This window comes from Lycium ferocissimum, chromosome 6, assembly GCF_029784015.1.
Source record: "Lycium ferocissimum isolate CSIRO_LF1 chromosome 6, AGI_CSIRO_Lferr_CH_V1, whole genome shotgun sequence".
Classification (NCBI taxonomy): domain Eukaryota; kingdom Viridiplantae; phylum Streptophyta; class Magnoliopsida; order Solanales; family Solanaceae; genus Lycium; species Lycium ferocissimum.
Window position 1 is genome coordinate 55,723,331 of NC_081347.1, and position 72,089 is coordinate 55,795,419.

General features: G+C 34.7%; 2 protein-coding genes and 1 long non-coding RNA gene across 5 annotated transcripts; 2 read left to right on the forward strand and 1 right to left on the reverse strand.

Moving 5' to 3' along the window:
- Window positions 1-3,610: 3,610 nt before the first annotated feature.
- LOC132060823 (uncharacterized) lies at window positions 3,611-4,031 on the reverse strand. The gene is made up of 2 exons (XR_009416036.1): window positions 3,967-4,031; window positions 3,611-3,787 (listed from the first exon to the last, which is right to left on the reverse strand). It is a non-coding gene; the product is annotated as an uncharacterized LOC132060823 (long non-coding RNA).
- An 18,931-nt stretch (window positions 4,032-22,962) lies between these two features.
- Window positions 22,963-26,807, forward strand: LOC132059843 (uncharacterized). Of its 3 annotated transcripts, none has more exons than XM_059452647.1 (4): window positions 22,963-23,953; window positions 25,229-25,771; window positions 26,302-26,627; window positions 26,782-26,807. In XM_059452647.1, the coding sequence occupies exons 1-2, from the start codon at window positions 23,103-23,105 to the stop codon at window positions 25,617-25,619; spliced, it is 1,242 nt and encodes a 413-aa protein (XP_059308630.1). In that variant the 5' UTR covers window positions 22,963-23,102; the 3' UTR covers window positions 25,620-25,771; window positions 26,302-26,627; window positions 26,782-26,807. The 3 variants fall into 3 exon arrangements, with proteins under 3 accessions (XP_059308630.1, XP_059308631.1, XP_059308629.1); XM_059452648.1 differs by having other exon boundaries at window positions 25,229-25,390; window positions 25,430-25,771; window positions 26,302-26,807; XM_059452646.1 differs by having other exon boundaries at window positions 26,302-26,807.
- Window positions 26,808-33,760: 6,953 nt separating this feature from the next.
- On the forward strand, window positions 33,761-37,038 carry LOC132061405 (LRR receptor-like serine/threonine-protein kinase RPK2). Its single transcript, XM_059454234.1, has one exon. The coding sequence runs from the start codon at window positions 33,761-33,763 to the stop codon at window positions 37,019-37,021; it is 3,261 nt and encodes a 1,086-aa protein (XP_059310217.1). The 3' UTR covers window positions 37,022-37,038.
- The last annotated feature ends 35,051 nt before the right edge of the window (window positions 37,039-72,089 follow it).

The window sequence follows — 72,089 nt, forward strand, 5'->3', positions numbered from 1 at the left end:
GACTTGTATTACTGGAAAGATCTTTTCAATAGCTTTCTAACGATATATTATTTGTAAAATTTCGATATCGGATGAAGGAGATATGAGCATTAAAATTTGACTGCTCTGAATATAAAGAAATCTGAAAATTTCTGCACATGCTCCTGAAGTATTGACGAACTTTTCTCCAACCATTGGCTATATTATAAAGCAAGCCATACATCATTGGAAAGATATTTTCAAGATCTTTCCAATGACATATCAAACGTAAAATTTTTATATAACATGAGGGAGAAATTAACGTCTAAAGATGGCTACTCAAAAAGGGTACAAAATTTATTAATTTTCAACGCAAGTAAGAAAAATTTACATATCTGAATTATAATTATTTTTGAAAAAAAAAGAATTATGATAATTTTTTGGGAAAATACATAAAAAACCTCCCAACGTATACTCGGATTAATCATGACGCACCCAACCTTTGCGGGTGACCTATTACCCCCCCCCCCACCCCCGGCCTTATTTTTTCTGTATTTTTGTACCATTTTTGGCTGACGTGGCAAAAAAAAATTAATAGCGAGTGAAAACAGTAAAAATAGTTTTTATATTTTAATAAAAATTAATTTTTTTAAAAAAAAACCATTTTTTTCTCTTTCTTCTTCTTTCTCCTTTTTCTCTTTCTTCTTCTTTCTCCTCAACCACCGCCACGCCGCCGCCGCTACCTCTACCACACCACCGCCACCGACGGCGCCATGATTGAACACAGCCCAGTTTGTGAAATCATGGGCAGTTCGTGCAATTTCTACATTGTAGTGTTTCATTAGGTTGTGTTTCATATTGTCCTCTTGCTAACAAGACGAGCATGTCCCAAATGTCCTGATATCATTGGCATTTCATTAGCTAATATTTCATGCTACCGCAGTAGAATACTAGCCCATTTAGTTTGACCGATCAATGCTATACAAAGTATAGACGCAAAAAAAAGCTTGTATTCTCTCGATTTTTTTCATAAAGTATCTTTGCAGAGAATAGCCGTATTCGAGATGGAATACGCCCATCTGGGTTGAAGAGCAACAAAAAAAGAATGCGAATTGCATGAGTATGTTGCCGTCTCCCGTAAGCGATATGGAGCATCGATTCTTCGGTAGAAAATGTATTAAGCCACTATTTCAATCTCTTCCGCATGAAAGCTGATGGCGCCAAGGCTGACGTTTTTTACTTAATGTCTGGGATGTGGAGAACTCCAGTCCATGATTGAACATAGCCCAGAAAGGAAGAAATTGCACAGTTTGTCCTTCAAATGGCAATTTCTTCAAATGGGTATCAATGGCAAATTATTCAAATGGGTGGGGCAAGAGGAGTAGGGTGGGGAAGGGGGGAGGGCAGCAGCCTCCTCGAGTTTTGGGGGGGGGGGGGAGGGCGGGGGCGCCCGAAATGAAGAAGAAGAAGAAGAAGAAGAAGAAGAAGAAGAAGAAGAAGAAGAAGAAGAAGAAGAAGAAGAAGAAGAAGAAGAAGAAGAAAAAGAAGAAGAAGAAGGGGGTTTATGATGAAATTGAATGTGTGTGTTAATAGAGGAAGATAATGGGTTGAATGTTTCTTGAAAATAAGCTCTTTATGATTGATAATTAAATTGAATATGTGTGTTAATGGAGGAAGAAAAGGGGTTGAATGTGTGTGTTAATGGAAGAAGAAAATAGGTTGAATGTGTGTTGTTAATGGAGGAAGAAAGTGGGTTGAATGTGTGTGTGTGTTAATGGAGGAAGAAAATGGGTTGATGGATTTCTTGAAATGAAGAAGAAGAAGAAGAAGAAGAAGAAGAAGAAGAAGAAGAAGAAGAAGAAGAAGAAGAAGAAGAAGGGTTTAGTGATGAAGAAGACAAAATTAATGGTTAATTAGAAGTTAATTAGTGTAAATATAATTAATAAAAGAAAAATCAAACGAAAAAAAGACAGGAAAAGTGGCAGTGACGTGGCAGCAGCGTGGCACCAATGTGGCAGAGAGTGTGCAACACTCTCCACTGTGCAACTGAGCTTCAATTTTTTTTGCCACGTCAGTCAAAAAATGGTACACAAATACAGAAAAATAAGCCCAGGGGGGTAATAGGTCGCCCGCAAAGGTTAGGCGCGTCATAATTAATCCGAGTATACGTTGGGAGGGTTTTTATGTATTTTCCCTAATTTTTTTATGTAACTGATTCATGAACAAGTTTCATTTTAAAATAACAAAGTGCAATGTTCATGTCACTTTTATGAAAAATAATGATATATTTTTTTTCCCGAGTGGGAGTTCTAAATTGGTAGATAACTTGCTCATTTAGAACTATTATAATTATTTGATTTGCGCATAGTTGATCTAGAAATATTGGGATGCTTAAGGTTACATGTGATGAAAGTAAGACAAATGTAGACTTTTGAACATGAGCCTATAATACACCAATATTAATTTAGATGCAATTATTGAAGTGTATATATATATTGTGTATGTGCTCACATGTGTTATGTCTTTTTATGTGCTTAGAAATTTTAGAATGGCTTCAAAGATTATGTTATTGTTGAATTAAATAAGGGTGAGAAACAGAATGGTGACAACTATGACATTTGACACCGTAAAATTCAATATGTCCTTGAGGAGCAAGATGTTTTGGAGACTCTCAACAGTGTGATGGTTGAGCCGTCTAGTGAAACACAAACCAACATAAGAAAGAAAAAGAGGCTTTTCAAGCCTGGAAGAAAAAGAATAGTATTGCTCGCATAACGTTGCTGAGCCGTATGGCTGAGGATCTGATGTGTGAATTTGGATCGTATCCAACGTCTCAAGCAATGTTGATAGCACTGAAAAGATAAGTTTGGTGGCACTTGTGCTACAAAACTTAGGAGGTTAACCATCAAGTTTGACACCTATAGATTGCGCTTTAATACATCGATAAGGCAGCATTTAAGAGATATATCAAACATGATAAGGGAGCTAAAATCAACTTGTCATAATCTTTCTGATGAAAAACACACTACTAAAAAAACAGGGAAAATCGACCAAAAATTTCGACCACACGCGGTCCAAAAAGGCCAAATTTCGACCAAAATATCGACCGCAAGGCACGGTCACTAACAGCTAGGGTGAAATTTTTTTCGACCTCACGTGGTCGAAATTTTTCGACCTTACGCGGTCGAAATAAATTTTCTACCTAAATTACGAAAATAAATTTTTCGACCACGTGAGGTCGAAAAAGTTATTTTTTTTAAAAAAATATTAATAAAACATTTCGACCGCACGCGGTCTAAAATATTATTTTTACAGAAATATTATTTAAAGTTTTCGACCTCTTTTGGTCGAAATACGATAGAAAATAGAAATAATAAAAAAATATTTCCCGAATTTCGACCGCGTGAGGTCGAAATTTAGCAATATTGTTGCCAGATTTCGACCTCATGAGGTCGAAATTCAAATTGGTGCCCAGATTTTCGACCTCGTGCGGTCGAAATTATAATTTCTGAGTGCAATTTCGACCTTATGAGGTCGAAAATTATGAATATCTAGGTAAATTTTCGACCTCATGAGGTCGAAAATCTAGAAAAAAATTTCCAGCATACAGCTGCTTTTACTGCAGCCCACCTACTAATCACACTCATCAACCAAATCAACAATGCAATTCATCAACACGTCCAATTCATCAAAGTACTTTTACAATCATAAACTTCACATTCTAAAATCAAATTCAACCTCAAGTTTCAATTTAAAGTACTTCTAAATATCCTTAAAACTACATTCAAATACTTAAACATCGTAAAGTTAAACAACCATAAACTACTTTCTACATTCAAACACTTAAACATCGTAAAGTTAAACATCCATAAACTACTTCCTACAATCAAATTCACCTTCAACAAGACATCTAATTCGAATTAAAACTATCATAAAAAAAAATATATACATATCCAAGAAAACATAGCAATATTACAATCCAAAAGTATACGAATTAAAAAAGTCAACGTTGGGTGTTAGAGACATGATCCGATTCCTCCCCACTATCCTCATCAACAAGAGCATGAACTACGTTGTCTTGTGACCTACGTCGTCTATTGGGCTGTGACCTACGAGCATCCCCGGGACACGGGGGAATATGAGAGGGCCCCGAGTTGAGTAAGCTGTCAATTTGGGCCTGCATATGCAACATCCTTGCCTCTGTTGAACTAAGTGTACTTGTTAGTTGACTAACTTTTAGCTTCATTTCTTGGTACTCCTTAGATCACCGCCCTTAGAAGTAGTACCTACGCCTTGAAGGAACGACAAAAATTGACGACATGCTCGATTAGGCATCCCATAGACTGTCCCATACCTTGTTGGGGGAGCTACCTTCTCCATCCACTGCTGAGCAATTATCTCGTTGGTCATCGATGTCCCTACTGGCCGTGGCGATCGGCACAATATTCCAACTTGTGTTGTGAAACTCGGTCTGAAATTGAAGGATGCAATGTTAGTAGGTAAATTTAGTTCAAACAAAAGTAGTTATTATTGTTAGTTAGTGACTTACATAGGTTTGTTAGTTAGTGACTTACATAGGTTTGCTGAGCCCTAGGCTCAATCCATTGTTCCGTACCATCGGCATTCTTCGCCTTCCTCGTGTGAGTAATCTTGAAGACTTCATCTTGAGGTACTTCCTCACCCCTCTCAAGTGTCTACAAATAAATCATGATTAGCAACTAATTTCATATCCAAACGAGCCACAAGGAAAGAACTGAGAATCTCTTTTTTAAATTGTAGGAATCAAGACCAGCAAAAAAGCTGGTCAACCAGCAGAAAAAACAGCACCAAACTATTTGTAAGCAAAAAAATAACAACACCAGCTGGTGAACTAGCAGAAAAAACGGCACCAAATCGTTTTTTTGGCTAGCAAGTTACTGAATCAAGTTACTGTGGAAATTCGACCAAAAAAAAGACCAATCTTTTTTAGTGAGACTAAAAAACGGGGGAAATTCGACCAAAATTTTCGACCACATGCGGTCGAAAAAGGCCAATTTTCGACCAAAATATCGACCGCAAGGCATGGTCAGTAACAGCTAGGGTGAATTTTTTTTCGACCTCACGCGGTCAAAAAAACAGCACCAACGAAAATTTTGGTCGAATTTCCCTGTAACCAGCTAGCCAATAAAAAAAAAATAACAACAAACCAGAGGAGAAAAACAACCAAAATAATTGGTAAACCAACAGGGAAAAAATACTAAACCAGCAGAAAAACAACACCAAACAAGCAGAAAACAGTACTGTAGCAGAAACAAACAGAAGAAAAACAGCAATATACTAAAATTCAAACAAACAAACACTACTCGCTTTTAAAAAATTTTAATAAAGAAAATGGAACTAAAAGAACCAAACCATGAGCTACTGTCTCCTTTATTCTATGTAATGTATCATCATGTTATTCAAGTGCCATTGATATCATTCCTCAACTTGAACTCGCCATACCTCGGTTAATAAGTACTAGACCCATAGATGGCCCAGGAAAGGAGACTACGCTATCGTTCTTGAGTTATATTTTACTCGCCTAAGGCTAATACTTGGGTTTATATGAAGTAGCGTATATTTGCTTGTTAAATCGATATATGCTTGTTAAATCTAAGTCATCATGCAAGATGACCATTGTTTGTACAAGATCTCTTCTTGAATAAGTACTTTTTCTCTAAAACATTTGATTCAAAGTCTGAAGAACATACTGTACTGAATGTATAACATAAAATAAAGAAGCTTCCAAATTGTATGATTGAAAAAGACAAAAAATTTCTCTATTAAAATAATGTTACTAATATTTTAGGATGAAATGTTTAACCACTAAAAGATCTGATCTATGCAATACAGTGGACAATAACCAGCCACGTTGTAGAATTATACTAAAATACCGTTAATCATGGTTTTCCTAACTTTGTGTCCACATTTTGGAATAACCAGATTGGGCAACTGCTGTTCCTCCAAAACAGAGAACACTTGAAGCAATGGAAGCTTACCGAAGAAGCAAGAAAGACATTCCACACGAGGCGTTTATGGGAGGTTTCATTTTAGAAAAGATAGCAATGCCTTTGTCAAGAAAGACACTCTGAATGTTCTTTTATTAACTTCAGTAGGTTTTGCTTGTTCTTCAGTCTACATTAATTATCAAGGGGTAGGTTTGATGAACTGAGGCGAAAATATACTGTGTTAGTCAAAATACCCTTTTACATTCAAAGAAGTAGCATTGTCCATAATTTTAGTTGTGTCTTTCGGTGGTATTGTTTCATTTAAAGTTAGTAATTTCTCTCTTTCAGTTGACTGGTAACACTTTAAATTTTGTACTTTGTTGCGATCTATGTTTTGGATAGCAGTTTCTATATATTACCTGATTTTTTCATGCTATTTGCACCATATTCAGCTATGATTCAAGTCCTCTTAGTTGCTTGTTCCCTAGTTTCTGCGTATTAACCAATTTTTACGTGTCCTGTAGGCTATTTTTAACATCTTCAGCAATGATTCAATTCCTCTAGGTTTCTTATTTAAGATTTAGCTTATTTCCCTTGATACTTATTTGCATGACTGGACTGGTTTTTAAGGGTGCAATGGAGTTTGAAACTGACCTGAAAAATGAAAATCTGGATGAGCTGAAGACAAAATTCAATTTGACTACATCGCCTCTTAGACGGATGCTCGAGGAGAAAGACACGCCACACTGTTTCGTTCTTTTTTTGAAGGTTTCAGCTTGCAAACCTTCTCTTTTTTTAATTCTTTTATTTGGTCTGCAGATGATGTATGAAATTTATGTTTCTTATCTGATGTCCCTGTCGTGTGTGTGATAGGTGAGAATGTCTAGACGTGCCATTGTGAAGTGCCGTTTCGTTTCATCTACTCTAAAATTAGCTTGCTTCATTTGTTACTTGGACGAAAGGGATTTGCTAGACTTATTTAATATTTAACTAACGTTAAGCATCTTACATGTGCTTCAAAAACTAGTAAGGTGATTCTAGATCCTTGATTCGATAAAGATCACAAAGTAAAGAGAGACTCCATTTTGGATATTCATTGGGTAATAGAAAGCGCTCCTTGTTTCTAACGTGTAACTAAAGTCTACTTGGTGTAGGAACAAGGAAGATGCTACGCCTTGCCCGTGAGCATGTACAGAAGATCCTGCTGGAGCAAAAATCGATGAGTCTAGAGTTGGAGAGCAAGAAGAAGAAGCTTGATTCTTGGAGTAGAGAACGGAGGGAAGTCTTAACTGAGCGAGAAAAGCAAAAGCTTGATGAGGAGAAGAAAAAGGTATCAAATTCAAGCATGAGTCAAGATTATATATAAATATTTCTTTTATCGTGATAGAGCAACAATGGTTTACATTGTTTTGGTGTTCATTTTGCTTGTGCCTATATTATATTATCTAAAATGAACATGAAACAACTCAAACAATAGCAATTAGGTTCATAAGGAAAATAGCAATGAGGGCTCAATTTTTTCAAACTCTGATGAAACTAGATAACTTAATTGCAGCAGCCAAGTAAAGCAGTATATAGCAGCAACAGCAGGTAATCTTACAGCAACTACACAACAACAACAACAACAAGGTATGCTTGCAAAGCCTCAAAGTAATTTACAAGTAGCAATACCATCTAGTAAAGGTCCTAGGATTGACATGCTGAGGAAAGAACTGAGAATCTCTTTTTTAAATTGTAGGATTGCTGGTTGACCTGAAGAAAAAGGCCGGTCAACCACAGAAAAAAAGACCAAACCGTTTTTAACCTTGACTAGCCAAAAAAAAAAAAAACAGTAAACCAGCAGAGAAAAATAGCCAAAAAAATTGATAAACCAATAGGGAAAAAATGGTCAACCAGTAGAAAAACAACACCAAACAAGCAGAAAACAGTACTGCAGCAGAAACAAACAGAAGAAAAACAGCAAAACATAAAAAAAACTGAAAAACAACAGCACTGAAAGAGCATTTGTTTTTCTTCTTTTTCCCACCTTGAGCATTTAAACACTTCAAATCAGTAACAAACCAGTAAAGCAACAGAACAACCAGCAAAAAAGCTGGTAAACCGACAGAAAAACAGCACTAAACTGTTTTTAACCAGCAACCCAAAAAAAAAAATATATATCAAAGCAGCAGAGAACTAACGTAACCAAAGCAATGGAAAGATAAAATTGAATAATAGACAACGAAAGCTAAATAGGCTTACATACCAGCTTCATCCTAACATCCTCATGGCTGGTGGCCCCACTAGTGTGTCGAAATCCACCCTTATCGGAGGCCCCGGCTCCTTCTTCCCATTTTCGCTTTGCTTTAAAAACGTCGATCGCCTGCGAGAAGTGCGCAAGATCTTCCAGTTATCATCACGGATCCACTTAGGCTGCAAGAATTTTTGACGGACTCTACGTAACGCATGCTTAAGTATATTCCCCGCCTTTTTCTCGAAATTTTGCGCTACTAGAGTCTCATGTTCCGGGTTCCAAAAACACTTTTTCTGCAAATCTAAATTAAAATGTTTTCAGTAATATATATGGAACATTCCATAAACAATCAACATATAGTTATATTATTTTACTATAAATAATAAATACCCTAAATTCTACAAACATCTGCTTCTTCAGACGCACATCCACCTTGCCCCAAGAAGGAATGGCGCCTCTATAGAGTGATTTGACTGACTGTGAAACCTTTTTTGTTGCTTTGCACGGATAGAAGCTGCATCAAAACCAAAGACTTTATTTAAATATTACCTTACACGTTTCAGAATAAAGTAAATAACTTAAGAAAATTCAATATACTTACCCGTATCCAACTGGCTTGATTATGAGACGACCATACCCATCAACTGTCTCAACATCTCCTGTCGGGAGGTTCTTCGTCAGAATCAGAGCTGCTTTCGTGAGGCTCCGACGTCACAACATTTGGGTTATATGAGGTCGATGGCTGTGACGTAGTCGGGCTGGGTGTAGCAGTCGGGGTACCGCTCATATTCGCGCGCTGTGATACATGATAATAATCTGGTAGGCCATGTGAGATAGTGCGAGGTGTGGCAGGGGACTGAGATCGACTCTGTGGTTCTGTTTGGCCCTGAGGCCAAAAAAATGGGCGTGCTGTCACATGACGGGTCGGCTGACTCCATGCCAACCCATTGAATTCCTCGTAATGTGGCAATGGAGGCCCACGTGGTGAGATGTACGGACGGAGATCGATCTCGCCAGAATCCTAAGGGTTCCGGCACTAGGCCCTCTCTGGTGGTATAAACGGAGGCTTCTTTTTTGACTTTTTTGGGGCTTTAGCAATAGCCTTGCCCCTATTATCACCCGCCATCTACAAAATAAAAAAAATTAGGTTAGAAAAAATGGTGAACTAGATAGACATACTAGTACAGAGAAGAGCAAAACAAAGGTAATTTGTATACCAAGCGTATCGCTATACAAATCAGTAGCAAGGGTATGAAAATATGGGCAGCAGGGGTATGAAAATATGGAAAACAACAGGAATTGAGTGATGCATCAGCTGCTACTGATCAACACAAGATGCAGCAGAGAAATAAGTGCAGAAAGCCAAGAGGTTTTCAGCTGTAGAGTGGCAACATCACAAGCTACATAAGCAGTTTTTTTCTATGCAGGAGGGACTAACAAGAATTCTATCAAATTTTGATAATGCTACTCTGTTGTAATTTGCAGGAACTATTTATATTGCAATATCTATCATCAAAATTGCAGTATAAAAGCTGCACTCAAGATAAAAAATAAAAAATAAAAAAATAAGTCAAAACTCATATTTCCATTCTTACTTGTGAATGTGCTGATTCCAGATAGTTGAAGTTGCTTTCAGTAAAGAGGTTGCTTTCAAGCTTGACTCATAATTGCATAAAATTATCAAACAGTACACAACACGCATAACCCGTAATTGCATAAAATTATCAAACAGTACACAACAAGCATAACTTGTAATACAAATGGAAGCTTAAGTATTCGAATACTAATAAGTCTTACATTAATCAAATTAAAACGACACATATTTAATAGTTCTAAAATGAAAAACATGCTAATTTTCATCACTTTCTTCGTCGTCTGACCATTCGCCCTCTTCGGTTGTTTCACTTTCACCAATTTCAGCATTTTCTTCTAAAACCTCATTAACTTCTTCTATATCGATTTCTTGTAACATATGTTCGTATGCTCCAAAGACATGCTTTCTAACTCGTGGTCGACTATTTGGTTAATGTGTGTTGTGTCATCATTCTGAAAGGCAGCAGGCAGGTCATTCTCAACTTCCACACGACCAACAGGCTTGGTTTTAATAACCACCCACCAATCTGACTTATCTGGTCGCAATAGATAAGGGACATAGTACACACCGTTTAACGGTGTGTGCAATGATGAAAGTATCATAAGCCGCATACCTCCGTGTGCTTTACTTCAATGATATTAGAATCTTGAAGTACCCTCGTACCTCTTTTTGGGGTTGGATCAAACCATTGCACCGAAACAAAACAATTTTTTTTCTTGGCCAAACGTAATACTCTAATTCTAAAATCTCTTCGATTATACCAAAAAAATCAACACCATCAGCACCTTTAACCCACACACCACCGTTATTAGTTTTCATATGGTTAGCACATTCTTGGGTATTAAATTTGAAACCATTAACCACATATTTGTCCATACAATCGGTACCAATGGGTCCCCAAGATAAGTCCTTCAAAAAATTGTTCATAAAAACCACAAGGTATGTGTGAACCTATCAACAGTTAAGAAATAGAAAGTTAGAAATAGTATATTTCAAAACTTTAAATTCTGTAATTATGATAGCTTTGTGTTAGAAAATTATAAGACTTACGTAATTGTTAAACCACGTTGCAAATTGGTCGTACACTTTTTCCTGGCCATGTATCTCCACAAAGAGACTGCGCAACAAAGTGGTATTTAGGTTAGTCGCTTTTACATTTTAAATGAATAGTTTTCGCAATTTCTTTTCAACTTACTCATAATAAGGTTGAACTTCTGGGCAATTTAACAAGATATGTGTGGATGCCGATTTATCCTCCATTTGATTCAATGGTCTCACACGCCGTTTTGACCCATCACCCGGTCGATTAAAGATCGATATCGGCTCCGGCAAAGAATTATTCACACCCCCGTCATAGTGTCGATTAGGCCTGTTTCTCAAACAAGCCACATCGTTCCCAAAGTAGTAAGAACAGAAATGAGATGTTTCCTTCGCAAGGTAAACTTCGCACATTGAGCCTTCCACTTTCGATTTCTGTTTGATAGCCCTTTTTAACTTACCAATACACCTGCATTTCTATTGTGTTATGTATGAATTTAAAAAAAAATTGAATAGATAGGAATAAAAAGTTAGTCAATACCTCTCGAAAGGATACATCCACCTATATTGTACCGGGCCTCCGAGTGGGCCGTATACAAGGTGAACGACAACATGTTCCATCACATCAAAGAACCCCGTGAGGAAGAATCTTCTCCAACTTGTTTGTGATAACAACAATATTATAATCCATCCGAGAAAGGTTATCTTCCCTCAACGTACTGGAACACAAGTCTTTGAAGAACAAACTAATTTCTGTCATAGGTTTCCAGATTCGTTCAGGCAAGCCACTAAATGCAATCTGGGAGTAAGGTTTCCATGAAAACATGACAACCATGACTTTTCATCCCCCGTATCCTCCCTTGGTCTAGATCAACACGTGTTCTAAAATTTGATGCATGCCCATCCGGCATCTTCAAGTCCCGACCCACTCACAAATCTTATGCTTCTCGGTTGTGAAAGAATAGCTAGCCTTAGGCTTGAAGAACCGTTTTGTTTCTGGCCGCAACTCTAACTCTTTTCGTCGACAATACTCGTGCAAGTCCATTCTAGCCTTAACATTATCTTTGGTCTTATCCTTCACATCCATCACTGTGTTAAACAAATTATCAAAGTAATTTTTTTCAATGTGCATGACATCAAGATTATGTCGAAGAAGATTATCCTTCCAATATGGCAACTCCCAAAATATGCTCTGTTTTGTCCAGTTATGGTAAACCCCATACCCTTCAAACCTGTAAGGTTCTTCTTCAGTAACCTTTGGGAGGTTCTGAACTCTCTCCCAGATATCCTCACCAGACAGTATTGGAGGTGGCAAGTCTTGTTCAATTGTATTCTTCTTGAATGCATTTTTCATTCTCCTAAAGGGATGATCCATCGGCAAGAACCGACGGTGACAATCAAACCATGAATTTTTTTTTTTGCCGTATTTTAAAGTGAAGGACTTATATTTTCCATGCGGTGAGGACATGCTAACTTTCCATTGTCATCCACCGGACAACATCCCGTATGCGGGAAAATCATTAATAGTCCACATTAAAGCGCCCTCAAATTAAAATTCGCTTGCGCGAAATGTCATATGTCTCAACCCCTACGACCACAATCGTTTCGATTACCATCAACCCGGTGGTTGTAAGTACACATCAATCAAAACTTTTGGATTACGAGGGCCGGAATAATGCGGTTAAGGAATATATATGGACTAGTCATACACATCTCGTGGGGAAGATTATACGGGGTTATGAATACAGGCCAGCAAGAATACGGAGCAGCAGAAATAGAATGCGGAGTGAATCCGTCCGAACATAAACCCAACCTGACGTTACGTGGTTCAACTGCAAAGTCTGGAAAGGTTCTATCAAAATGTTGCCAAGCCTCACCATCAGATGGATGACACATAACACCCGTGGCCTTCTATTTTCACTGTGCCATCTCATATGAGGGGCGAAACTATTAGATGCATACAACCTCTTTAACCTTGGTATAAGTGGTAAATAATGCATCGCCTTAACAACAACTCTCTTCCCACTGCGAGTCTGCTTAAACCGATTACTACCACAAAACTTACAAGATTCTAGACCGACGTCGTCCTTATAGTATAACATGCAACCATTTTCACAACAATCAATTCTGACCGACGAGAGACCCAACTTGGACACCAATGTCTTTGCCTTATAGTAATTATCGGGTATCTCTATAGTGGGGTCAACAAATTCATGCATGAGGTCAATAAAAGAATCCATTGCCCCTTCGGAAACATTGTTATCTGCTTTGATACTCAACAATCTAACGGCGACAGATAATTGAGAGTGCGGACTCCCATCATTTAAGGGTCGGCTAGCTTGATTTAACTTTGCATAAAAACGTTTGGCCTCTTCATTGGGAGGTTCTTCAAATTGGCCACCAGAATCAAAATCCGAATGCATGCCATATGCATCCTGAACTATGTCGTGCATTCTAGAAGTTTGGACATTACGTTCTACCCCCCTACTACTTTCACCGACTTCAAAGTTCCGAGATCTACCAAAATTGTTGTGTGTTTCCCCATGACTAGTCCACACTGTATAATTACTTTTAAAGCCTTTTTCGTACAGATGAAGCGTAACAATCTCTCGGGGTCTCGTAATTCATACATTCACATTTAGCACAAGGACACCTAACCACACCATGAACTCGTAAAAATCCTCAAGTGACTTTGCGTATTCAATAAAAGCATAGACACGGCTATAAATTCATCCCTCATCCCTAATGGATCATCATAAGATCTATTGTACATCCAACTACGAGAATCCATCTACACAAATAGCACAAAGTTTGAACTTGTTAAACCAATACTTAATTTATATGTTATTAGTAAAAGACTCACCAACCATAATTACCCTAATTACCATAATTCTCAAAAAGGGCATCATAACTACCAAGAAAAAAAAATATCAGAGAGCAATGAAGAATTCACATTCCACTTATCATCACCATTTAACTAATTGCTTAAACAAACAAATCACATACTGCCTAATTAGGCCAATAGAGGACTAAAATATAAACTAAACAGATCCTTGACTCTAACAATTAAACTACTCAAGCCACATGATTAGGAATCAAGCCTAGTCAAACACATAACTAAGAGGTAACACACACAATAGTGCAGAAATTAAAAAAGAGGATAAGAAGATTAACTGTTACAAACAGCTACAACTAACATACCAACCTAATTAGGATTGGATAGATTGAATATTTTCCAGTTCATCAGGGGATGACATGATTAAACCCACATTCTTCAACACCACTAACAAACTTTTACACTGGATTTGTCTGCTAGACCCTCATTAGTATTATAGATTTATTTAAAAAAACAAAAAACAATGAATAACGAGAATGAGAAAAAAAGAAGAGAATTGTGTCCTACATGACAAGATTTGTAGAGATCCGAAATATGTTTTTTTTTTAATTTTTTTTAAATTAATTGATTTATTTATATAATTTAATTATTAGAAAATGTTTTTGTTTCATTTGTTATTTGTACCAAAAAAAGTTTCGACCTCACGTGCCAAAAAAAAAAAAAAAAAATTTTGGAAATTTCGACCTCGTGTGGTCGATTTTCCACTTTTTTGAGGTGCTAGCACCTACAAATTAAAAAGTTAAGCATGCCAACAAGGTTATTGAAGTTAGTGAAGGAAGGAAAACCATATTTGGCGGTGATAGTGTTGCGGTTTGATACGCAGATCAAACTTCTTCGTTTTTTTAACTTTTCTTTCCTTGTCAACGCAAACTGTCCAATGCAAGAGATGTTATTTGTATATTAATACTAAAACATTACATAGAGTGGTCCTTGTGGGATAAACGGTTCATGATTTCATTGCCAAAAACATCAACCTCTAATGTACAACGGTACATAGGATGACCTTTTCAAAAGAATTTCATTAATGGGCCATGTACCTAACGATTAATGATTGAAGACTAACCCATGTGATGATGTGAATTGTTTGAAGAAGACAAAAGAAAGAGAGATTAATTCACCTCCAATAAAAGAAGCGATTATGGATAAAAAAAAAATTCTACTGCCAAATAGCAAGAGTAACCCATGTTAATTTGTTCAAAGAGAGAAGAAAATAAGTAAATAAGTGATGGAGATAGACACATCCATTAATTTTCTACTTGACTACAAATAGAGCCGAAATCAGACCATTTCATTCACCTCTAAATTCCCTTCCAAGAAGAACAAGGTTACAGGAATTCTCTTTAATACCAAAGTGAGCAGTACTAACTTGTGCATTTTTCCTTTCGGTTAACACCATGTTTTTACATATTTTGAACCTATCCCGCGCCAGATAATACTACATCTCTTGGTTTTGGCTCGGGATTTGGACGTTACAGTGAAATTAGTTTCCACCATATTTATCAAAAAGTTGTTTCTGTCACTGTTTCATATAATCTGCATATTGGTTCCGACCTGGAGGATAGATTAATCTTCATCTTTTAAAACTGTATATTTCAAAACTTTAACTTCACTTGCCTATTTGTCAAATAAAATGTAAGCGCTCCTTTTGCCTAAATGATTCGCACCGCGTATACATCTAAGTTACGTACATTCGATTTCTAAGCTGCGATCTTTTCATTAGCTTCTAATCGTGATCTTTCTAAGTTATGACCATATTTTACTTATATGTGCATGCTTGATCATACCAACATTATGTTTCATTTTTAAGCAATCCCTGAATCCACAGTTTCATCATTAATGTGCAGGATGGAAACCTTTCTACTATTTACTTTGCTAGTAATATTGCTTGGAGCCGGAGATGCACTAACAATCAACATCACCATAATCGAAAGCGCCACAAAGACAAGGCGCCGGTAAAATAATTGATCGTGCAATGCTTTCTTTGCTTATATAGCACAACTTATATAGCAATACTCCCTCCATTTCATTTCCGTATCTCACTACGAGTTATAGTGACCGCAAAGCAAATAAAAAATACTCTATTTATGTCTTTTTACCTCCATCATCCAAACGCCTTATGTTATGTATGCTATTGAATACAAAATTACCAAAACTACAAAGGGCAACCGACGATCAACACATTCAACTTTTATTTTTATTTTTTTATAAGTAGACATATTAGCACCGTAGCAAGTACACCCCAAGCATTTACATTCAAGAATCAAAGCATTTGTTATAATTGCAAAATCGGAAAACATGTTAAGTACTTACCAAGTTTTGTGCCGCCTAATACCACCGGAATTGCAGGAGCATAATGCTGAAGCTCAGGAATCCACTGACCAAAAATCGACTGTCAGCAACCTTAAAGACATTTGACATAAACTCACAAAGTTGATAGTTTCAACAGAACGCACCTTTTTAAGTATGTTCTTATAGCTCGCACGACTAACCAAGAAGAATGCTAGGACAAAAACATCTCGCTTCCCAGTAGCTCGGTGGCCTTAATCTATTGTAATGTTCTTGTCCTATAACCATAATCAAAGGACGATTTATAGGAAAAGAAACTCATCAAATACTCCTTAATCACACAAGTTGGCCATAAAATTCTATTTTTTTGCCATGGTTGATTAGGTCACCATTACATCTTTCTTAGGGCAATTTTTCTTTTCTTCCATTTTTGTGACGGGAGGGAGCAAGAATGGAACATACCAAGAAACCACAATCCAAGACAACCGTTCAAGAATAGGTTAGGTAAAGCACCGATAGTTTAATAGGCAAAAGAGAGCATATTCTAAAGTAAAAAAATAAGAAGAAACACAAGAATGTAAAAAGCTGCTAAACCCACATATAAAAACCAAAATCCGGGTTATCTAGGCATCAAACTTTAAGCAATGAGGGACAAACTAAGAAACCCACATGGATATTCTGGGGAAAAGAGAAAATATCTAAATAAAAACAAAAAAAACTTACAGTGGGGAACTTGTTACTAGAATAGCAAATAAATTTCAATTTACACTTAGTAAAATTTTAACAAATAGCTACAAATGAAAACTTTAACAATAAATATAAGTAATCTACTAATTAAACTACAATTACAAAGTAATGTAACTAATAATGATAGAAATGAGATTGAAAAAAAATGCCAAAAAAATGACTTACCTTTAGTGGCGGCGGACACCAACGGCGGCGACGGGGGACACGCAGTGGTGGGGATGGGGCGTCAGTGGCGGGGACGGGTGTGGTGGGGATGGAGCGTCAGCGGCGGGGTAGGGGGTGTGGTGGGGGGTGGAGTGTCGGCGGCGGGGTAGGGGTATCGTGGGCCGGGAGTTTTAATTAATGTAATTAGGTTTTGGTTGTTGGAAATGAGAATTGCACGATTGAAGTTTGGGGAGTATATTAAATTTTACAAGTTTATTATTTCGACCGCGTGCGGTCAAAATATGCTTCTTCTTTTTTTTATTAGTTATTTTATTTATATAATTTAATTTTTAAAAATGTTTTTTCTCATTTATTATTTGTACAAAAATAATTTTCGACCTCATGAGGTCGAAATATAAAAAAAATAAAAAAAAAAGTTAAATTCTGAAAATTTCGACCTCATGTGGTCGATTTTTTTTCGACCAAAAAGTGAGGTCGAAATTGTGCGGTCGAAAAAACCTGTTTTTTTAGTAGTGACAAGTACAAGCTGTTCTTAGATCTTTACCAACTAGTTGGAATATATGAAAATTCATATGACCCACAATGAAAGTGTTGTACTAGAGACATAAACAAATTAAGGATATTCAGTATATGGTGTTACCTTATGCTGCTCTGGGCAATCCCGCGCAAAATGACCCATTTTGTGGCAGGAATAACACTCCACTTTGGTCATATCAACCTTTTTATCACCATGTTTTCCTCGCTTCTTAAATTGAGGTTTACCCTTCTAATTTGGCTTGCTAGATCCCTTCTTCTTCCAAGCTTTCTTGTTTGTGTTCTCTTGCTTAGGGTTAGAAGTCCCAGCAGATTCAGCTAGAGAAGCTTGTTCAGTTGTTTTAGAAGCGTCACGATGCTCATCTTCAAGAACAAGATGGTGTTCAATGTCTTCAAACGACTATACATTCATTGTGGGTCATATGAACTTTCATAGATTCCCAACTAGCAGGAAGAGATCTAATAACGCTTATACTTGTAGTTCATCAGAAAGATTATGACCAACTGATTTTAGTTCCCCTATCATGTCTGACATATCTCTTAAATGCTGCTTCACCGATGTATTAGGGCGAAATCTATAGGTGTCAAACTTGATAGTCAACCCCCTAAGTTTTGATCCACATTTCTTGAGTCGTTGGATACAATTCAAATTCACACATCAGATCATGAGCCATACTGCTCAGCAACGTTATGCGAGCAATACTATTATTTTTCTTCCAAGCTTGAAAAACCTCTTTTTCTTTCTTATGTTGCTCTGTGTTTCCACTAGACGACTCAACCATCACATTGTTGAGAGTCTCCAAAACATCCTGCTCCTCAAGGACGTATTGAATTTTACGGTGTCAAATGTCTGTCAAATGTCATAGTTGTCACCATTCAGTTTCTCACCCTTATTTAATTCATCAATGATGGTCTTTGAAGTCATTTCTGAAATTTCTAAGTACATAAAAAGACATAACACATGTGGGCACATACACAATATATATATTTGCTTCAAAAATTGCATCTAAATTAATATTAGTGTACTATAGGCTCATGTTCAAAAGTCTATGTTTGTCTTATTTTCATCACATGTAACCTTAAGCATCCCAATATTTCTAGATCAACTATACATAAATAAATTAATTATAATAGTTCTAAATGAGCAAGTTATCTACAAATTTAGAATTCCCACTTGTAAAAAAAAATATCATTATTTTTCATAAAAGTGACATAAACTATATTCATGAACATTGCACTTTGTTATTTTAAAATTAAACATGTTCATGAATCAGTTACATAAATTTTTTATCACAATTCTTTTTTCTTTTTTTCAAAAAAAAAAAAAAAAATCTTGTGGTGAAAATTTAAAAATATTTGTAAGCTTTTGTGTAGTCAACTTTAGACATTAATTTCTCCCTCATGTTGTATAATATTTCTTACATTTCATATGTCATTGGAAAGATCTTGAAAATATATTTCTAATGATATATTGCTTGCTCTATAATATAGCCAATGGTTGGAGAAAAGTTCGTCAATACTTTAGGAGCTTGTGCAGAAATTTTCAGATTTCTTTATATATAGAGCAGTCAACTCTTAACGCTCATATATCCTTCATCCGGTATCGGAATTTTACAAATAATATATCGTTAGAAAGCTATTGAAAAGATCTTTCAGTAATACAAGTCCCAAATACTGAAATAGCCTATACAAGGAGATAATACAGTCTAAAATATATTTGTTAATTATGTTTTTGTTTTTCAGAAAACTTTTGTCATGTAATATCTTTCAAATGAACATACCGTTGTACGCCAAATTTTATTCACACAATGGTGAAAGAAAAACACATCTCTACCCTGCTACTGATACCAATGAAGGAATTGAACTCGGAGATTTATGGGGAATAATACATACCTTCTTCTCTAGGATCGATGTGTGCTACTACCACCAATTGCCTAACAGTTTCTTAGAAGATCACTAGTGGAGTCTTGTAAATTATCCACAACAATCACACTCTTATAATTCTAAGGATGTTTTTCTCTCTTCTTTTGTGTTGTATTTGGATGACCTCAAGCCACCCCATAGTAAATATTGAAACTTGTAACTCCACTTCAATTTAAGAGTTACATCACCCTTTATCCCTTAGGCCTTAACTCCCGCTTCATTCATGAATCATATAACTCTTCCTCTTTTTACTATTGAAAGTTATTTAGTGGAGTTGTAACTTGCCTTCATGAATGAAGCAAGTTATGTGTTTTCCCATTAATGGGTGCACTATACATCTGTTTCCAGCAGACTGATCGCTTAGAGTGAAGCTTTGAAATAAGAATATATCCCATAGTACTCCATGGAATAGGAAAATAAAAATATTGAGAGATATAAAATATCATGAACTCCACGAAAGAGAAAAGGGAAAAACCAAAAGATCGTGCAAAAATTTAAATACAACTAAGAAAACACTTCTATGATTACACTGCAGATGACATTTAAAACTCATTTGGTATGCGGGATGAGATAAACAATGATATCTTGTGAGATTAGCTATCCCACCTTTATAGCAAATCTCACAATTTTAGTACATTTTATAAGATTGTTATCCTTTATTACACCAATCAAATGCAGGATAAATTATTTTATTTTATTTCTAAATTGTTATCTCTTATCCGGCATACCAAACGAGCACTAAGGTCTGTGATACCATGATAATGTGATCTCTCCTTGTTCATGCCTAGGATTATGCCATTATATTTGTATAAGAGTATACAAGTACAAACGATAAAAATACCTTGCTTAGAAAAGTAACACGCACAACCATCAAAGACACGTGCACATATGTATTTATTGAAGTTTTATTTTGTATCTTAAGTTAATTGTGGTTTAGTTTATGCATTATAAAATGGACATTGGAATAGTCTAAGTATTTTAGTCAACATTCAGATTATAAAAAGAAAACGGTCAGTCTTCTGCTCCAAGAAATTAAACATGCATAATTATACAGTTAAAGCAATAACTTCGTCATTTAATTTTACTTATTGAATCACAAACTTTTCATGAATTTATCACAAACATATATAATTAATCAGCTAATTTGGAAAGATGAAATTAAAGATACGAAGTTTCTTCTTCTGACAACTATAAATCATGTAGCTTATGAACGATTTTGAATTTTTCCAGTAAACCAAAAGAAGAAAAAAGTTCATGTACTCCAGTTTCAAAGTAATTTGAACAAATTTACTCCGCACACTTTGCAATTTTATTTGATATGTATATACACTGTTAAATTTTGATACTACTTTAAATTTACTCTCAATTTTTACTTTGCCTGACATCACTTCCGTAAGCGTCAAACAAGTATCTCTTTAATAATACCACTTTGTCCCAATTTAAGTAACACACTTTCTTTTTAGTTTATCCAAAAAAGAAAGTGATATTTTTATATTTAAAAATAATTTAACTTTATGAGATGATTTACAGTCACACAATTACCTAACGCTTGTTTTGGATCACAAATTTCAAAAGTCTTCCTCGCTTTCATAAACATCGTGCGTAGTCAAATGGTGTCACATGACAGAGTATCTATAGTTAGCTCGGTTATTTTAAGATTCATAATTTCATATTATCATAATCACACAAATATTGATCATCATAATCTTAATAGTATTTCTATTTTCATAAATAACTATAGCTTACATTTCATTAGGCAACCCAACTCCTAAAAGGTAAAAATTATCAGAAAAAGAAAAGAGAAAAAAAAAAAGGGGGGGGGGGGGGGGGGGGAAGAGAAATTCAGTCCTTCAAGCTGCCCAAAACCTTCAACAAATGTTGGCCATAGAGGTGAATTTGGTAGAATTTACTATTTATGTGGTATTATGCACGTGCAGATGACGTGATAACTATATTAATAGAATGTAGTTGGCGCCAACAAAATATGAAGTTAGTTATTTTTAGGAATTGAAAACCGAAACCAACTCTTTGTCTTCCATATATTTTTTTCTCTCTTATCATTTTCCTCCAAAACCCTAATCCTTCCCTTAAATGGGAATTGTATGAATCTTGAGAAAGAAATAAATAATTAAAAAATTTGGGTTTCACTTATTAGGCAAATTTGAAGCTGAAAATATATTTTATTTCAATTAGGTAATTCGCATATCAAGATTTTTTCTTTTCTTGGTTTTGGTCATTAATGTGGTTTGGCTTAATGCTTTCATTTTTTTGTGTGTTTTACTGTAAATATTGTCTGTTAATCATGTTGGTAATTGTTTATTTTCCTTGTTTTTGGTCTTTATTCAGGACATTGCTTTATGTGGGGGTTTTTTCCCTCTAATTTCTGGGTTGATAAAGGTTGAAAAAGAGATTGCTGGAGCTGCTTCATGTGAGGTGGCTCCATCTATAGGAAGACATTTATTATAAGATAATATTTTTTGTGTCAGGCTACAAAAATAAATTAAATTAGCTATGAACTTCGTCACTAATCTGTTGCTAAATTGCTCCTAGCTAACATAATATTGTGATAATCCGTCGCCAATTCGTCGCTAAATAGGTTAGCGACGGATTTCGCTGTATAGCTATAGAATTTGTTCGTTGCTAATTCCTGTTTCTTAGTAGAGATTATCATTTAGTTGCTGATTTTCGATCCTTTAAGTGACTTATGTTTCTTTAAAGCTCAATTGTTATTATGCATAACGGAAATTTGGTAAAGTAGGTAGAATATGATTAGAAGTTCTGTCTTCCCTTCATTTTCTTGCTATTTATGTGAAGGAAAATATTAGTAGTGTATGTCAACAGTTAGCACAAAAGGGGACTTTTATAGGGTGCATAGTCTTTGTTGCTCGAATCCTTCAAAAATGCTGCTGGGCGGGTATCGCGTCCTTCAAAAGTTATGCATTTTTGGAGGATCCGACCAGTGTTCGGCGTCATTTTTGAAGATTCGATCAACATGCTGCATAGTTCCCACTAAGTTCTTAATGTAATATTTAATACAAAAGGTGTGGGTGGGTGGAGGGTGTATAGCATCAACCTCAAATATCCACCTTTCCTTCATATTTGATAGTTTTGGCAACGTTTTTGCTTCCTGGTGCTTCTTTTCTGTCAGTATTTCTCACTTTTGTTCTATCCATGAGTATGGAGAAATCATGAAATGTAAAATGGTGGTTATGTTAGATTGTGAATTGAAAACACATTAACACAGTTCAAAATTTTAATCTATTTAAAGCCCTTTTTGTGTGGATGACATGTAATCCCACTTGTCTACGATCTTTATTTTTCATATGTTGTTTTTGTTCTCCATGTGCATTCTATTATGATAATAGCTTCACCGTTCTGCATTTAAAGCCAGATAATAGCTGAACCTGGGAAATGGTGGTCATCTTCTCCATCCCTAGTGGAGCTATTTGAGATGTAATAATTAGGAGTTAGACATATATCCTTATTTTAATGCATGAAATGGTGCTTGTTATGAATATATATGTTACATTGTCCCCAATATACTCCACCCCTCAAACAACAGCGAATCTTTGTGTGTGTCCCCGTTCTATTCCTTTAACTAGAATCTCTTTCTGAATCCTAATAAATGATATTCTGAATCTGATGTTTAATTGTATTTCAGTGATGGAATCTTAAATACGTAAGTGGAGGCAATACCATCTTAGAACAGATTCACCAGTAACGGAAAATAAAGTTGATGCCCTCACACCAGCAGCTTTACTCATGGATTCTGAGCAAGAGAGTGAAGGAAGACGAGATTTAGATGAAAGTGAATCAGGGTCGTCTAAAAGTTCAGAATATTCCCATTCCGTCTCGTCTTCTTCATCAGACTCTTCTTCAGATGATTACATCCAAGTGGACCCGAAAATAATATTCAACTCTGTCTCATCAGGCATAGCATCTTCCAAATCTCAGCCCGATGCAAAACTTCTATCTCAAAATGTTGAATCCTCGAAAATGTCTTCAAGTTCCACCTCACAGGTTTCGGATGTCACTCATGAATCTGCATTCTCGACCATGTCAACCACACAATCTCCTTCTATACAAGTGATGGATCGGGAGGCAGGTTTTGATCCGGATAGAATTCCCTCATCTATTTTTGGAAGTAAGGATTCATCCTCTAAGGGATGGAGCACTGCCTCTAACGAATCATTGTTCAGTATCCACACTGCTGGAAATGGTAGTACAAGGGATGATAATCTGACGACTGATGGAGATTTCAAACAGTCCAAGAAACGAGACAACTTTACAGAAGTACCAACAAACAAAGAAATTAATAAGGCTGGGGAGCTAACTAGGTTTAGGCAGACTTTGCCACTTGCAAAAGGAGGAGGAAATAAGAAAAAGATCTTCGAGAAAGAAGGGAAAGTAGATGTTGTAAACAAACTGTTAGCAACAGGAAGTTCAGATGAAGCAACAAAGAGAGTAGTCCGTTTTAGAGAAGAAATAAAAGTAGGAGAGAAGAAGAATCATTCTACTGCTATTGGCCTCTCTGGTGGAAACGTATGCTTTGGGGACGCTTGCACTGTCGTTCGCCATTCTGATGGGAATGACACGTGTTCGGCCATTCCAATGTGAGTAACAGTTCTCCTTCTTCTTTTTTTTTTTTTTTTTTAAATATTCAGAGAGAAGAGATCTTAGTTGCTAATTAATTGTTTAGCGCATGCATTTAGTTCCTTGAGTTTTCCAGGTTAAACAAAGAGATAATCTGCTTAGTTGCTTATTACTTAGGCGCTATTTATTTATGTGTAAACACACGGATAGAGAACATAATTGTGAAAATGTAAAAGTTCTTTCTTTGCCTTATCTCTAATTTCGCATGCTCATGTACGGGCCACTAAAGGTAATTTGAGAGTGTAAAGAAAAATGTAAATCATAAAAACACCTTTACTAAAATATAAACATAAACTTGAAATATGCTCAAAGGACAAAACCAATGGACTTCAGATTGAGTGTTCAGAGTGCAGCTTATGGATACTTTTAATACCATATCTAATAGACAAAGACTACATCGCTAAATATGCGTTTGGTAGCAGATGGGAAAACAAGGATAAATACAAATGAGGTCTGGATAATTTAAGATTGTATGGAAAGATTTAGCAGTAAGAATGCATAATACCATATTTGTAACTGGCTATCCAGGTCAAAGGTTGCTAAAAATTAGTGATTACAAGCAAAAACTGATAACAAACTTGGCACGAGAAGAAGCTTAAAGCGCATTATTGAATATGGCCAACTAACTTAGCTTGGAAGGTATTAGATAATCGCTTTGCTTAACAAGCAAAATATCCATACTCTTCTATAGTAAAAATCATCTCTCAGCTTATAAACCTGCTTATATTTTATACATGTACATACACATAAGACGTACTTTTAAAAATTATCTGCAGCATATGCAGGCTGTTTGTTGTCTCTAATTTTTCTTTTTGTATAGAAAACCTCAACCGAATAAGGTATTTTTTTCTCCAAAAGAAGATATCATGGCTGGTCAGGTTTTGATCCGACTGATTTTTGGTCTAAATGAGTTGACGATCGTGGATTTCTTTGTTTACTTATTCTTTGATGTCTCATGGGCTAGTATTTTAGTATGTCCTACTATTTGAGTATATTGGCATGTAAATGGAAGTCCCTACTCTCCCAATATTGTGTTTTAGCTGATATCAATGGCGGAGCCAGAAATTTCACTAAGGGGTAGATAAAGAAGTAAACGCATGAAGAAGTTGGGATTCAACATCTACTATATATATATACACACAATATAATTTTGACCTTATATATACAGTGTAGTTTTTGACGAGGCACACTAGCTCTGTCCATTGCTGATATAAAATAATACGAACTCTGTGCAGAAAAAAGAAGTCTTCTAGGTGGCCGTGCTGTTATTGTAGTAGCTGGTCTTGCTGCTCAAGTTGGCCAAGCTGCTCATTGAAGTGCTCGGGTTGCTCTTGTAAATGGTTAAGCTGCTCAATTTTCTCTTGTAAGTGGCTAAGTTGCTCATGTTGCTCTTTTAAGTGGCTAAGTTGCTCAAGTTGCTCTTGTAAGTGGTTAAGCTGCTCAAGTTGCTCTTGTAAGTGGTTAAGCTGCTCAAGCTGTTCTTGTAAGTGGCCAAGCTGCTCAGGTTGTTCTTGTAAGCTGTTAAGCTGTGCAGGCTGCCACTGTAAGTGGCCAAGCATGCCTTTTGGCTGTTGCAAATGGCCCTGTGGCTTTGGTGGTTGCTGCAAATGGCCGAGCTGCCACTGAAATTGTTTAACTTCGCTACGCTGCTGCTGCTAATGTTGTAGCTGGCATAGCAATTGTATGTGCATGACCTGGCAAAGTTCTATGCGCGACAGTACTGCACTGTAGCTGGCCATTCTGCTTTGTGAGATCTATGAATGATCTGATCTTGCCAGGTACACCTCTCTCTCTCTCTCAAGATAATAATATGATAAGTTAGTCGACCCATAGATGCACCAGTCTGTAGGTGTTAATTATGGTAAGTGAAGGTTTAAAAGGGAGCAGGGTAGATCTAAAATTACATCGAAGGAAGTTGTCTCAAAAGACCTGCAAATGCTTGGTATCAATACAGACTTAGCTAAATATAGGGCACGACGGAAAAAAAAGATCCATATAAGTGATAGCTACGGGGTGAGGATAGGTTTTAGACTCGTATGGAGCTTATTATTATTGTTAGTATTAGTATTATTTATATATACTTTTTAACTTTTATTTTATTCATTATGATGATGATATGATATGAGCTTAAATGAAGAAATAAGGATTCATGTAGCCGACCCCAAATTGTTTGGGACTAAGGCGTTACTGTTGTTGTTGTGACATTTCTACTTCATGTTGTGTCATGATATTGACATGTAGTGAATACATTCTAAAGAATCTTTCAATTCCAGTCTATTATAGAAATTGTTCTTTTCAATCTGTGCAGTTTGATGGAAGAAGATCTATGTATGTGGAAAAGGATAGCCAGAGTACCAGCGTGCCATCGAGCTCCTTCGAGGCTTCTAAGGAGCATTCCGGAAACTAACGTACATGCCTCTCTTGGTTGTTGTGGTTCTTGCCATCCCAGCTCCAGTTGTTGCTGAGAACATGAAGGCCTAATTTCATTTAGGCCCTCTATTTACTTCCGCCTCCTTCATTAAAAGTTCTAGCAATCCACATACATAGGTGTCATAGGATCAAGAAAATAGAAAAGCTAAAAGTATGCACAATGTTGCAACTGCAACAAGCTTGCCAACATTATGGAGATTTATAGTAGCTGATCTAGTCAAGCATTGAACAATATCTAAATATCTTGACCATTTTAGTGTATATATGTAGGTTGTGAGGTTTATATATATTTTTGCCTCACATTACTTAGTCTATTGTGGAACCATTTCTTTCCTTTTTCAAGTTAGGACAGGAAAAGGTTGTAATATTAGCCAAGCATTGAACAATATCTAATGTCTTGATCATTTTAGTGTATAGATGTAGGTTGTGAGGTGTGTGTGTGTATATATATATATATATATATATATATATATATATATATATATATATATATATATATATATATATATATATGTATTTTGCCTCACATTACTTAGTCCATTGTGCAACCATTTCTTTCCTTTTTCAAGTTAGGATAAGAAAAGGTTGTAAGAGAGAATATGATGGAGGTAGTGCCATCTTTTCTCTGTAATAGCGCTTGTAATTTATTAGTGTTCGACGAATATAGATTTAAATCTTCTCCTCTCTCTTACATACATCAAAGTTTATTTTAGTAGTCAATATATTTGAAACCTAGCATGCTAGTTTCCTTTTTAAATATAGTATGAAGCATTTTTTTTTTCCTTCCAAATCTTAAACTTTATGTCCATTAAACACTGTTATATAAAATGAAACAACAAAGTGTTCTGTTATTTCCACTCATGCTGCGATCACTACCTCATTAATTTAATTATAGTTTAAGAAAGTTCGGATCATCTTGTAAGATTATGTAACAAATATTAAACCACATGATTTGTTGTAGTTTTGAAATATCAATCTCTGTATTGACATAACAAGAGCTTTTAAGAAAATACTTTAATCAAATCAGCAGTGCTTATAACCTGAAAAACCATAAGTTGGGGATGACCAGCATATAATGACTCTTGGCTGATTTTGACTGATTTTGGCTTATAAGCATTTTGGTGTTTACCAAATGCGTAAATAAGCTAAAATGTGCATGTAAGCCAGTTGAACCAGATTATAAGCTTACTCAAACACCTTCTTAATTTGATAAAATGAAAACTTATTTTAGTATTGACCAACATTTCAACTGGCTTACAAGCACATTTTAGCTTACGGAAAAAGGTCAAATATACCCTTGTACTATCGGAAAAGGGCCAAATATACCCATTGTTATACTTTGGGTCCAAATATATCCCTACAGTTATATTTTGGGCACAAATATACCCCTCCACCGTTAAAGTTGACTAAGGTGGAACCCAATCTCACATGGCGTTAATATTTTAATAAAATAAATGCCATGTGGCATGCCACATCATTAATCAAACTCAATTACCTCCGCCCCTCTACTTCCATATCATCTTTCACCATTAGCACCTCCCCCTTCACCACTGCTACACCATTATGCCACCACCATTTTCACAAACTCCAAAGGTAGAAGAAATTATAATGCTTCAAATTTTCTTTTTTCTCTTATTAAATATTGTTATGAATGCTTCAAATTAACTAAGTAAGAAGGATTGGAGAAAAAACTGAAAGTCAATAGCCTAGTGATTAGGAAAAGTCAATGTTGGGAACACAGGAATTAAACCCAGTTGGCCTTCCGATCTATTTATATTTGGGATATGTCTTTCTTGTATTGATATCCGAAGCGAAACCCATCTAACAAAATTAAGAGAACAACTGGAAGTTTGAGTTTTTTTAGTGGGCGTGATAATACAACAGAGGAGGAAAAGAAGAGGAAACCAAAGGCAATAGCTACACAAGTGACAAGAATTAGAGCTGTGAAAATAACTCATATATTTATCATCCAACATTAAAGAAAAATGATTAGGAAAAGTCAATCGAAGCATTACAATTTCTTCTGCCTTTCGATTTGTGAAAATGATGGTGGCATAATGGTGTAGCAGTGGTGGAGGGGGAGGTGCTAATGGTGAAAGATGATATGGAAGGAGAACGATGGAGGTAATTGGGTTTGATTAGTGATATGGCATGCCACATGGCATTTATTTTATTAAAATATTAACGCCATGTGGGATTGAATTCCACCTTAGTCAATTTTAACGGTGAAGGGGTATATTTGTGCCCAAAGTATAATTTTAGGGATATATTTGGACCCAAAATATAACTAGGGGTATATTTGGCCCTTTTCTGATAGTTTGGTAAACACCAAAATGCTTATAAGCCAAAATCAGTCAAAATCAACCAAGAGTCATTATATGTTGGTTATCCCCAACTTATGTCTTTTCAGCTTATAAGCACTTCTGGTTTGATTAAAGTATTTTTCTATTTTATCCTTAATAGTTTTTCTAATTCTCAAAGTATCTATCCAATACAGAACTTTCAATTTTATCTTCTCTGCGTATCCGTTGTTCCTCTTTTTTTTTTTTTTTTACTCAAATACTTTTAAATTTCTATTTTGTACAAAAAACTTAAGGGTATTTTAGTCATTCTTACAAAAGAACGGCTTATCCACACTTTTCTTACCAAACACATCAATTGCTTATTGACAGTGTTAACACCTAAAATGCTTTTCAACAAATAGAGCTTATCAACTATTCATAATCCATTAATCCCAACCAACTCTAAGTTACAAATCTCATTTTAGTTATAGTTTTGAAATATCTAACCGATGGTGTGAAAAGATTTAGTTTAACAATATTTTTGTCCGTATCTTAAACTCTATGTTCACTAAACACCATTATATGTATTAATGGAATAAGAAAAATATTTTGTTTTTCACTCATGCTACAGTTAAATGCGAGTGAATTACAACTAAATGAGTTTTTCTTTTCAGATTAGGTTACAAGTATTAAATCACATATTTGGTCACTGTTTTAAAAATGTCTATCTCTATGATTGCATTACAAGAATTTATTATGATAATATTTTGTCCTAATCGTAAACTCTATGTTCATTAAACACCATTTGTTTAAATGGAACAAGAATTTTTTTTTTCACACATGTTGCAATTAAATGTGAGTGAGTTACAATTAATTGATTTTTTGTTGTTTCCATATTAGCTTACAAGTATTAAATCACATGTTTTGTCACAGTTTTTAAAATATCCATCTTTGTGATTACATTACAAGAATTTATTATGACAATATTGTTGTCCTAATCTCAAACTCTATGTTCATTAAACACCATTATATGTATAAATGGAACAAGAAAAATATTTTGTTTCACTCACGCTGCAATTACATACGAGTGAGTTACAATTAATGAGTTCTTCCTCTTTTCAGATTAGGCTACAAATATCAAATCACATATTTTATCACGATTTTTAAAATATCTATCTCTGTGATTACATTACAAGAATTTATTATGAAAATATTTCTATCCTAATCTTAATCTCTATGTTCATTAAACACCATTATATTTATAAGTAAAAATGAAAAATATTTTGTTTATGCACTCATGCTGCAATAAAATGCGAGTGAGTTACAACTAAATGAGTTCTTCCTCTTTCCAGATTAGTTTACAAGTATTAAATCACATGTTTGTCACAGTTTTTAAAATATCAATCTCTGCAATTACATTACGAGAATTTATTATGTCAATATTTTTTTCTTAATCTTAAACTCTATGTTCATTAAACACCATTATATGTATACATGGAATAAGAAAAATATTTTGTTTTTAAGTCATGCTGCAATTAAATGCTAGTGAATTACAATTAAATGAATTTTTTCTCTTTTCAGATTAGGATAAAAGTATTAAATCACATGTGTTTCATGCTTTTTAAAATATCTATCTTTGTGATTACATTACAAATTTATTATGATAATATTTTTGTCCTATTCTTAGACTATATGTTCATTAAACACCATTATGTTTTTCACTCATTCCTCGCCAAAGAGATTCACTTAAGCTTCGAGCTGGCGTCCTAGACTTCCTTTTAGCTGCTCTCGCTTGAGAGGAAAAGGGCAAACTCTTGCATGCTCGTATACTGAGAAAGAATGAGAAAAGGTTTCCACTCAAGAAGCAAGGAGATAAAATCCTTTTAAAGGAATTAGGACCTAGAAAGAGAGTGAGTTACAATTAAATGAGTTTTGAGTTACAATTAAATGAGTTTTTCCTTTTCTCAGATTAAGTTACAAGTGTTAAATCACATGTTTTGTCACAGTTTTTAAAATATCTATCTTTGTGATTACATTACAAGAATTTATTATGACAAAATTTTGTCCTAATCTCAAACTCTATGTTCATTAAACATTATTACATATATAATGGAACAGGAAAAATATTTTGTTTTCACTCACGCTGCAATTAAATGCAAGCGAGTTAGAATTAAATAAGTTTTTCCTCTTTTTAGGTTAGTTTACAAGTATTAAATCACATGTTTTTTGACAGTTTTTAAAATATCTATCACTATGATTGCATTAAAAGAATTTATTATGACAAAACTTTTTTCCTAAGCTTAAATTCTATGTTCATTAAACACCATTATATGTATAAATGGAGCAAGAAAAATATTTTGATTTTCACTCTTGCTGCAGTTAAATTCGAGTGAGTTAGAATTAAATGATCTTTTCCTCTTTTCAGATTGGGTCACAAGTATTACATCACATTTTTTATGATGATTTTTAAATATCTATATCTGTGATTACATTACAATAATTTATTATGACAATATTTTTGTCTTCATCTTAAACTATATGTTCATTAAACACAATTACATGTATAAATGGAATAAGAAAAATATTTTGCTTTTCATTCTTCCTGCAATTAAATTCAAGTGCGTTGGAATTAAATGATTTTTTCCTCTTTTCAGATTGGGTCACAAGTATTAATCACATGTTTTGTCATAATTTTTAAAATATCTATCTATGTGATAACATTATGAGAATTTATTATGACAATATTTTTGTCTTAATCTTAAACTGAATGTTCATTAAATAACATTATATGTATAATGGAATAAGAAAAATATTTTATTTTTCAATCATGCTGTAATTAAATGAGAGTGAGTAACAGTTAAATGAGTTTTTCCTCTTTTCAGATTATTTTACAAGTATTAAATCATATGCTTTGTCACAGTTTTCAAAATATCTTTAAAATTTATTATGACAACATCTCTTAATTTTTTTTAAAGGTATGAGGCTGGAAATCTCATCCCGTCCGAACAAAATTAAATTATTTTTAATGAGCATATGATATCATACCAATACTTCTTGACCAATATTTTTATCTCACAATCTTCTTTTCACTTTTTTGCTCAATTAATTACTGCTACTAGTTAGTTTTTGAGTAGCATCTTTGGAGCATATTCTTTTCCCCAATAAATTCAATTTTACCAAAAATACACCCCCCGCCCCCGCCCCCGCCCAAAACCCCCCCCCACCCCCCCACAAAAAAAAAAAAAAAAAAAGCAAATCCCATTTCCTATTTTTACGCTATAATTTTCTTTTTCTAAAATATAAGACAAACGATAGCGCTCTGTGGGTGGTGATACCAATCAAAAGAATGCAATCGTTGGTCGTATCAACCTCTAGTCTAAGTAGAGAGTTATATCGGGGCCACATTGCAAGCCGCTCAAATAATTTCGAATTCATTTTTTTCCTTTTTCTTTTTTCTTTCTCTATGTAGGAATTTGATATGATTTTAAAGGCATAATACATAGACAACTCCTCAAAACTTGCCAACAAATTTTAGTTAGACTCAAGCTATGACTTGTTCTAATTTTGCACCTGAACACATGATAAAGCGTTTCTATTGTATACTTTCGGTTAAAAATTTAGAATTTTTTTTGCTCGTGTACTCGAATGCCCATTACATAGATAAGTTAACCACTTAATATATGTCACCTCTTTTAATTATACGAATTACTCTCAATAAGCCATAAAACCTCAAGGATGTTGCAATTGAGAATGATGTGCATAAGTTAAAGGAGATAATATATTTTAAACTGTTAACTTATCTACGTATAGACATTTGAGATCACGCGCAAAAGGTTTTTCAAAATTTGAATAGAAAGTGTCTAATTGAAATATTTTATTACCTGTTCAGGTATTTAAGTGTCTAAATGAAATTTACCCAAATTTAAGGGGCTGTTTATGAATTATCCTTTTTAAAAATGTTTTATTTGTGAAGAGAGAGAAATGTGGGACCCGCAGAGCTTTCTAAAGTCCCTTGTGGACTCACTGAAGATCCTACTTAGTATAAACGGAAAAGGCTCAAATATGCCGTCGAACTATCAAAAATGGCTCATTTATGCCACTCATCAATAGTTTGGCTTATTTATGCCACCGCCGTTACAAAATGGCTCATCTATACCATTTTTCCATGTATGTGTCGGATTTTTTAATTAATTTGGGATTAAAAATTGGGCTGGTTTAATGAAAAAACTTTGACCTCTAACTGGAACGTGTCATATCTGGTATCGTAAAACCGACGTTAATGAAAAATGGCATGAATGAGCCATTTTGGTAACGGCGATAGCGTGGATGAGCCATTTTGTAACGGTGATGGCATAAATGAGCCAAACTATTGATGAGTGGCATAAATGAGCGATTTCCGATAGTTCGATGGCATATTTGAGCCTTTTCCGTAGTATAAATAACACATGTTTGAAAAACTAATATAAACAGGTCACTGTAGAAACTCCTTTACTCACAGAACTCCAGTAGTAGCAGAAGAAGAAGAAGAAGAAAAATCATTTTCTCTTGTTTTTTTCATACAAAGAGAAATTGTGTTTTTCCCCCTTTTGTTTGTTATCTGAAGTGAAGAGAGAATTTTCTTCATTTCTTTGCTTTAATCTTGCACCCTGTTTGTTGCCATTTCTCTTGTTTGTTACCATTTAAAATTCAAGGAACACTATTATACATTCCTGAAAACTTCCAGTATAAATAAAACATCTCACAGTAAAACCTCTCTAACTCACAGAACAAGAAAAATCTTCTTCTCTTCTACTTTCTTGATTTCTTCTCCTCTTTTCTGAGGTTCATAAAAAGAAAAAGTTGTGTTTTTTTTTAACCTTTTGTTTGTTGCTGAAGTGAAGAGAGAATTTTCTTCATTTCTTTGCTTTCTTTTCACATCCTTTTGCCATTTCCAATTCAAGAATCATTTTTTTTGCTTTTGATAAAGCACATAACCTGATTCTTTGAATCTGAAGTTGAAAACTGAGGTTTAAAGATTTGATTTTGATTTCGTTCTTGTTAATGAAAATAGACAAAATGCAGTTGTTGGGGTTTCAAGGAATGGAAAAACTCGTGTTTTCAGGAACCCTGATTTTATTCTTGATGGCATTTGTGTTCTCTTGTTTTCCCTTTTCGGCTTCTCAAGAATTGTTTTCTGAGAAAATGGCTTTGTTGGAATTGAAGAACTCCTTTGGTGATCCATTTGGCATTTTGTCCAGTTGGAGATCAAACAATTCTAGTTACTGTTCTTGGTATGGAATTTCATGCAATTCAAACTCAAGGATTTCAGAATTGAGAATTAGAGGTAATAAAACTAATGCTGCTTCTTGTACAAATAATCCTGAGTTAGCATTGCATGCTTTTGGAGTTAGAAGAAAAAGCTGTTTGTCTATGAATGGTAAACTTGTTGGGAATTTGTCTCCTATTATTGGATTCCTCAAAGAGCTTAGGGTTCTATCTCTTCCATTTAATGATTTAACGGGTGAAATTCCTGATCAGATATGGGGATTAAAGAATCTTGATGTTCTTGATTTAGAAGGGAATTCCTTTCAGGGACATTTTTCGAGCTATGATTTTTCCGGCTTGAGAAAATTAAGAGTTGTTAATCTAGGGTTTAACAGAATTGTTGGGAGGTTTCCACCTTCTCTAGCAAAATGTAGGTTTTTGAGTGTGTTGAATTTAGCGGGGAATCAAATAAATGATGTCATTCCAGGGTTTATAGGTGGATTGGAGAAGTTAAGGGTAGTTAATTTGTCGTTTAATCGATTACTTGGGCGTGTTCCGGTTAACTTGAGGATTAAATGCGCAAATCTTGAACATTTAGATTTGTCATTTAATTTCCTTCAAGGGGAGATTCCACGTGTACTGGGGAAATGTAGTCACTTAAGGACACTTTTGTTGACTTCAAATGCATTTTCTGGTGTTATCCCTTCTGAGCTTGGTAGTCTTGAAAGGCTTGAAGTTCTGGATGTTTCGAGAAACAGTCTTGATGGTTCTATTCCGCCTCAGCTTGGAAATTGCCTTAATTTGTCAATTCTTGTTCTTTCAAGTCTCTTTAATGTGCATGGGAATGCATTAGGTGAGCTAAACTTCTTTGAAGGCTCTATTCCTTCAGAGATTACTATGCTACCAAAATTGGAAATACTTTGGGCTCCAGGAGCGAATCTCAGAGGACATTTTCCCAATGATTGGGGACATTGCGACAGCCTAAAGGTGGTGAATTTAGCTCACAACTTTTTCATGGGAAAAATTTCTGGTGCATTTCATGGATGCCATGGTCTGATTTTTCTTAACATTAGCTCAAATAGGCTTTTTGGAAATCTTGGTGAAACGCTTCCTGTTCCTTGTATGACTCTTTTTGATGTCAGTAGGAACCTCATGTCAGGCCCAATTCCCCAGTATAATACAAGTGTCTGTCCGCATGATCCCAAGCTTATCCAAACGTACAATCCAGCTTTTCCCTACCTCTCATTCTTAGCATATAAAACTTGTTCCGAAAGCCCTCTTCCTTTTCCTACTACCAGTTATCCAGTGATCCATAATTTAGGTGGAAACAGCTTCACCGGCGGAATTCCTTTACTGCCAATGACCCATGAAAGCTTAGGAAAACGCATTGACTATGCATTTCTTGCAGGTGGAAACAAGCTTACCGGATTATCGGATGGGAACTTATTCGGAAACTGTGATGGATTAGGTGGAATGACGATTAATCTTAGCAGCAATGAGATTTCTGGCCAAGTTCCTGAGTACATTTGTTCAGTATGCAGGTCTCTCAAATCTTTTGATGCATCCCGAAACAATATTTCCGGGTCCTTACCCAAGCACATTGGTCATTGCAAGTCCCTCATAGTACTTGAATTGAGTTGGAACAAGTTGCAGGGCCAAATTCCGGCTGATCTCCATGAGATGCAATCTCTTGAAGTTCTGGATCTCTCATCGAACTCGCTCTCCGGTAACATTCCAGAAGGTCTCACGCGCCTGGTGAATTTAACTGTTCTATTGTTGAACAACAACACATTGACTGGTGAGATTCCCTCAGGTTTGGAAAGTATGACGGCTCTTCATGCATGCGACATCTCATTCAATAATTTATCCTTTCCATCCGATAATAAGATGATAACCCAGTGTAGCTTCCTGGGGAACTCTTTTCTTTCACCCACGCCATCAACCTTATCCAATGTGTCACAAAGTTATGCAGTTCCTCCACAAGGGCCTCAATCCAAAAATGGTAAGAGAGGACTTTCACTTTCTTCCATTGAGACTGTTGTTGCAGTATCTGCAACTGCAATTATTTTCGGTTTTGCTATCCTTGTTGCCTTCTGTATGCACATAAAAAAAGGGACACCAAATCCTAGAATTGAGGAGGCCTCTGAATCACCTGAAAGAAGCGATATTACAGTTTTCAAAGATGTAGGAGTAGTTTTGACATATGACAAAATCGTCCAGGCTACCAGACACTTTAGCTGGAGCAAATGCATTGGAAATGGTGGATTTGGTTCCACATACAAAGCTGAAGTTTCCTCCGGAATTATACTAGCAGTAAAGAGGCTCTCAGTTGAAAGAAGTCAAGGACTTCCCCAGTTCAATGCTGAGATTAATAGCCTTAGAAGCATAAGCCATCCCAATCTCATTACACTGATTGGATACTATGCAAGTGAGGCTGATATGTTCCTGATATATAATTATCTCCCGGGAGGTAACTTGGAGAAATTTATACAGGATAGATCTAATAGAATCTTCGACTTTAAGGTGCTACACAAGATTGCCTCAGATATTTCTCTTGCAATCTCTTATCTCCATGATCACTGCGTCCCCCGTATTGTCCACCGAGATGTTAAGCCGAGTAACATATTGTTGGATAATGAACTCAATGCTTATCTGTCGGATTTTGGGTTGTCGAGGATCATGGGAACGGAAACCTGCACAACCACAAAAGTTGCAGGAACGTTCGGGTATGTAGCACCGGAATATGCTCTGACAAGTCATGTGTCTGACAAGGCCGATGTTTACAGCTATGGTATCGTGCTGCTCGAGTTGCTCTCGGACAAGCGAGCTTTAGATCCTTCATTTTCCGTGCATGAGAACGGGTTCAACATCGTTTCGTGGGCGAGCATGTTGTTTCGGGATGACAAGATACAGGACATTTTCTATTCCAGTTTATGGGAGGCAGGTCCCGAGGAGAAGCTGGTGGACATGCTGCATTTGGCTCTACTGTGTACTACAGAATCCCTTTCTGCCAGGCCAAGGATGAGGCAAGTTGTCGGGCAACTGAAGAAAATCGCACCTCTTGTGCCTTAATTAGTGAAAGTAACTTAAAGACTTTAGTTTTGCTTTGTTTTATAGTTAGTTTTTAACTGAGAGTCTTGCTTTGTTTTATAGTTAGTTTTTAACTAAAATTAGGGTCACCGGTTTTGTGTAGCCATTTTCCCCTGTAAATGTATATTCTGATGGATGAATGATAATGCTATATTTTACATATCAATACCATGATGTGAGAAATCATTATATTTCTTGTGTCAAGTCATTGAATGTACCTTTTTTGGTAGGTTTTGAACATTAACCTGAATTATGAATGCCTTTTATCCTAAAAAAACTGAAACAATGGAGCTTTTAAGTGTTTTGAAAGGAAATGAGTCCATGTGCAAATGTTTCTTTTCTTTCTTCTCTTTTCCCTTTGAGCAAGGCATTTTCCCATTATAGTAGAATATAAGGAACAAAATGAATGAAGTAAACGAATAAAGTACGAGCGCCAAAAGTTAGGACGAGATTACATAATTAATGTCGTAAAGATTTAGAATAACTGTGAATCTTCTGCAAAGAGTTTTTCTAGACAAGTCATTTTAATCTTAACTCGGCTTTTACTATAGCTGGTCTCAAGTCCGAATGCAGGGAAGGCTGTGGTAAGTTGACGGCCAGCCAAAAGATAATGAAAATATGATAAACTCCTAGAAGATCATATAATATCTGAGTCTAATAACTTTGGAACTGAGGCTCAGTTGATTGATAAGTCCCTTTAATTGCTTTCTTGTACAAAATTCCTAACTTGGTTAATGTCTTCTCCTGTTTTTGAATTATTTACTGAATCAACTTTTCTTTTTAACTTCTTTAAAATGATATCATTAGCCTGTGATAGACTCCAGTAGATGTCTTGGATTTTTCTAATATGGTCAAAAGTTGATTAAAATCTTAGCTCCTTTTGGGATGCTATGCATTCAAGAACACCTGATACAGAATCCAATTTTTGTAATCTGATTCTTTGGCTCTTTACAAAACAAATTCTGATCGCGGAACATAGAGGAATCTTTGTTGTCACGATCCAAAATTCTAAAAGCCGTGAGGGCATCTAAACCCAATCCGGTAGGCTGACCTTAGACCATTTTAAAAACAGTTATTAAATTGATAAGCGGAAAAATAAAGTGAAACTGAGAATCATTTCATAATCTAAGTCTGATACTCATAAAATAGGGAAAGTACTACAAAACCACTCAAAACTTGGTGTCATAAGTACAAGAGCTACTAAGTTTACGAATACAAGTCGAATAAGTCTAAAACAATTGTCTCGAAATAATAGACATAATGACAACAAATAGAAATGGAGTCCGGTGCCGCGGATAAGCCAAGCAGCTCACTTCGATGACTCCAAGTAGTAGCCTCAACGATCGGTGACTCCACGCGCTCCACTGGTGCTCGAAAGAGATTCTGCAAATAAAAAGGTGCAGCAAGTTTAGAGTGAGTACGGAAAAACAACGTGCGCTCAACAACATCATCAACCTACTCTAAACGGAAGCAGGGGCTACTCAATACTATTGGAAGCCTAAAACCAAACTTCAATGAGGCACAAAAATGAGAATAGAAGAAAAAAAAAATCATTTGAAGTCTACTTTTTGAGGATTTATGTCAGATATTTCATTAACGATCTATGTCAGATATTTCACTAACTTCCTCAAGAGCTCCTTTTTAAGATTTTATCAAAGATTCAATTCTTCTTTTTGAGTTTTGAACAATCGGATTCATATTTTCTACTTGACATACTTTATATTCTAATAAATAGTTAAAGAGACAATATATATTGCGTAGTAAAATATCAAAAACAAGCAAATTTTAGATGAAAAAAATACTAAAATAATTGAAATTATATAAACTGATTCAAGAAGTTTACCTTAAGGCAGAGTTTCGCAGGCAAAACTCTACCTTGCGAATTCAAATTCTACCTGGCGAAATTTTTTTAAATTTTTGACTGAGCGGGGGTTCGAACACAAAACCTAGGAATTTTAAGCAAAGGGCAAAAATTAAAAACCAACAATTTGAGGGGCAAAAATTAAAGACCAGTGCATTTGAAGGGCACTCCGCACAAAAAAATGAAGTAGTGACGAGTGTTGGTCTTCCAAATGCTTACTCCCTCACTTTACTTTTTGTTAGCTAAAGGGGATATAAATGTAACCAGAGGTGGATCTAGGATTTGAAGGTGGCGGGTGCCACAATTTTCTTCAATGTACATCTTGTTAGGAACATGTATTTAGGTCGAGTCCATCTCTTTTTAGTTTATTCGGGTCAGCTTAATAGGCTTTTTTTATTTATTTACAAATATGAAAATTACATCTCAAAAATCAAAAAACGAACATAATTAGCATTTTAAACAAGGAATCACACTCATTAACACCCATTAACAACAGAAGTAAAATCAACATTTTCACCAAGAGACTTGCATCTCTTATGTATATTAAACAATGAATTTGCACGAGTAAAACAACATCTTCAATAAGGGAATTACGCCAATCAAAATAAAAAAAAATAGAAAAACTCTTCAATAGGTAAATACTCCCCATAAGTAAATGTAGAATTAGATAAACTACAAGTTCTCCAAAATAAATCATAAATTTTATGTTTTTTCTAGGCAGTACTTACGAAATTTCCATCACAATTTAAGTAGTAAAGTGATTTAAATTGAATTTAACAATTATAGAATAGCATAAATTTTTATAATACACTCCCTCCGTCCATTTTTATTTGTCCGTTATACTAAAAATATATGTCCACTTTTACTTGTAAGTTATATAGTTTGAAAAACCAAAACATAATTTACCATTTTATACGTATTTTACCCTTATTATTAAGTACTCCAATTCATTTCTCATTTTATTTATTATTTATTAAGAGCGTCCCAAGTCAAATATAGACTAGAAAATATGGAGGAAGGGAGTAATAAACAAAAGAAATTATTAAAAATGAATTTTGATCTCAATTAAAAAAAAATGAATTTTGATCTCAATCCAAAATTTCCATTGATCTGAGACCCAAGTTTTTCGATTTAAATACTCAAGATTTGAGATTAAGAGAAATACTTAATTTAAGTGATTTTGGAGTTTCTATTCGTGTGTTATCGCTAGAGATCACAGATAAAATAATAGAAAAGAGGAAAGGCAATATAAATAATAAAAAGATAATATAGAAAATTGGGAGGGCCGAAAAGGAATTCTTTGATAAAAGGAAGTAAAAAGCGCAAAGAAAAACGGGAGTCGAAAAATATTCAAGATAGATTCAAACTTGTCTACCAGCCGTGACACCTTTGTCTGATTTATTACTGGGGATGGCAAGATCAAATATTTAACTTAATTTAAGCAAATTACAACATAAGTATATAAAAAATTTATTTATCGAAGGCCATGCCACCCCCAACTTATAGGGTGGATCCGCCCTTGATTATGTAACAATCCGACAAATAAGGACAAAATAAGATTCCACAACTCAACTAGATATCAGAACCAACAGCAAGAACAGTTAATCATGAACCAATTCTAGTATTTCAAATAAGGCAATTAAACACGAAGTCAATAAGGGTGATATGATATGCGTTGCAATGGTCAAATGCAAAAACCGGTATATACACGCTTCGTTAAAAAAGAGTCGTGGCCCATGATCGCAAGGTCCATATACTCATCCGGAATAATTTCTCATCAAGTACTCAGCCAATTCGGCTATCAAACTTATCACTCCTCGCGGAACCATTTCTCATCGGGCATCACCACAAAAACAGCAAAAAATAAATTTAATTTGTTTTGAACAAAGACAATAAAAGATAAAATTAAGGTTGTTGATTTTTTCATAAAATTAATTTGTTATGAACAAAAAATGAACAAATAAAATAATAATTTATTTTTCTTTTTTTGTGGTGAATAAGTAAAATAATTTGTTAAGAACTAATAGAATAATTTGTATGTTTTATGACAAAGTTGAGTATGTTGGTTAAGGGAATAAAAGGGCAAAGGTTTGATTTCGTCCAATAGCAATATGACATATACTGAATAATAATTAAAAAAATGTATACCTAAGCATAAGACAGATCTGAGCTTCAATTGTCACTTTAAAAAGAAAAAGAGATAAAAACAAAAACCTTTAAAAATTATTAAAAAATGATTTAAAAGTGTACATAAATAACTAACAATATAACTAAATAAGAGGTATGCTAGTTTTAAGGGAAAAGGTAAGCCAAAAAGGTGAGAGGAGGGTATTTTAATACAATTGCTGGATGAAACGTATATTTAGTCCTTTTGAGACCGTCTAAGGGCATATTGGCTTTTTTTTACGATATATAAACCAAACAAGCAAAAGTCGGATTTTTTAATCTCAATGTTTTCGAGTTTTTTTGGCTTTTCCCCCAGCTAAATCTCATAGCACAAAACTTATAACTTGAGCTCTAAATACTTATGTAGTCCCTTTAAGCAAGGGCGGATCCATGTAGAAGGAGGGGGATGTCAAGGCACCCGAACCCCTCGGTTGAAACTCATATATATATATATATATATATATATATATATATATATATATATATATATATATATATATATATATATGTATGTATACATGTGTGTGTGCGTGTGTATGTATAAGAAAAACACTATATAGCAATTTTGCCACCCGGATTAACAAATGAATGAAAAGTGCCACTTGCGGTAGGCTTAACCTGCCACCCGTGCGACCCGAGTTCGAACATCTGCGTGCAGTACTTCTTTTGTCTTTCTTGCTTGCAGCATGTTCAACTCTATTCTTTTTCATTTCTGGTCTTTTTTCTTTACTTCTTCTTTACTTGCTATTCTTTATTGATCTAAAATTAACTCTTTTTGGCTTTAATTAATTCATTTTCTTTACTTGCTACTCTTTATTGATCTAAAATTAACTCTTTTTTGCTTTAATTAATTCTTCGCTCTTTTACTTCCTCTTTCTTTAAGTATAATCTTTATATACACCCGTTGCGTGCGTATCATATATCAATGAGTACTACATCTTAAAACGTTACATAAATATTAACAAAGATATATTTAAATAGTAATTTAAAATTCTAAGGGCTCGTTTGGTATGATGGATAGAGAAAAATAGTTCTGGGATAAAAATTAGTACTGCCTTATCCCACGTTTGGTTGGAAAAAAAATTAGAGTGTTTTTTTATCCCACCTTGAGGGTGGAATAACTAATCCCGGGATAACTTATTCCGGGATAAGTTGTTTCCAACCAAACGAGCCCTAAAAGAACATTTGAAGTTTTAAAATGATGAATGTTATTGTGTTAAGAGTTTTACAAAGTTAGAGGTTACTTTGATCTTTCACCAACGTTCGCGCTAAGTGAAGATGGGTAATTTAAGCTACAATTCTTGATTCTTTCTGAACTATATATATATATATATATATATATGCAAGAACACACAAGGGCAATAGAGTATGAATATATTGAGGTAACAATATTAGACGGTTTACACGGTTCAGATTTTTAACATGGGAAATCTTTTTCTTTCTCATAGTTTTAGAGAATACGGCCTCTTATTCCTACAAAAAAAACTTGGGCCGCTTAGGTATCTTTAATCTCAGAATATCTATCTAAAAGAGATCTCTATAAATCGAAAAAGATAAATGACCCGAATCGTAACCCAAATTTGAAGAAACCGACCCGTTTATCCTATTTGGACGGCGTGGCACCCGGAACCTCCAAATCCTGGATCCACCTCTGCCTTTAAGATATAATTATAAGGTGTTTTTCCAAGAAAATAACAGAATATTGTGAGATGAGTCTTGACATTATACTAACAATAAAGATAATAACATCTCATAAAACAAATATTGTCATTATGAAAATGAACATAATAATGGGAATCTTAATAGCTTAGTTGGTAGGCTACCTAACTTTCACCTCATTGGTGAGGGTTCAATTCCCCACCTTGTAATCCCCTCCCCTATGTAATAAAGAAAAATAAAATGAACATAATAAAAAAGTACTAAATTATGCTAAAATAAGTACGACTAATAAGTAACAGTAATGAATGACTAATGAATAAAGAAAAAAAATAAACTAAGGGCTTGTTTGGAAAGCCACCCAGGTAATTGGAATTGAGTGTAATTGGGTATAATTACACAGTTTGGCCTGTTTGTTTGACCAGGTAATTACATAGTTAGGTGGGAATTGAGTGTAATTGAAAGGGTGTAGTTACACTCTCCAATTCTCAAAGGGGGGGGGGGGGTGAAAATTGGGTGTAATTACACCATGTAATTACAGGGTTACTTTTTAGTTTATTTCTTTTTAATTTTATTTTAATTTGTTTTTTATTTCTATTATTTTATTTTTATTTTATTTTATTTTCTAATTTATTTTTTATTTCTATCATTTAATTTCTTTTTATTTTTACTTTTTAATTATTTGTATTTTTTAAAATATATTTTTCTTTTTATAGAATTTATATTTCATTTCCTTTCTTCTCGTTCCCAACCTTTACTTCTTGTGGTTCCATGTAATTGCTCGTATTTTTTTAGTTTTTTATTTTATTCATTTAGCATAACCGTGTTAATATTCTAAATTTTGAAACTACATCTCTTAATATTAGAAAGAATGAGTCATTAGCACACTTGGCATATAAAAAGTGACGTTATTAAAGTAGAATTTCATTGTGAATGAGGTTATTGACTTATATTTTTCCTTTCTTTTGAATTATAGGAGTATTTACTTATGTTACATTGAAACTTACTTATGTAAAGTTAAAATTTGACATAAGAGTATTATGTTAAAAATATTCTTTCGGATTTTGAATTTAGGTTATATTTTCGATTTTAAACATATTTGCTTCAGTATTATTGACTTCTTATTTTACATTGCATATTGTTTATTTTTCACTTACAGTTGATAGAATTATTGTCGAACATTTGAATAGTGTTATGACATTATATTTGTAAATATTCTTTTTTTGTCAAACATCTAATCCCATGATGTTCTCACAAAAAAGGTATGCTTTTAATTTTTATAATCAATTAAAATTAAAATATTATTAATTTGAATTATATATCAATTATTTTTTACAATATTAGTTACAAATATATGATTATTAATTAAGATATTTTCAAGAAACAATGTATTATTAAATAACTAATTTAATATCATTTATAAAGGCACATATTTTTTAAATATTAATTTTAAAATTTTTATTTAAATTTTATTTTTGAATTAAACTAACTGTGTAATTACACTTGTGCAACCAAATAGCACGCTTGTAATTACATCGTAATTACATTATGACAAACAAACAGGTCGTTGTAATTACAATATTGTGTAATCACTAGGCTGTGTAATTACTAGGGTAGTAATTACACCAATTCCAATTACCAGGTGGCTTTCCAAACAGGCTCTAAGTTTTACATTTTTACTGTCTAAACCAATGCAAAACTAAAAAATAGATATTCAATACTATTGTCATTCCTAGTGTTGAATTGAATTTCTTTTTGTTAGCATTTCTATTGATTTGATTTTGGTTTGACCTTTATTTGAGTTACTAACATTTATGAGTTATAAAACTTGTTAGACCAATCAAAAAATCTAAGTCCAAACTTTAAATAAGACGTTAAAAGACAAAAACTATGAAAATGTTTAAAAAATATTTATAAATTACATCACACCAAATAATTTCATGTATAATATATTTTTAAAACTTGTATACATGTAATGTCAGGTTGGTTTGATTTTGGTTTGACTTTTTTTTAGTTAAAACAAAACTAAACCAATTTGGTCAGTTTTTTTTTTTAATACCAAATCAAATCAAAACTAAACCGTAGTTAGAGTTTTTTCCCGGTTTGATTCGATTTATCGATTTGGCATGGTTTATCGGTCTTCTTTATACACCCGTATGAATAAATATGAGAAACTACCCAAAGATGACCTCCTATTGACCTATGCAAGATACTATGTCAACAGTGTCGATTTATTGTCATTTTCTCTTGTAAAAATAAGTTTAAGTTTGAAATCATTATGAATATAAGACTTTACTTACTGTAAATAGTTTGTGTCATTTTCAAATTATCGATCTTAATTATATATATTTTCTTTTTAAAAATACTACTATCTGAACACGTGCAAAGCATGTGCATATCTCGTGTACATCAAGAATAAAGTAATGCAAAAATGATATTCTAATTGTATACATATTTTAAAAGTATTTGTTTCAGTTATAAAAAATAGTAGTAGTAATTAATTACTTAAAAAGCATAACTGTTTAAAGTATTTTATTACATTCCCTTCGATAAAAATCAATTTTTTTAAATAAGCATATAACAATCACGCTAAGAATCACGAGTTGTTATATTGATGTCTTATGTTTCTTACAATCCTGCGTTGGATACATTTCTTTTGAGTTGAGTGTGTATTGGAAACAACTTCTCTACCCCACAAGGGTAGAAGTAAGGTCTGCATATATTCTACCCTTCACAAACCCCAATTATGAGATTACACTCAGGATATTGTTGTTGTTGCAGTTAGCTTTTCAATAGCATCTTTGGAGCATATTCCTTTTTGCTGTAAATTCAATTTTTCAAAAATGTCAACACCGCAAAAAGCAAACTCTATTTTCCCCTTTTCTATAATTTCTTTTGTCAAAACATTAGAAGAACGACAACATTTTGTGGGTGGTGTACTAATCAAACGAATGCGGCCGCAACGTTGGTCCATGTAGATAGTTAGCAAAGGGACATGTCGCTTAAATAATTTCGAATTCGTTTTTTCTCCTTTTTCTTTTGCCTATTTTTATGTGGATTTGATGTATTTTTCACTTAATTAAATAATATAAGTCATCAAGAGAGCGAAGTGGGACCTACAGATGCTTTTTAAGTCCACTTGGGGGCCTATTGAATATTCTACTCCAGTATGAATAACACATGTTGTTTGAAAAACTAATATATTCAACGGAAAAGAGTAAAAAATGCCCCTAAAGTATGTGAAATTCATTAAATATGCCTTCATTAATAATTTGGTTCAAAAATACCTCTGTCGTCTGTTAATTAGCCCAAAAATGCCCTTATTTCACACGAAACTTAACATAAGACTAAAAAGGGCATATTTGGACCTATAAGCATACTTTAAGGGCATATTTGGTCCAATTTAGTTCCTAATTACAATTACAACAGAACTTGTGAAGTTGCATTTATGAAATACAGTAGTTTGATTAATTGTTGTGAATTTTCTCACCAATTTAGGGCATCACAAAAGCACATTATAAGCCATTTTTAAGCGAATTAATGTGTCACTTTGTACAATTTAAATTAGAAGTTATAGGTAAAGATACAACAACCAATGTCAATAAACAAGAAAATTAATTACATTGTGGTTTGAAGCTCTATAATGTCATAAAGCAAGAAAACTCCAAGTGGTGAGCCGCAAATTTCCATACATCTATGTTTGGGATGTTATGCATTCAACAACACCTGATACATAATCTAATCTCTGCGTAATCTAATTCTTTGGCTCTTTATAAAACAAATTCTGATCACTGAATACATATGGTCAAATATGAGAAACTACACAAAGTTGACCTCGAGCCCTAGTGGCCTATGAAGGATATTTTGTCAGCAGTGTCGATTTATTTTCATTTTCTCTTTGTAAGTAAATTTAAATCTGAAATCGTTATGATTTTAAGACTTACTGTAAAAAGTTTGTATCATTTTATGATACTATCGATTTCCACTATATATGCACAGTCTTTTTTATTTCTAGACACGTGCTTTGCACGTGCATATCTCGAGTAAGTTATGTAAAAAGTAATATGAAAAATAAAACTCTAATTGTATACATATTTTAAAAGTATTTGTATTACTTATAAAATAATAGTGGTAATTAAGTGTTTGAAAATTACTATTAATTATTTATATATTTAGAATATATGACGAACATCCGTGCTATTTAAAACGATTTAGTATTTGATTCAAAATGTTAGAATTTTCTAAACCAGAAAAATTGGACAATTAAATTGGTTAGATATTATTAAGGCCTATCTGGAAGAGTATAAAAGACTCAATAACATGATCGTTACTTATTATAAAATATTTGTACATTTTGAGCATTACTTTTATTAGAATAACACATTTTAAGGGTATTAATGTGTATCATTATTTCTGTATGTAGTAAAATACAGATATTACATGTGGCCAATACAAAAGTTGATACGTGGCAAGTATCAGCACCAAAAAAAATTCTGAAATGAACCCACATGTAAAAGTGGGTTAGTCTGATCATTATTTGTGTTCGTACAGTTTTTCATTATTGCAATACAAGTAAGACCTCTATTATACTAGTTATGGAGAGGATTCGCACCGGATGAAACATGGCGCTTCGAACCATAGACTCTTTTGTTGCTCCAATCAGATCCACCTAAATCGCAGGCTGAAAAAACATCAGAGAAGCTCATTCCGAATTTGTAACAACAAAGCTAGATAGCTCCATCCGGGAGTAAATTATTTAATAGTTATCAACGATTAGATATAAGCTCTCTCAGGCCAACAAACTCTGAAATATCTGGAATTTCATTTTAACTCCATATTAGTTAATATATCTACAGGCGTAATGTACAAAACATGCTGATAATGCCTATGATGGATAAACGTTATGTTAGGGTGTGAAGGTTATATGGAGATTACACGTAGCTAATACGAAAGTCAACACGTGGCAAGGGTCATCTAGTCAGTACCAATTTAGCAAGGTCCATCTAGATTGAAGGCCAAAGAAACATGAGAGAAGCTCATTCTGATTCGCCCTATTTTAATTTTATGTCAATTAAACATAGCCATATAAAATGATACAAGAAAAGTATTTGTATTTCCACTCTTGTAATAAAAGGCAAGGAGTGGAACACTAAAATAGGTTTTCATCTTTTCAAATTATTGTAAATCTGGTAGAGATTATGCGTCACAAAACTAAAAAACAAGTAACATATGTGTTCTGTTTGATTCATCTAACCACCATTTTGTCTAGTTCTTTCTTTGTAATTATTAGTATATCCCTTATATCCAAAATGAAAAAATCATTATATCTAACTTTATTAACAAATAAATACACTCACACCCTAAAAATACACTTGTAGTGTGAATTTTCCTCCTCTATTTCCTAGTTTGCCGGTCATAATTCACTGATTTTCGATAGAAGAATCATTACGTATGCTGTCTCTTCTTAAATTAAGATGTTTTTGATACAAATATTTCTAATATATAACATTATACAAACGTTTTTTTTTTTTAAATTGAATTTGAGTTTTGCAATTTTGGTGCATATTTGTAATATAAATCTTGTTGAGATTATATGTCACAAAATCAAAATCAACAAACATGTATTTATTTATAAATAAATAACGTTCGAGTTGTTCAACCACCATTTTGTCAAGTTCTTTCTTCTATTTATTAGTATTTCCGGTGGGAAAATCATTAAGTTTAACTTAATCTACAAATAAATACATCCACATCCCAAAATCATATTTTTAGTATGAATTTTTCCTCTTCCATTCCCTACTTTGCCTGTCACAAGTTATTGATTTTTAATTGATAAGTCATTGCGCATTTCTTATCAAATTAAGATATTTTTTAATATGAATGTTTCCAAATATGTAATATATATTTGACAAGCTTTGTAAACCCTTATTACTAAATCTAACTTCTCCAATTCTAGTACATATTTAAGTCATGTTAATACAAATATGACATCATTAATAGATAAATGTCATGTTCGGGTTGACTTAATTAGTTTCTTTTAAGTCAAAATCATTTTTAAGTACTTTTGTAGTATTTGGATAAGATTAAAAAAAATGCTTTTAAGCATTTATTTTTAAGTCAAAATAACAGAAATAGTTAGGGCTTATAAGCATAAGCCATAAGTCAAAAGCTCGTCCAAACAGGGCTAAGCTTATAAGCTGGTCAAATTGGCTTATAAGCACTTTTAGTTTATCTACGTTTTTGGTAAAAACCAAAGTACTAATAAGTCAAAATCAACCAAAAATTCTAGTCATCCCCAACTTATCGCTTTTCAGCTTATAAGCACTTTTGGTTTGAACAAGTATTTTACTATTTTATCCTTAATAATTTTTTCTAATTCTCAAAGTATCTGTCTCAAAAAAAATTCCTCCTCTTTATTGTCGTTTCTCTCTCTTTTTTTTTCTTCCCACAGATACCTTTAAATTTAATTTTTTTTTAGTCGTTGTAACAAAAGAACAACTTAATGAACACTTCTTTTTATTTTATCAAACACATAAACTGCTTATTAACATCTTTAACACTTCTATTCAAATATGTAACTGCTTATATATAAAATTAGTTTCAACACTCAAAAATGCTTTTCTACACATAAAGCTTATCAACTATTTAAAATCAATTAATCCAAATAGGCTATACATTACAAATACTAAACCAAACGATTTAGTTATAGTTTTGAAATATCTAACTATCCGATGGTGTGACAACAATTATTTTGACAATTTTTTTGTCCCAATCTTAAACTCATTGTTAGTTGAACACCATTATATAATGAAATAAGATATGCTTTTTGTTTTTCACTCATGCTGTAATTAAATGTCAATGGGTACACTTAAATAATTTTTTCCTCTTGTCATTTTCTCTTTGCAAAAAAATTTGAGTCTAAAATCATTATGATTTTAAGACTTACCTTACAGTAAATAGTTTGTATTTTTTTCAAATATTATCAATGTTAATTATATATATGCATATTTTCTTTTTTATTTCTGGACTCGTGCTTTGCAAGTGCATATCTCGTGTAAGTTACGAAAAAAAAGTGTTATAACAATAAAATTCTAATTGTATACATATTTTAAAAGTTTCTGTTTTAGTTATAAAAATAAAGTAGTAATTAAGAATTTAGTAATTACTATTAAATATTTTAAGTTAGAATATATGACGAACAACCGTGCTATTTTAAATGATTTGGTATTTGATTCAAAATTTTAGAATTGTCTAAACCATCAAAATTGGACAATTAGTTTGGTTAGATATCGTTAAGGTCTATTTGGAAGAGCAAAAAAGACGAAATAACATGATTGTTACTTATTATATAATTACGTTTTGAGCATTACTTTTAGCATATTAACATATTTCAAGGGTATTAAAGTGTATCATCATTTCTGTATTTGGTAAAATACAGATATCACTGTCACGACCCATTTCGTGATTCATGATGGCACCCACGCTATCCCCTGGTGGGCGAACCATTCCCCTAATCACATCATTTAAAAAGATAGACATGCAGAAGTAAATACGAAAATTATACTAAAAAGTCTTGACAGATATATATAAAATATGTACGGAAGTACTTAAACAGTTACATCCCCAAAACCTGATATTAACTTGTACAAGAACTTCTGAAATGAAACACATTATCTGTATACTGAAAATACAAGTCTCAAAGTACAAGAATAGAATACTGTCTGTAGAATAGGAAATAGATAGAACAACATAAGAAGGGATTCAGGGCGGAAGGTTCGACTAGTAGCTCACCCTAAGATCTCTAAAGAATAGCCTCGGGATCAGTCACGAGGTCTCGAATATGAACCTAGATCAAACTCTGCACTCAATAAAAAGTGTAATAAGAGTAGTATGAGTAGAACACTAGTACTCGTAGGCACTATAGAGCGACCACGATTAGATAATGCATATAAGATGAAGAAATTAACAAGTAAAGCATATAAGGCAATCAAGTATATTCACGAAATCATAGTTCAAGTAAAGTTCAGAATGAATATGTAAATCACCAACTAAGCAGTCATGATTAAATGAATGAATGTAATGCAATGCACTGGCCAACTCTCCATTCTCGTACATAAATGCTAAGGGCTATGCATCAAAGCCATGACCCGCAGGGATTCGCGAAGTCCATGTACCACATCACTCTCTGGCAAAGACCTCGGAGGCGATTAATATATCTTGCTCTCCCGCAAAGACCTCAGAGGCTATCGATCACTCTCGCTCTCAGGCAAAGACCTCGCAAGCTATAAATATATCTCGCCCTCCTGTAAAGACCTCGGAAACTATTAAGATATCTCGATCTCAGGCAAAGATCTCGGAAGCTATCAATATATCTCGCTCTACAGCAGAGACCTCGGAGGCTATCAATCACTCTCGCACCATCATACATCATGTGTGAAAATGGAATGCATTTCATGCATGGAATCAATTTTAACAACATCGCAAATCATATAATCAATAGATGCATGTCATGAATGCAAATCACAACTCAAGTCGCTATTATCGTCCTTCTTTTTTCCAAGAGATAAGTGAGATATTAAGTGACAAAGGTAGATTCAATCAATAATCACAAATATTAGTAAACATGGCAGCAACCCCACGTAACAAAATCCCTACCAAACCAGTGGATTCATCATCACAGCCATGCCCTAAGGCCAATCACGCTTTCCCTGTCAATCTCTACAAATTACATACGATTCTCTAATCGGAGTCTAAAAAGGTAAGCCGTAACCTACATTGAAGCCGAACAGGTGCCACGAACCTCAACCCAACATCTTTCCCGTTCAAAGAGCCTCAGAACGATCAAAGCCTACCAAATACACATTCTATGTTAGAATACGAATCTATGGACATTCATATTGCTACACTTCTACACGGAACCCAAAAACACAACCTAAAAAGGTGACCCCGGGCCCATAAGGGAAAAATTGGAATTTTAAATGAGAAACGTGCTTCCCATAATATAAATAGTCATAATCGTAAGTTTCATGGAAATCTAACCCCAATTGAGCCACCAATTTCATTAATTACTAAAAACCCCAAATTATGGAGAAACCCTAAATCTCATATCAAGAATTTTGGATTGAATAGGAAATTCAAGCTTAGGAATAGTTTACCCATTGATTAGTAAGTCTAAATCCACAAGATAGATTCAAGAGGCCTAAATCTTAGCATTAGTCTCATGTAATACATACTCTAAAGAAGTTGGGTTTAAACCCCAAATTTTTCTACCTTTAATTCATAGAAGGAAAGATAAAATAAAGAAAGAAACCATTGGTAATTACTAAGGTTGAGCTTAGAATGTTACCCCCAGAAGAAACTTGAACTTGGTGCTTAAAATCTCTCTAAAACGAGCTCTAGAAGATCTAAATGGGTAAATGAAATAATAGGTTCGAATTAGGGAGTATAATACCTTTCTGACCAGCGATTAGCGCTTCTGCTCCCAAATACTCATACATGCGGGCCCGCTATAATGGCCTAAATCTCACAGGTGCGAGATTCACTTATTCTCGCCTAAGGCCGCAGGTGCAGCCCATTGCACGCAGATGCGGCTCGCACCTGCGAGCCTCTTCTTGCAGATGCGGGTTCAATATCAAACAACCAAACTCACGCACACGGCCACATTTTTGCAGTCGGCTACGTTGTGTGCGCCCTGTGCGGTTGTGCCATACCAAAAATCAAAGAAAACCATACAACTTCTAAATTCCGATCCAACACCCACAACCCATTTGAGACCTCCTGGATACAAACCAAACATACATTTCTATCATAAAACACGCTACGAACTCGCTCGCGCACTTGATTTTTCCAAAAGAGGCTGTTTTGACTCGGTGTTAACCCAAGTCAACTCCAACCCAGAAACCAACATTCCCAACCAATGACCCAAAACATAAACAGACGCTTCGGGACCCGAACCAAAAGCTCAACTAAGTCAAAAATTCCCTTTCGGACTTAACAGGACTATCAAAATTTAATTTCGGACACAATTCCCAAAATTCAACTATTGGTCAACTCTTTTTCACTTATTCAACTTAGAAATCTCTAAAATTCTAAAAACTAACCAAGACCCGCCTGACTACCTCGGGAACTGTGCCACCTATCCCCGCAAGTCAAATATCCTCTAATGAAGCTAGGGGAAGGGTTAGCAGGGGTAAAATAGTCAAAGTAGTCAAAATGACCTAACGGATCGTTACATCATCCCTTTACTTAAACACATGTTCGTCCTCGAACATGAAAGAGAAGAGAAATACCTGAAACACTGGAAAGTTGGGGATATGTGATCACCATATCTGACTCGGTATTGCAAGTAGCCTTCTCAATCGGATGATGCCTCCACTGAATTTTTACTGATGCAGCCGCGTTGGACCTCAACTTCCGGATCTGTTTGTCCAAAATAACAACTGACTCCTCCTCAAAAATCGAATTTTGATCAAGTAACAGTGAATCCCACTCTCATATGAGAACCATCAGAATGATACTACTTGAGCACAGAAATATAAAAGACGGGGGGAACACCCGACAACCCAAAAGGCAAGTCCAACTCATAGACTAGCTCACAAATACGCTGAACAATCTCAATCGAGCCAATATATCTAGGGCTCAACTAACCCTTCTTTCAAAACCTCATCACACCCTTCATGGGTGACATTTTCAACAGTACTCACTCACCAACCATGAACTCTAAGTCACGAACCTTCCGATCGGCAAAACTCTTTGCATGCTCTGAGCTGAGAGAAGTCTCTCCTGAATAAACTTAACCTTATCATAGAATCCCGCAACAAGTCTGTACCCCACCGTCTAACCTCAAATGCACCAAACCAACCAACCTGAGGTCGACACCTCCTACCATAAAATGCCTCGAATGGTGCCATCTCAAAGCTTGAATGGTAACTGTTGTTATAAGCAAACTCAGCTAAAGGCAAGAACCGATCCCGATAATCACCAAGGTCAATCGTACAAGCCCAGAACATGCCCTTATGGACCTGAATAGTCCGCTCAGACTAACCATCTGCCTAAGGGTGAAATAACGTGAAAACTCCCCTCGCTCGAGTTGTAAGTAGTCCTATCCGATATGGAAAGAGCCAACCTAGTCGAACGGTCCACAATGACCCAAACCGCACCAAATTTTCCCAAACTCTATGGTAACCCTAATACAAAGTCCGTAGAAATTTGCTTGTTCACTTAATCTACCAACCTCTCCTTAAACTTAGCTCAATAGTCTGTCTCACACATATGACCGACTCCACTTGAAATACCTGATTTTGATTATAACCATAACTCTAAATGCAATTGATTGATTTCACAATTATCATTATAGTTGCAAGAATCTTTTAACTGAAACTGTCACCCATTGTCAAATTGTGCCCGTAAAGTACTCCAATTCCACTATCTTTCTTGACACCTCTCCAAGTCGTCCTTAGTACCAAGAACCCAGAGAAATCATGTTTTCACATTCCACGAGTCCAAATCATGACTCCATCTAACCAGAACAGAATTCATGCTTGTACGAGCCGCTTCTAAGCATTCCCATCAAAATTGACCTTATCCGAGGCTGATCGCACAATTTCCAAATTTCTTAGTTTCGTTTCGATGAGCTGAAACTACTAAGTCAACACTCACCATCCAAGTCCTCTCAATCTTTCGAATAACATACTATGCACGTCATCCCAGTGATTATCTTGTCGTGCCAATTCTTTAAGAGTCAACTGATCACTTCAAAGACTTGTATAATCATTTGTACCTCCCTCAAGACATCACCAAATATCTTCATAGACCATTGGAATTTGTCCATGTCGCTTCCATCACAAAACATCCTCAAATCTTCTCGTGAACTCCAACAACACCCCATAAACCTGCCATACCTCTGTTCCGAATCGAATTCCATCAAATATTCAAATACGGGTTACTTGAATAGCCATAAATCTTCATGGTAATATAACCATAAGCCCCTCGACGTTACATTAATAGATCTGATCCGGTTAAAATGCACAATACCCCGAATGTCACCAATAATCACCCGACCTGTCTCCAAATCTTTATAAAGTGAATAGTAAGCCTTCCATAAGTTTGTGGTGACCCATTCTAATCTGTTGTTCTTGAATACTCAACCTCATACTGTTGTTCCTAACCTCAAAAACTAAAATTTTACCAAGTCGTCAATCGAGTACCGATGAACTATACCTTAAGACTTTGAATCTTCATGCTCGTCAACTCGCACTAGTTACCCCAATACGAAAACTTCATGGAATCTAATTATATCGAACTCTCTTCCATGTACTTTCACTAAACTCATTCATCACCTCGAACACTCCAATGTAAGGCCTATGGTCCCATACTTCACCCTTCACAACCTTTAAATCTCTGAGTGCAGCACCTCATTACACCTTTAGCGATCCAAAAGTATCTAATCTTACAATCCATGAGCCTTACCACACAGAAATACTCCCAAGCCATTCGTATTTGAAATACAGCCATACTATTTAACCATCCACACAGTCTACTACCACAAATAAGGTCTTACCTCAAAATTATGACTTCAACTTTCAATTTTAGAGATTTCTTCATATCAATCAATTCTATATCGTCTCTTCAAGGATGCCATGAAATTACCCATCTTGGTACCGCACAAGTTACCTCCTCATCAATATTCAACCACCAAGCCCCGTTAGCACTTGCCATACATTTAGTCAAATTGTCCATAGACTTCCTCAATCATAACTATCACCTTTACACCCTATCTGGAAGATATATTATAATGACACCACAACCCGTACATGATTCGAGTAGTCACGCTGATTTAAATCCAAATCTTATGAACCATAATCCTTCAAAGCCGATAGTAAGATGCCTTTATCTCAAATCTTCAGTTTCTATATTCCGTTCGAGATCACTATTATCATCATCAATCGAAAATTACTCAAACCCACTTGGGGGTGGATCGAAATATCATAAATCTTGCAAAATAGTTAAGCCAATCATGGAGATAGTAGTAAGCCCTGATCTAGAGCGTCCTAAAGTTCTCTTGCCTTACTCAAACCTTATATGAATGTTTTTCTAAGTTGAACGCATCACATATACCATTCTTTACGAAGCCTTTCTTCCAGAAAGTACTTGACTAACCCGTGTTATGCCAATAATTAATCACTGCCGATGTAAAACCTTAAACCACTATTGAAATGGTCCAGAATATGTAGGACGATCCCTGACTGCTATACATAAATTCCTATCAATGTCCTCATATAGCTCATACTAGTTTCCTTCTCAAAATCCCTAAATAGACAATCGTTATTCCATCTTTATTCATGAGTATACTGACCCATTATAGATACCCAAGTCCCTTGGTGAATTCACTGCTCTTGTTTCAATCGATTTCTCTGATCCTCAAATAATCCTCTGAAATGTGCTTCGCGTTGAATTAGTTAACATCCACTATTAATCATAGAATTTGTTGAGCCAAGCCACATTTACAAAATCCACACTTCTTCTCCAAGTTAAGTGCAACAATCGATAACTCTCTAAGTGGTTAAATCTTCACACTCATCTATCTCCAGATTCATCTCTATTAACTGATCACTGATTCCCCAGAAGCCTACGAGGTAGTCAAACTTACCAATCAACTCACGATCCTCTAGCATCATTTCATAATCAGAGTAGTCCCATTAAATCGACCAGATCATAGCTCGAAATGACTCATTCTTGTCACCATATCCCTGAGATATCAATCAAACCTGCAAACACGACCCTTTACTAAAATATTACACCCGACTATTCACACAAGAGTCAATCATTCATAATAATTCTTTGCCAAACGAGCACATCCACCACTTGTGCTCGTCCTATACTGAGAATGATCCATTCGAATTTCCTTTCATTACATCCCTACTCCGTTGAGTAGCTGAAGACTCTTCACATGCAGCCTAATACTAGCTCCTACTTCCTCGTACATTATCATAAAGGGTCATGTTTCATGTTTATATGCTTTCCAAGCTTCTCTTCAAAGTCTCATTAGCTATCCTTCTTACCTTATTCCACTGCTTCATCCAAGTTCCTTTGTCTTCAGAATACTTGTACATGTCCCATCTTATTGCATCTCAAGAAACCTTTATGTTATGTTGAAACACCTCCAACATAGCCTTTAAATCCACAACGCTTACACATGCTTATCCCACTAACAGTACCTTTTAGAATCAACAATATCTTCCCATCCCTTGTCATTCCTTAGATGTACTCTCTCGACTTCCAAGTCACTAACTGCTGAAACTTGGCTATTATGCTGTCATATGCACCATCACTCCCATTCCCTACGGATATCACCGAACTAGACAGTCTGAATCATAACTCCACTTAATCGAATCTCCACGTCATAGCTGAAATCTGAAGTTGGTCACATGTTCCTATCACGGTGACACACTTAGTACCACACCACGCGACGTCACCCCTAGCCACTCATGCGTGAACTCAGAACGTGTCCCCACCACCAGTGAGAGATTGGAATAATAAAGTTTAGATCTTAACCGAATTGATCACGCACGATAAGGAATGAAAGAATGAAAGTTTTTCTAAATGTCTTGTAGCCTCTTGAAGATAGGAACCGAGCTCATTGTACCGATCCGCAAGAATCGACAAGACATTGCTCTTGTACTCGTGAGACTGGTGAACCTAGGGCTCTAATACCAATTTGTCACGACCTGGTTAGAGAACCATCCCCTTAATCACATCATCTAAAAGATAGACATGCAGAAGTAAATACGAAAATTATACTAAAAAGTCTTAACAGATATATATAAAATATGTGTGGAAGTACTTAAACTATTTACAACTCCAAAACCTAGTCTTAACTTGTACAAGAGCTTCTGAAATGAAACACATTATCTGAATACTGAAAATACAAGTCTCAAAGTACAGGAATAAATTCCTATTTGTAGAATAGGAAATCGACAAAACAACATAAAAAAAAAAGACTCAGGGCTGCAAGTCGAGCTAGTAGCTCACCCTAAGATCTCTAAAGAATAGCCTCAGGATCTGTCACGAGGTCTCGGACAGAAACCTGGATGAAACTCTATACTCAATAAAAGTGCAGCAAGAGTAGTATGAGTACAACACATGTGCTTGTAAGCATCGTAGACCGACAACGATTCGATAACACATATAAGATGAATAAATCAACAAGTAAAGTAGATAAGGCAATCAAGTACAATTACGAAATCATAGTTCAAGTAAAATTTCAAAATGAGTATGTAAATTACCAAGCAGTCATGAGGCTATCAATCACTCTCGCACCCCTATATCAGTCATATACGAAAATGGACTGCATGTTATACATGGAATCAATTTCAACAACATCGCAAATTATATATTCAATAGATGCATGTCATGAATACAAATCAAAACTCAAGTCGATAATATCATCCTTCCCTTTTCCAAGAGATAAGTGAGATGTCAAGTGACAAAGGTAGATTCAATCAATAATAAATAGTACCAAACATGGCGGCAAGCTCACTTAACAATATCCATACCAATCCAGTGGATTCATCACCACAAGCTCACGTAACAATATCCATACCAATCCAGTGGATTCATCACCACAACCATGCCCGAAAGACTGTCATGCTTTCCCCGTCAATCTTTACAAACTACGTATGATTCTCTAATCAGAGTCTAAAAAGATAATATGTAACCTACCTCGAAGCCAAACAGTTGCCACGAACCCCAAGCCAACGCTTTCCCTTTCGGAGAGCCTCAGAACGATCAAAGTTTACTAAATACACATTCTATGGTAGAAAACGAATCTATGAACACCCATATTACTATACTTCTACACGGAACCCAGAAAGGTGACCCAGAGCCCACAAGGACAAAATTGAAATTTTAAACTAGAAACATGCTTCCCATAATCTAAATAGTTATAATCATAAGTTTCATGGAAATCTAACCCCAAATTAGCCTCCAATTTCATTAATTATCACAAATCCCAAATTATGGAGAAACCCTAAATCTCATATCAAGAATTTTGGATTGAATATGAAATTCAAGCTTAGGAATAGTTTACACAATGATTAGTAAGTATAAATCCACAAGATTGATTCAAGAGGCCTAAATCTAAGCATTAGTCCCATGTAATACATACTCTTAAAAAGGTGGGTTTAAACCCTAAGTTTTCTACCTTCAATTCATGGAAAGAAAGATAAACTAATGAAAGAAACCATTAGCAATTACTAAAGTTGATCTTTGAATCTTACCTCCAAGAAGATACTTGAATTTGGTGCTTGAAATCTCTCTAAAGCGAGCTCTAGAACTTCTAAATGGCTGAATGAAATAATAGGTTCGAATTGGGGAATTTAATATCTTTCTGACCAGAGATTAGCGGTTTTGTGCCCAAATACTCGCACATGCGGGCCCGCTTCAATGGCGCAAATGTCGCAGGTGCGAGATTCACTTATTCTCGTTTAAGGCCGCACGTGCAGCACATTGCACGCAGATACGGCCTAGCACCTTCTATTCTCTTCTTGCAGATGCTGGCTCCAGCCCAAACAGCCAACCTCGCATTTGTGGCCCACCATGCGCAGGGGCGGCCCCACGCTCGCTGGAGCACCTCACTAGAAACTAGAGAAAACCATACAACTTTTAAATTTTGATCCAACACCTAAAACCCATCCGAGACTCCTGGACACAAACCAAACATACATTTCTATCATAAAACACTCTATGAACTCGCTCGAGCACTCAATTTTCCCAAAAGAGGCCGTTTTGACCCGGTGATGACCCATGTCAATTCCAACCGTAAACCCACATTCCCAACCAATGACCCAAACTATGAACGGACATTTCGGGACCCGAACCAAAAGCTCAATTAATTCAAAAATCCCCTTCAGGACCTAACGGGACTATCAGAATTAGATTCTGGATGCAATTTCCCAAAAGTCAACTATTGGTCAACTCTTTTTCACTTGTTCAACTTAGAAATCTCTAAAATCCTCAAAACTAACCAAGACCCGCCCGATTGTCTTGGGAACGTCGCCACCCATCCTCGCACGTCAAATATCCTCTAATGAAGCTAGGGAAAGGGTCAACAGGGGTAAAATAGTCAAAGTAATCAAAACGACCTAATGGGTCGTTAAAATTACATATAGTTAATACGGCGATATGTGGAAAGTATCATCTAGTCAGCACCAAGCCAACCTGATCCACCTAAATCGAAGGCCGATAAATTATAGTGAAGCTCATTATGGATCCGCCACACCAAAGCTAGATGAATTCATTCGGGAGTATACTATTCAGTTAGTCATCAGTGATCGGATTTAAGTCCTCTCAAGCCAACATACTATGAAATATTTGACCCGTTATAAATCTAAAAACATAACGTACAAAACAAGTTGATAATGCCCATGATGGGTAGGTAAGATATTAGGAGGCGATCGTTATACAGATATTAAACATGGGTAATGCTAAAGTCGACGTGTGGTGATCATCACCTAGTCAACACCAAGCCAGTAAGGTCCACCTAGATCGAAGGCCAAAGAACCATTAGATAAACTCATTTTCATTCACCACACCAGAGCTAGATGGAGAGTGTAAATCATCTGCTTGGTCATCAGCGACCATATAAAATAAGCTCTCTCAAGCCGACAGACTTTGAAATATTTGAGATTTCGTATTAACTCCACATTGACTACAAATTAACAAGTGTACCGTACAGAACATATTGATAATGTTTATGATGGGTAGGCGTGATATTATGGGGAAATTATACTAGGGTTATATTAAAAATACTCCATTTTCCCCTAATTTACTCTATTCAGATTTTGTTACTCAAACTACTCTTATACTGAAATTGTCAGGACTATTCTCCTCCAGTTATTAACGCGTGCTGTTCATGGTCTCAATCAAGAATTCATCAATAAGAAATCCATCTCTTACTTTATTTTCAATTATTGTATTATTCTTATGCAATTTATTATCTATCTCGCTTTAATTCAATCTCGAGTATACTTAAGCCCTAGATTAATTCAATTGCCAGTGGTCTTTGAAGACTATGGAAGAAGGTTATGATATTCTTTCGCTGTCCAATAACTCTAGCGTGGCCTAGATTAGAAGTCATAGGAAAAAAGAAAATCATAAAGCCAAAAGCGAATAACTAGTTTTTTTTTTTTTTTTTTTTTTTTTTTTTTTGTATTTTTGAAATAATTCTCATAAGAGTCATCGCTCTAAAATTATCAAACAAAAAAATTGATATTATCCAATGTATTGGGTCAAATTCGGAGTATACAGCTGTACCAATACAGGTAGGACACGTGGCATAGAGGACAAGTCATAAGGTGAGTCAGCATTGTTACAACCGGTGGTAGCACCGTGGTACCGGAGAAGTACCATGCCAGGTGGTGAAGTACAATAGCTCCGGAAGAGACTCTAACGGTATTCTGTTATAAGTCAAGCCAGTCATTATAGATTCGGTGCAATCAGACTTTATGGCCCTCTTCATTATCATTATTACCCTGTATTCAATGCTCATTATGGGTAGGGGCATAATGCATGGAATATGTGCCCCTAGCTCTTAGTGTAAATAGAGGTAATCATTCCCATTGTAAGGATAAGAAGTACCGAATAATTTACTCAATTCCAATACAAATTCTTTGCATAGCTTTTTAACTTTATTGAGTTTATATCAAGCTCCGGTGCCACGACTAGATCGGAACAGAGAAAACTACATCCGAGACAATCACTTATGGCCCAGGCTTTTCCCTTATTTCTTGCTAATTTACGCATATTTATATTATTTCTAGGTGAATAGTCTAATCTTACTGGTCACTCTGATCTACGTGTCCCTGACCGAGTCTATAAATTCAACTGAACCATTTTACGGGTAAACAGTTTGCTCCCACCGTGGGGCCAGGGACATTGTGGTTATCATTGTGACCATTGTTTGTTTTACTAATCTGTCTTAAGTTTCTTATTCCGCCTAAGCATCAATTTTAGGTATGACAGGAGCTAACGCCAACGTTGCAAACCAACAGGGCCATCTCCTACTGGGACCTGATGGACAACCCCTTGCAACAGGCTTGCAACCACCTAACGCAGGTAATGAAACAACAGAAGGAGAGCATAATCTCAACACTGAAACAGATGATGTCTTTACCGACGAACTGATGGCGAAAACCATCCAGATTTAGAGGAGGAAAAATCACGAGACGATGGCAAAAGTAGAGCGGCTGAAGCGAATCGTCGAGGCCCTCAGGGATGTACCGGTGGACAGGGTAGCGGCTCCTACCGGCACACCTGTGACTACTGCTAACATAAATGTTGACACTTAATTTTCGACCTCCCACAATTTATTTTAATTACCCAGAGTCCTTGGATATCAAACGGAGTGAAATATGTATTTTTCTACAAGTCAAAATGATTTTATAAATTATTTAGATAATATTCTGCCATTTTTATTTGGCAAATAAATTCTATAGTATTATAAATCATTTAGAAATTAATTTACATATTTTTATGATTAATATGGAATATTTGTTAAATTCAATCAAGAAGATAATTTGAAACAATTATTTGTTTAATTGCTAAAAATAAATTAGCAGGCATTTTACTCCGTTTAATTCAAAGAATCTGATTGATTAAATAAATTAATCAGTTTACCTCTCAGTTCTTAATTTTGCATATTCCATGTGCATTTGTACAGTTTAATAGAATTAATCATAGTTAATTAAGTGTTGAATTCAACAAATTGTTTGCTACATGGCTAATAGTGGCTACAATTGAAATAATCAATTATTTAATTTTGAACTTAATTGAAATAGCCAAATTCATTGGTTCAAATCAATTAAGGTCATTGTTGCAAAAAAGCCTTTAAATTGTTTGATTAGTTTAATTCTGGCCTTGATTGAAATAGCCAAATTCATCGGTTCAAATCAATTAAGGTCATTATTGTAATTAACATTAATTGGTTAATTAGGCTGAATATGGCCATAATTGAAATAACCAATTCCATAGGTTAAAATCAATTAAGGCCATAATTGCAACTTAAGCTCATTTGCATAATTAGCCATATTTGTTTAGTTTGTTTAATTGGTAAATTACTCATGCTTGACCATAATTAGAAATTAATTGAATCGCGTAATTTTGGCCATTTATTTAACTAGGGTCAAGTCTTTGCACGTATATACACGTATATACATGGATATGCAGGTGTATACATGTATATCAAGTGTATATGAGTATATATATATGCAGCCCCTTTATTCCTTTAATTTTTAGCCGGGCCTAGTCCCGATAAGACTTGACTCGGCCCACATGCGCTTATAAGCGTAACAGACATACCCAACACCTCTTTATTTCTTCATTTTTCTCAAAGCCAGGGTTGGACTCGCCAAACCCTAGCCGCCAGGAGGGGAAAATCCTCTCTCCTCGTCACAATTACCTGAAATGGCAAAATGGTAGTGTACAATTACTTTACGCAGTCGTGGCTCAACCGCTTGAGGCAAGCAATTAATGCTCGCCTCTCTCTCTCTCTCCACCCACATCAACCAAACACGGTATTAGCTTCACTTTTTTGCTTTACAACGGTCATTTGACCGAGAAACCTTAATGTGTTTTGTTGTATTTGATTTTGAATACTCGATTTTTATTGGTTCATGAATAACCCACAGATTGATCGATTTCGAGTCAAATCTGACCCTTTTATTTGTTGTTCAATTGATTCCTGGCCGTTAGATGTGGTATTGAGAGATGCAATTGTGAAAATTGGAAAACTACCACATCGTTTGAGGCTAGGGTTTTGAGAAGATTAGGTTCTATATAAAGAACCCCCAATCCTTCACTTTGACATACTGAATATCAGATATATTCACTAAAAACTCGAAATACTTAAGTTTTGGCACATTTTGCTTTGAAACTTTGATTTCTCGAGTTAAGTTTAAATTTAAAAAAAAAAAAAATCTTTGTTCTTGTTCGTGTGTGGCTTGAGCATTCGGGGTTAAGGAAGCAAAAATATTCCAAGTTCAAATCTCGACAAGCAACTGCACTCATAAGAGGTAATTTTCTTTCCTTTAGTTATTTTTTATTTTTTTTGTTTTACTGCTTATGTATGATTATTAGTTTAGTCATTATTTATGTGTTGATTGCTGCTTCTGTTTAATTATTAGTTGTTTAGTATAGATAGTTTAGATATATTTAGGTATTTTCCTTAATTCGTGTCCTTCTATGTGTATATGTGTTAATTGTTTGTTTTAGTTTTCTGGTTTGGATTTGATTGATATTTAGTGGTTAATTTAATCTTTACCATGTTAGATTAGCTTTGCTTTATTGTTGATCCAATTTAGAATCATGTTAAGCATTGTTTGTCCTGTTTAACCTAGATCAAACTAGCACAGTCTCGATGTGGGTCTGTTTTTAAAAATACATTGATGTATCAATTGATTAGTGTTCATATCAACATGTTTAGTTTCATTAAGGATAGTTAAGTGAACCAGAAGTCCTCTGTAACCCTTATAAGGTCTGATTGTTTAACTTGATATAGATATAAAACATGGTCAAGTGCTAACCTGATTTGAGACTAGATTTAAAAAATCTGTTAAGTATAGTTTTGTTTAGTTCATTAACAGTGTTATGGAGAGTTGATTAGTTATAGAAAATCATAACAATGCTCAGTCTGTTTGTTAGATTCCTTATATGAAACCATATCTACTATTATCTTTTCTTGACTCTATTAAGACTGTCATTTGAGGTTAAACTATTTGATTCAAGCGTTCGACTGTTAGAAGATGACTTGAGATGCATCCCTTTTCCTGATTATATATACTTAGATGTTTAATGTCTCCAGGTTAAAACTGTCTATGTCATGCTACCTTTTTTTTTTTTTTTTTTTGGCAACTGGATACTGTGCTAGTGCCTACCTGCTTTCATTGAAACATTTTGATTATATTAAACTGGACTAGCTTAAGACCTTGTGTGGGTATATGTGGTATTTAAATGAGAAGGTTGTCACTTAGGGTGTGATTGGCCCATAGGTGTGACTTACCCAGGGCCAGGAAGAGAGTTGACAGGGATTGGAGTTTCTAGTCAAACTCAGCCTAGTCTTCCTTATTTCATGCTGTCGGGGTTCCCCTATGCAAAAATTACATCTTATGGGACCCTTTAGATTTTAAAACAAGTAGGATTATGGATAAAATCTAGGATTATGGGTAAAATCTATGTTAAAATAGCTCCGAAGTTCATAAAATGGCACTAAAATGTTTCCATTTTTCTTGAGATGGCACCTCACTGCATTTGTTGGTCTTTTGAATTTTTTATATTGCTTGTCATATTCACTGTATCTTCTTTTTGTTTCTTCTGAAATCTGCCCCTATGCCATTTAAACGAAGTGTTAAAAATACTAAGTAGAACAAGGCACCCTTTTTCTGAGTTTTAAGTGTTGGTTTTCTATGTTAAAATATACCAAGGATATATAGGGGACATACCTAAAGTATACCATGTATACACAGTCCCTATATACCTTTGGTATATAAGAACTTATATATTAACTATAAATATGGTATATTACTTGTATTAGGCTCAGAATCTGCTAGTTGTGTATCATAAAAAATGATATTCATTTGGGCTTATTCTCTATTTTGTTTTCTATATTTGGGCTTCGCCTCTTTATGTTTGGGCCAACCTTCTTATTTGTAGCTGCCATGCTATACTTGGGCCTGCTTTATTTTCTTCTTGTCTGATTACTTCACAAAGTGTGGAAATGCATTTGAAACATGCCTGAACCTGTTCTTTATATTTCTCTTGATATTCTTGTTTAGTATTTAAGGCCTAGGTACTTTCTAACCTCAAATTTCTTTTTTCCCCTTTTGTGTTTGCATGTGAAATATTGCGGGCCACTTGTGTCGTTCCCTTCTATTCAAACCTATTGGGCCTGAGGCCTAACTCTTATTCATCGATCGAGTCCGATGGAAATAAGGGAAGCTAATATATATTGAAGGCCTAACAATGGGTGAAAATGGTCACTGGTGGGCTTAGGTAAGCCCACCAGTCCAATTCCCCCTTTCTCTCCTTTTATTTTATATGTATATCATGTATGCATATATATAAACAAATGTTGAAACCCTATGGATGCTAGGACTTAGGAAATGCTTAGTATGTTTAGGAAGTTACCTCAAATGATTTTCAAACTTACTTACTACTTAACACAAGCTTGAAATCGGTGTATACAATTTTATTGCAAAACCTTTTCAAGTATAAACTATTGCAATAATATGGGCAGTCTTCAAATGGGCTTTTTTTTTCTTTTTGAAAACAAAACTAAGTTTTTATTTTTGGGCCTTATGCCCCTTTGAGAAAACTGAAAACAGAACGGATAAGGTGTAAGATTAGTTTTGGGCCTAAGCCCACGCAAGACCCCCACCTTTTCTTTAAAAAAAAAAAAAAAACCAAAACAGACTGTCTTTCCTTAAAATTGGGACAAAATCTAGACTTGAAATAATATGGATATTGTTGACACCCGATTTTGTCCCGCCCTTTTTCCCAAATATTTATTTGCAAATAGTCATGTATATTTTACCACAATTATTTGCCTTCTATTAACATAGTCGTTTATTATTATTATTATTATTATTATTATTATTATTATTATTATTATTATTATTATTATTATTATTATTATCATTTATTATTTTTAATATTATATTTATTATTATTATTATCATAGTTATTATTAGTATTATTATTTTATTATGCTACAAGCACTTAATGTTATGATTATTAATATTATTCTAATCACCGTCTTGATATTATTGTTATTGTTACTATTACTACTATTATTATTATTGCTATTATTTTTCCATCATACGGCAAGCACCTAATATTATAATCGCGATAGTCGCTTTTAACATTTTTCTTTTACCGTCTTATGTAAGACACATCGCATTTATTTTATACAATTGGACAATAGCATTTACTTACTTTCAAACCTCATTTATTACTTACTTACATTTTATTGAATTACACCTTATTAATTCTAATGGCTCAATTTTATTAATATCACATATATACACATAGGTTCTTTATTTAGCACTATGATTATCCAGCCCAAAAAAAAGGGGTTGAGGCCCAAATCCGCGTGAGCCAGCCCAACAATACCAGCACGTTTTCGGCCCTTCTTCCATTTCAAACAAAAGACCTAATCTCTAATTTTCTTCAACCCAGCCGCAGCTCTTCATCTTCTTCCTCCTTTCCATTCCTTGAAAAAACCCTTCTCTTCATCAAATCTTGGCAGATTTATCGCACCATTTCGGGAAAATCTTGGTACCTTTCGTATCCTGCCATTTCAGTGATTAAAACGTTACTATCTTCGACAGCTCAAGTCAACACAAAGGGCCAAAAACAAACTCTGAATTCTCTAAGAAGAATCGGCTTTTCAGACCTGGGATTTGATTTCAAACGGCCTCTGATTTTCGTTTGGAGCCAAAAATGAAATTTTCAAAATTCGAAAACCCTAGTTCATAGCTATAAAAGAGGAGCTTAAGCGTTCATGAAAAAGGAGGTTTTTTGGGAGAGCGGAATCGGATCCCTAAAAAAAAAAAAAGCAAAAATAGTCGACGGAGTACTCTATTTTTTCACTTTTAGTTCGAGATTTGGTTAATCCAAACAGATCCGGGTTCATCGTGTTCTGAGAGTGGATCCGAGATCTGAAAATCCCAGTTCACTGCACATAAAGAAGGTAAACTTCATTCATTTCTCTTGTTTTCAGTTCTTGTGTGTAGTGTGTTTATGTGCTTAGTTCGCTGTTTAGTTTAGTTGTCGTTAGAGTATGCTTAAATGCTTGTATGTTGCAGTTTGCTGCTTATTGTTAGTTTGCCTTCATTATGCTTTAGTTTAGTTTAAGATATGTTTGAATGCTCTTGATTAGTGTTTAGCTTGCCTTATACTTGCAGCACGTCGGTTGTAGTTTAAGTCTACTCATGCTTCAGTTGCTATTTGGCTAAGTGTATGTTAGTTTAAGTTAAGTGTTAGCCTGTTTTCTTTACCATTTTAACTTAATCACTGTTGTAATCGACATCTAGTCAAATTAGTAGCATATGGTGTAACTCTATTTGTGATTTAGTCCATGATTCATTGATAAGTTACAGGTTGACTGAGCTATGTAACAAATTTCTATCCATTACATGCCTGTTTTTGAGATCCTGTATTGGTTGTAGGATTAATTGGTCAATTTGTATGTCTAAGGTTGCCTTCCCCTACCTTTGCTCATGCTTCCTTATTCTGTTAACTTATATGTTGCTTTAAATACTCTATAGGATCCTAGGAGAGCACTGTTTTCTTTCTTTTTCTTTAAATCTGGTTTAAATGAGAAGCTTGTATCATAGCCTGAATTGATGAAGTCTTTGGATTTGAGAAACTAAAATGACGTTAAGTTTGCTATTAGTTCATCATATGGGATTTATGTCTATTTTGTCCTTCATGTTCATATCGAGACTTTCACTAAGGCTAAATCACTTAGTTTAAACGTTCACCTGTTAAAGAGGATCTGAAGGGTTGTAATGGTGTTAGTTGATTCAAATATGTCCATTAGATCCTGCCAAGTGTGATTTATCATATATTTGTTCTGGTTAGAGTCAGTTCCATTTAATGGCACACCTTTTATGGTAGCTCAACACGTTATTGAATCTTATAGCGTAAAGTTAAGAGCAGACCAGAAAGTAGCATGAATCTTCATCGTGTGCAGCTTTGTGTAAGATCCTAAATTTAAGGGCAAACCAGAAAGTAGCAAAAAAAAAAAAAAGTCCGTCGAAAAGTCTTCTATGCCATTGGTGGTGCCACTCGAATCGGATCCCCTTCAGGATCGGTTCGGGTGTTTGGCCCCCAAGCCCCCCCCCCCCCCCCCAGATGTAAGAAATTCCCAGACCTAAGTCAACTCGACATGTGGAATATCTTCGAAAAAAGAGAGAGAGAGAATGGTCATACACATTCCTTTGTGTCTCTATCTTTATTGTATTAATCCACATTGATATGTATTTGATCAAGACCCTGTTTCATCTCTATGTGGAAATGATGGTTTGACAGTTACATGAAATATTCCAAAATTGGATGAACGCTTTTTTTTCATAAAGTAAGCATGGCATGTTTGGCTCTCTCCCTCTTCTACCTATGTGTGCAAATTTAACAAGCATGAAACTAAGGCGCATGTTAGAATTACTATTGTCACAATAGATGTGTGAATGTATTTAACTGAAAGTTTAAGGCTGGACTCCTTTGTCATACTAACTGAATTTTAAACAGGGAATGGGTTATGTTGATTTTAGACAAATGAAGTAATTTTCCTCCTCCTCCTTTTGTTGTTCAGCCCTATTTTGGATGTAGTGTTTTGCATTTCCTGTTTGTTTCCAGTTCTGCTGCTATCTTGGCAGTTTTAATTAAATTCTTAATTCTGCTTGCTATTCGTCTAAAGTTCAACATGTTTGGTTGGTTCGATTTTTATAAGCATCTTAGTATTACTCAGTCTTGGTATGTGAATTGAGAAGCATGAATCATTTACAGTTTTAGTATTCTTTCCATCTGTTAAAAGAAATGATTTAGTTTAAGAAGACACTCAAAGTGTGGGCTGTTGGATACGTGATTTAACCTTAGGACGTATATGTGTCTCAGTTTTACACTCCAGTTTTTCAGCTCGAACCTATTCTCATCGTCAGTTGAATAGTTGGCCCTCCTTTTACATGCTAAAATTCGTTTGTCCCTGGGCCGAATTTTTATAAGTAACCCATATAGATTTTGGATTTTACTTTCTGTTATTCCTTGGGTCTTAACTGTTTCTTTTAAATATTATGCTGTCGCTTAGTGATTCATTTGTCCAACTTGTGTGCTTGTTTCAGATTAAATGTGAACCGTTTATGCCTTAGTATAAATATTTGGACGTATACTAATTCTTTTCCTTTTATTTTATGCATGACCTTCGCATACGAGTCCGAGGGACTCGTCTTCCGCATTCGGTGTTGGGCCAAGGCCCAATGGAAAATATTACTCCTCTCTGTCCAGTCCTGTCCGCAGCAAAAAATGGAAAACAAAATCCGGGCCAAAGCCCATAAACGCAGCAACATATCGGGCCAAAGCCCAACAGCAGTCCCATTGCAGCAGCCCTTTTTAAAATGGGCTGAGCCCATTTATATTTTCACTCCTCATTTATTTTGTGTATTTAATTATGCAACTAACTCTTTGTTTGTTTTGTTTTTCTTAGCTTAACCTTAGCAAAATTAGTAGGTTTAGTTTTAGTGATGGGTAGTTAGGAAGACCAACAAATAATTTTCCGAGTTTCATTCTCTTTTATTATGTTAAAAATATTTACAATATCTATAACATTTATCTTTCTTAGAATAATTGATTTATGAAGTGGCATGATTATATATTTAAGCAAAAGGGAACCATGATTCATACTTACTATCTTAAGATTTCAAAACGCAACTAATACTCAAATATAAGTTCAAGAACTTTTATAAATAATTTCTTCAAGATTTATCAAACTATACGTATTTTAGCCGAACACGACTAAATAAGTTAGAGGAAGAAAACTCATTACCCTTTTGCATCTTATTTAATAAGTCTAGATTTTTTTACATCACTATATTCATATAATATAATTTTATTCCAAATTTTTAAAACTCGCTAAGCTTTCTTTTAAAAGGTTTCTCTTTATATGCAAGCCATGGTATTTTGTAAACTTTAGTTCAAATGGCATTATTATTCAAAACTTTAGCAATATTTATAAGTTTTATTTTAAATGGTATTTGAAATTTCCTTCTATGCACGATAATTTTATTTGGTATAAGCTTTACTTTAAATAGCATTTTTAAAAGCCTTAGCAATATTCATGAAATATTACAGCATCATTATATTCTTTCTTTATTAATAATCTTTATAAGTCTTATTAGCCTTTAAAGTTTTTTTCATAAATTATCATTTTCTTTAAGTTTTATTTTAGCTAATATTATTTTTCTTTGAATCTTAGTGATATTTGTGAGCTATTTTCTTAAAATTTAAGCGCTATATCTAATCTTAATTCATTAACCTAAGTTTGACCGGATAACCGTAGTTAACGGATTCTAAAGGATGCCTAACCCCTTCCCTTTAGGATGATCTAGAACCCTTACCTAGAATTAAAATTTAAGCAGACCATTAACGGAGGTATAGTTAGGCTTTGCCTTAGTTAATAAAATAGGTGTCCTAATTCACCATTAAATTAATTAGGTGGCGACTCCTTAAAATAAGCAAAACTAGGAATCTCCAATATGTTGTACTCTAATTTAACCCGTTTAAATGGGGTATAACAGATATATCTTGTAAACTTAGACCATTTTGTGAAACTTCAAAAAAATGGATTTTTCTCCAAACTTAAATAAACCTTTATGAAACTGAATTAGACCCTGTGTTGCTCAAAATAGCTTGGAGCATTTTATATTTTGGGCCCAAAGCCTAAAACTTAAGGGACAAAAACAGGAGGAATTACACTAGGGACCATTTTAAGATGAGATGGCTTTGGTATGGGTACGGTTTGGCTTAATTGAGTTTCAATGAAAATACAAAAAATGAACTTAGCAAAATCTTCTTATATATCTATATTATAAAATATGGAGATACACTCCACTTATTTTTCTATCTATAAGTAATAAAACCTATAAGAACTAAATTCATCCCATTAAGACTAAAATAGTAGCGACTCTACTCGGGAGAAATCCCGAGTGTGTTTTGGTCCGGAAATAGAGTGAGTTGAACACTTACACAGATTTTTTTTAAACCAAAACCCCTTTTTCTAAGGGGATATTTTGCCGAAATTCTGAGTTTTATGATTTGTATGATAAAACTTCTTTTTTGCAAGAAAGTAAACACCTTAAGCAAATAATCTCACATTGAAACTCGTCAGTCAACCGTATTTCTACGGATCCTTAATACTAGGGTGTTTAAACCTTCCCTAGGGGATCACTAGAACCCTTACCTCAAACTCTGGTCTAAAAAAGGATTTTTCTCTTGTTGAATAAACCCATTTACCCGATTTTCCTAATTTCCCTTAATATAGGTGGTGACTCTAAAATACTAAAATCCGATTAGACACCAACAACCTCTTAGTAACTTTTATGCACCTCCGTAAAAGTGAACTGCAACAGTAAACGCCGCCAATGGAAGCCGACAAACTTTGGGAAGGAATGGAGACGCTTCCGGAAGTGAGTCCGCTCCCGATGATCCCTTCCAAGCCGAAGTCAAGCGATTCATGAAGGAGATCACAGGAAAGATGGACGGAACCGCTAAGGAGGCTAAGAAGAATGCAAAAGGAGTTTCAGAAGCGCGTCAATCAAATTC

Bases quoted from the DNA above. Each gene is read 5' to 3' on its own strand.
- LOC132061405 (XM_059454234.1), top strand. From the start codon at position 33,761: ATGCAGTTGTTGGGGTTTCAAGGAATGGAAAAACTCGTGTTTTCAGGA.
- LOC132059843 (XM_059452646.1), top strand. From the start codon at position 23,103: ATGGATTCTGAGCAAGAGAGTGAAGGAAGACGAGATTTAGATGAAAGT. The intron at 23,954-25,228 runs GTGAGTAACAGT...AACTCTGTGCAG, and splicing joins ACGTGTTCGGCCATTCCAAT to AAAAAAGAAGTCTTCTAGGT.